At 34.7% G+C, this 68,548-nt stretch overlaps 2 protein-coding genes across 4 annotated transcripts; both read right to left on the reverse strand.

The window, feature by feature from the left end:
• Positions 1-7,930: 7,930 nt before the first annotated feature.
• On the reverse strand, positions 7,931-21,944 carry LMF2_1 (Lipase maturation factor 2). 3 transcript variants are annotated; one of them, XM_051219027.1, is made up of 14 exons: positions 21,722-21,944; positions 21,489-21,688; positions 21,171-21,453; positions 20,967-21,119; positions 19,858-19,963; positions 18,235-18,369; positions 16,731-16,836; positions 15,759-15,855; positions 14,728-14,837; positions 14,466-14,590; positions 13,176-13,289; positions 12,029-12,122; positions 11,130-11,238; positions 7,931-8,809 (listed from the first exon to the last, which is right to left on the reverse strand). In XM_051219027.1, exons 3-14 carry the CDS (start codon positions 21,312-21,314, stop codon positions 8,630-8,632), a joined length of 1,473 nt encoding a protein of 490 aa, XP_051069593.1. In that variant the 5' UTR covers positions 21,315-21,453; positions 21,489-21,688; positions 21,722-21,944; the 3' UTR covers positions 7,931-8,629. The 3 variants fall into 3 exon arrangements, with proteins under 3 accessions (XP_051069593.1, XP_051069594.1, XP_051069595.1); XM_051219029.1 differs by having other exon boundaries at positions 21,171-21,390; positions 21,425-21,688; XM_051219028.1 differs by having other exon boundaries at positions 21,171-21,688.
• Positions 21,945-26,683: 4,739 nt separating this feature from the next.
• On the reverse strand, positions 26,684-38,836 carry MS3_00005525 (uncharacterized protein). Its single transcript, XM_051213605.1, has 7 exons — positions 38,500-38,836; positions 38,293-38,449; positions 37,944-38,186; positions 37,690-37,892; positions 36,718-36,840; positions 35,159-35,399; positions 26,684-29,004 (listed from the first exon to the last, which is right to left on the reverse strand). Exons 1-7 carry the CDS (start codon positions 38,562-38,564, stop codon positions 28,831-28,833), a joined length of 1,206 nt encoding a protein of 401 aa, XP_051069596.1. The 5' UTR covers positions 38,565-38,836; the 3' UTR covers positions 26,684-28,830.
• Positions 38,837-68,548: the final 29,712 nt, after the last annotated feature.

Here is a 68,548-nt window from a genome sequence, read left to right on the forward strand (position 1 = left end):
ACAATATTACATCTTTATCTAGATTTTACATTTTACTTCATCGTTAGATTTTTGAATAAGAATAATATTTTAAACGAAGTTTCGATAAATTATTATTGTCAATAACATTATCGGTTAAATGATCTTTTGATTACGAAGTAATGCAAATGATATGTAGTTTAGGTGGATTAGTTTAGATTACGCTATGTTCTCTGAGCTGAATGATTTATTTGCGAAATTTCCATTATCGTTCTGTACAGTATCATTAGAGCTTACTTTGCATACAAATAAAGTATTTAATCACTACTCAAAGGCTATATCAGCCTGTTCTGATGAACATGTCTACCAATGACTGTCTTTGATAATTTTGCTAACCTCTTTTGTATTATTACTGAGTGTATCGTTTAAGTGACTTCTGGTCACATAATTAGTTGATCATTTTGATAAAGATAGATAAATAGGTTCAACGTCCTTGCTGATTGACTTCAGTTCCAAGCTTCCAGATATTTCGTGGCACATTCAGAATTACTATAATCCTAAATTTTAACATTCTAATATATTGTGTCCTTTTATCTGCTAGTTTGTGTGACAAAATAAGTGATTCTTCTATATATGAATATACCTTTATGGAGTCTTTGCTTACTGTTTACCATATCATTTTTAATAGAATAAGTGCTTTTTAAAAAAAAAACACTTATCTAGCCGATACACAACTCACATGAACCAATCAATGAACGTTTGGTTTCTAAGCTCTAATTCAATTAAATAAAAGGGTTAGTTACCAAAATGTTTGCGCATTAATTGCCTGTATATATGTGTGAGAGTAGTAATAAATCTATATTTTTTTTATAAATTTGACGCATAAATTAGTTAGGTAGTAAAATACCTTCATACAAAAATATATACAACCTATGTATCAACTTGTATTATAAAAAGTTTCTTATTTCAGAATCGTATCATGCATAGAAATATTTTTCATTCCAATTATTTGCATGACAATTAAAAAAATTAATAGATGACGACAATATGCCCCAGTTGTTCAATGTTATTGTATTTATATCATCATACATCTTGTGTCCTGATAAGAATAATGAATAGAAACTTTTGGGATCCAATTATGGACAAATATTATGAGTATATTTTTATCGTATAATTGTTATGCAACTAAACTGTTCATATTCATACTCCTCTTATTATGAGCTTTATGGTGACCTATGAACTACTATTGTACGATTTACCAATCATGGATTATTCCCTATCTGTTAATCGCTACCTCCCTCATTCACAGCCATTTCTGGCTAATTATTGTACAAATGTTATTTCCTATTTTATTGGTACGTTGTGGTCGGGTTGATTGGTATATAAACAGAGTATGCTTGAAGTACAATGATTCATATCTCAGAAGCTGAGACTTGCGTTCTGGACTCAACTGGTTGGGCTAGACAGGGAAGCAGGGCCAATCAGAACTCTAGGTCGTTCTTACGTGTTTTACGCGTCTTTGCTCCGATCGATAATACACTGCTCTCTAATCTTTCAGTCAAAGACACAACAATTGGCACGGGGTAAAAATCGATCCAAGTTCAAGTCACAACAATACAACACTCATTTGACTAGATGATCCATTGAAATTCGTTATAAACTTATCGAAAATAAGAACTGAAACACAACTGGATATTGTGTTTTGTACATTGTATTAGAGTTACCCTGGAATTTTGTGTTTATACTGTTACGAACCAAATTAATGCTCTTTTGCATTACATTGTCTCGAGGTCTAAAACCTATAAAACCCACGTGATTTTTTAACTTTACTCGATCCGGTTGTTTATGTTTGATCATTCCTTTCAATGTATCCCAAGATCATGTAAACAATGTTTTTCATATGACCATTTATTTTAACAAGTTAATAAAAGTACGGTAACAAAAACCTATTGCTCTTCGTACTCCGCTTCTTTGTTGAATAGTTGAATGAGTTAGTGTCATCTCATCGGTCATCCGGTTCTTACTAATTGAATTATATCTATATCATCGTACATATTACCTCTTGGTTAGTATGATCTCAAGGAAACACTGTCAGCCTAACAATCAACTTTTAAATAAACTACTTTTTTCACTAGTTAAAATCTTAAGAAAAAAGCTTAATAACAGTGACATGAAACTTTACTATTTTCATTAAAATCTACTATCACTGTAGTGATCCAAAACTCGGTGGTGAAAAACAATTTCTTCATTTTAGGCAAACTCACACAGTGCCTTTGTGAAAATTATACATTAAATACACCATTTGCATATCTTCCTTGAGTTCTCCTATACATACCCCAACATCCTTCTAATTCTGTTGTTGTTCCAATTTCTCTGTTTTCCTTCCTCTTTTGAAAGTAACGTAAATCAGTCTTTTGATGATAATAATAATTACTATTATTATTTCTGTGAATTCGTCAGAAAAAAGCCAATTTATTTGTTTATTTGAACATATAAATATTGGTACAAAAGGGCACTGAATACATATGCGCAGTACAAGTCACTTGATGTGTGTGTGAGCTGTGATACTACCCGGGTGCCCAGAATAAGGAAGGTGGTTTCCTTAGGGGGCCACATTCAGAGCCTTCGACCTAAAGGTCTGATTCACAAGGCAGTAGAGCAACATCAGAAGATGCAGTCCCATGGTAGCCGGTGACCAATTATTGGTTCATACACCATTTGCTTCCTTAGGATCCTAGAGCGTATATGCACCATTGGTTTGGAATCAGGGTTTTCCAACTCCTCTAGGTGGATCCTCTGTATCCACTAATCCGTTCAAAGTGTTAGACATTCGTTTTTCGTCCTCTCAATTTCGTAAACAACAGTAACGCCACAAGAAGGTAATGAGTAGGACTTCCCTGGTAGTGACTGTATACGCGTGGTCATGTGAGAGCCTTTCAAGAGGAAGAGCTGACTCTCCCCACCCTCGGCCATACCAGGTCATTTGTGGGCTTTTCAAATTAAACAAATATGTTGAATTCTAAAGAATTCACTTGACTGCACTTACTATTGTTCAAATAATTACTCATGTTTTTCTTTTTGGAGTAATTAATTTTAATGAAATTATTAATAAACACAATACAAATAAGTTATTAATTGAAGAAGTAAACATTCTATTATAAAATATCTTTGTTTTTTTTAGTAAAAAAGTAGGTGTTCAACAGCAAAGTTAGTTATGACTTTATCTTAGAAGATGACTCAGTAATAATCGGTGTTGTACTAAAGTATTTTTGGAACAAATCAATAAATAAACCTAAAATTATTAATAAAATAAAGTTTACCTAAGTTTTAAAAGAAAATAATGATAATGGTGATAGAAGTACATTCTTGATTCGGGTGAACTATGTATAGATTTGTAGTGGCTGTGCTTCGTTAACCAAGCACCCTCGTAACCGTTACCATATAAACCTCAACGGTGTTTGAAATCAGAAGGCAAATAGAATCAGCGACTACAGTTTTATCAGCAGATAACTCAGACCACAAAGCAGTGAGGTGAATGAGTGAGTCAGCGAACCGAGAGTGTAGATTGTAAATGTACATGTATAAAATATATAGGGAAATGAATGGATCATCGAATCAATTAAGCGATTAACAGTAAGGCTAGCAGAATGAATATATGAGTAGGCGGTAAGCAATGTTCAAGCATACATATTTCATACAAGCACAACAATAATAAGTTGTTATAGTACGGATGACTTTGTCCGCTGAATAAGTTAACAAAAGGGCTTAACCGAGTTAAATGAGATCAAACTCAATTGCACGTGAATTGATATAGATTTTTAATACTTTGAATATATCTCGGTAAGTGATGCCAGTTCATAAAATGAAAAATGTCTCCTCAAATCAACTCAATCAGTAACACCGTAGGATCAGGCACACATATGCAAGTAGACACATCACGTTAGTACAACAATATGAACACCAAATTCATAGTAGTTACTACAATGGTAGTAATATATAAAAGAAAGATTGTGTATGCGGATATAATACAGAAAGAAAGAATTAGTTCGCAGAAAGAAAAGTATAAACCAATTTTAATCTCACGGTTTAAGGAAAGACAAAGAGTGTATACGCCGACGCCATTGTGATCGACTTTGAGTCATGTCACCCAGAGTCTCCAACCACTAGTTACGATAGTCACATGGACCACAACCAAGTAGCCTACATATACAAAATCAGATGACAGTTCGTCATGAACTCTGACTCGACTGGTAGAGTTCGAGTAAAGAGCACTCACAAGGTTTATGTACTTCTGAGGTACACCTTTCAATGACAGACACTGCCACAGAACTTTTCGGTCTACAGAGTCAAATACTGCTTTTAAGTCAAGAAAAACTATCATTGTCGAACGCCGATAAGCATGCCTGTGTTCTAAGATCTGGCGAATGATGAATATGTAGACGATACAGCCACGACAAGGTCTGAAAGCAGCCTGATTTTCTCGTGTTTGCAGTTCATGAGTCTTGGTTAGGCGCCCGATAATTATTAAGGTTAGTATTTTAGATGTTATGTTAGTCAAATTAATCCCTCTATGGTTATCACAGGATGCTTTTGACCCCTTCTTATATACTGGGACAATCAGTGATTGTGACCAGTCAGATCGGATTACGTCCAACTCTCAGACTTTAGCTAAAATATTAGTCAACCTAATCGCTAAAATTAGACAACCATACTTAAAGACCATTCATGTTAGCTATAGACTTTTGAACTTCAGGCAGAGTCGAAGGACCTATTTCAATGTTCCATTCAGGCTCTTTGGGAATGGTGGGTAGTTGTAGAGTAGCTGAAGACCAGCTACCTACTTAAATATTATTTATGTACTCAATAATCATTAGCTTTCAGATGAGTTCTCTTAGTCCCAGGAAAAAGTCAGATAACTAAGGCATGAAATAGAGCTAGACTAGTGTAAAAAAAAAGGATTTCTTCCTAAGATAATTTTATACGATTATGGTAAAGAAATACATTTTAATAAAGTGTTTTGGACTAAGGATGTGCCTTAGTCTACACAAAAAACATTTAGGGCAATGTAGAAACTTGAAAAACTATATTCACCAATACTAACAAATTAATGAATGTCAGCCATACGGAAGAATAATTACACCGTTGATTTTTGCATTTCAAATCTGACCACTATAAATGAAAACTGATAATGAAGATTTATGTAGTCCATCACCCATCAGAATAACTTTGACTTAACAATTTCGTGGATTGGTTGATGTTAGACACTAACACAATTGGATGCCGGCTCAGTGGTCCAGTACGTAAGCGTTCGCGCGCGAGATTGAGGGCCCTGGGTTCGAATCCCGCGAGTGGGATCGTAGGTGCGCACTGCTGAGGGGTCTCACAATAGGACGAAACGACCGTATAGAGCTTCCGGGTTTCCAACGGTGGTCTAATATCAGTCGGTTCATGATCTCAATCAAAAATCTTGTTTTGTTTAACTTGTGAGTTTCTAAAAAAACTATACAAACACTTACTACTTATTCAATTTTGTATTGGTTACTCAAATCTTCACATTGATGTTTAGGACTGCAATCGATCAGTCTCTTATTGGCGTATGTGCATCCTGAGCAGACTGCCTTAAGTCACAAGCATTATAAGCAGAGATGAGATCAATCGCAGTTGTGAACATCCAATAACCAATACAAAAATGAATTAAACCGATTGCACAAGCTAGTGGCTACCTGAACTAAGTGGGAAACTCGACAGCTTTTTAAGCAAACGATACTGGGTTTGAGTCACAGAGTGAACAACTCTAGGATGCCGACGAGTCATAGATAAAACCAAACGCACGTCCTGAAATCCACTGCTAGTCACTAGCATCTCTACTTGATCTTCATGTTATAAATTAGTAAAATGTTACGTACACTGCAAATTACCATCATAACTGTTACGTAAGACAATGTAAACGTGTAGGAAATAATCACTGATAGAAAAAGTGATTAAACCACTCAAATGAATAAATGAAATATTGCAACCGATTTACATCAATTAATTTCTCATGTTTCTTAAGTCACTTTATGAATGTTTATTGATAATTTTGGCTTTTAGATTATTTGAATAAACACGACAAACTGATTGGTGAATCCGGTGGTGGTATTTTGAATTCACTAACCACACATAGACAATAAATCTATTCAAATAATATGTTGCATAATTTATTCGCTTGCCTAGAATATTGATCAACTACTGATGCTTTTGTGCTTAACTGAGAATACAATAAATAAGAGATTTCACTGATATCACAGTATTAGGCATAGTTATGAACACCCGTTTTTGGCAAGTTCATCTGAGAGAAAACCTACTACCTTTCAGTAATCCCTGTTTCTCATATACACAAAAACAAATTACTTTGAAGTATTCTTCTGGTTGTTTGATAAACTATTGTCGACCAGAAAAAACTATATACTGGTCATTTAAGTAGTAGGACATGATACCTTGTGTAGTTGACTTCTAAGTAGGGCATTAAAAAGATACCGTACATACAATAAGCAGTAGACCAGCTACTGTACTACCTCATTTAAAAACCGTAAAAACCCTTGTTGATATAAATGATCCTTTTTCGAAAGCATTGACAATCATAGGATATATCTACAGAAAAACCCGAAGTGTAAATGACTATTATTAACTAATTAAAAATATAATCAGGAACTCATGAGATAGCAACACTGTATCAAAGAAAATTGTTGGTATAACGATGGGCATTATGTGATCTAGAAATTAACTGAACTAAATTAGAACATAGTGTTTAGACAGTTCAAATAATGACAAACCATAGTGATGAATATTCGCATAGTGTAAAACGTTTCAAATTATTATTCAAAGAGAATTATTTATATGGACTACAGTATTTAATAGCAGCCATAACAATTTCAGATGAAATATGGGGGAGAGACCTTACACTTCTCAGTTTGTGCACTTCAGCTACCCATGAGACCCTTTGCGTTAGTTTTTGAATAATCAACGTTCTGAACCTACATTTTATTTTGTCCATATTTCATCAACGAAATTTGGTGACCGAAAGAAATAATCCAGTATTGTTTGCGCTAGGCAAGATAATTATTACCAGCGAGTTCTTCACTTTATCGAAGTTTGCAAACAAAAAGTATATTTCACAAGAAGAATGTTGAGTCAATAGGTCATGCTCCAGACTTTTAATCATTTGGTCATATTATACAAAACATAAATTATCTACACTGGTTTAGGTAGCCGACCAAACTCTCTAGATAACAAATGTGACCCAAATCCTGGATACAAATACGCACTTCATTACAGAATGTGGCTTTAATTTTAATGACTATTATAGACGTTCAACAATGAACAAATATTTTATCTTTAAACTACAGCTGGAAGTGGGATCCGTTTCATTTAATGAGACACTTCAGTGGAAGTATCAGTGTCCCAGAGTCAACACTCACATTAAGACTCGGTTATGTGCAATAAGAGAACCCCTCAATACTGCTTACATTTACAAGTTTTATTATACTTTTGAACTGTGGTTAGTAGAAGCATCCTGAAACAGATTAAATTCCATCATGAATGTCAACAGCGTAAAATACAAAACCTTAAAAATAATTACAAGATACTTATATAAACTTATTCACAAATATCGACACTATTAATGCTAAGTTGTATTAAACATCACTTGTCATCAAACCACTTCATATTCTTTTTTCATCAGCATAGGACGAGCAGTGCAGCCATATGCAATTTCATCCCTTATTATTTTCCATTTTAGGAAGTAGGGAAAATTTTTCCGCTTGTTTATGTACCCAGTTACTTACAAACATACGAAGAAAGTTTCCCAAACTTCGTATGCTGCCGAAAAACTTTCTGACAATTACCCGTCTTCGGCTTAGGACCTAGCGAATAACTTAACAGTAACGGGTTCACTAAAATAACTAACTCGTTTTTTACACACAAAACCGAGATCTGTACTAGAACGTAATCATTTAATCGTTTTCTTATAAATTTACTCTGGGAGGGGTGTTAATTTTTAACAAGCTGCTTAAAGGAGATAATCAAATAGACTATTTGTAACTCATGTTTCAAGTGAATCTGAGAAACGGTACTTAATATTGTGATAACATTTGGTAAGATAATAATACTAGACAAGAGTTATCAGACGGAAATGAAAATAAACAATATTTTCTTTAAAAGATTTCAAATATACTACGATCCACTTAAGTTTTTTTTTAATTAGTACAGCTACATTGATACATAAATATTAGATAGAAAGAGATTGAAAAATACGACCAGAACTTTGAATTAAGTAATGGAAAATGACTTGAAGGTACATTTACGTTACAGAAGCATTGGATACATGGATGAATAAATATGGACAGAAACGAAGGTACAGGATTAAACATGAATGCACAGTTAATGGTATCATTTAATTTTAGAACAGGTAAACAAAACGTTGAGTCCATTTCAAATGAATATTTCAGTTAATGAATTTATGTATGAGTATTGGTAAAATAAAAATATGGAATATAGGAAGGAGAACCGAAAATGGAATGGAAAGAATACGTACACACATACACAGAAACAAAACCTAAATACAAACAAATACAATTGTTATGATCACATTACAATACATTCCGTTGAATTAGTTCTGATCCGAGAAAATAAATCAAGCTTTATTTTGATTAGTTATTCTAGCCGATTGGTCAGCTCGATTAAATGCATACTTAGTTATTGCCAACACTAAGCATACCATAATCAATGGAGATAAATCACGCGGTTGTCCAATAAAACTCCGTAGACGAGTTAAGAAAGCCGATACAATTGTTGGATCGTGTGGACGAAGACGCTGGCAAAAGACGAAATTTTTAGAAAAATGAGGAAAGTAGAACACTAATGAAATAAGACTATATTGAAATATTCACTAAAATAAAGAGCACAATAATGATAATCACATTTCTTATACTATTCAGACTTGATATATATATATATATATAATTCATTTAAGCACATAAACATTGGTACAAGAAGGTACTAAATATGTATGCACCATATAAATCAAATGATGTGTGAGGGCTGGGATACTGTCTGGGCGCCCAAACCAAAGCAGGTAGTTTTCTGAACCTTCGACCTAGAGGTCTAATCCACAAGGCAGTGGAGCAACGTTAGGAAAAGCAGTTCCATGGTATATATATACAAGTATGACATGAATGTTAACAATTAAAAATAAATGACCCCAATCAGAACTACATTATTCCTAGAATAAATTCAATCTAAAAGTTACTCAGTAATATTTGATGCAATTGCGAATACGATTAATAAAGTGAGGTTTTTAAGCTCTCGGAAAAACAACGCCACTACTACTACTACTACTACTCACATTCATCTTATGGTTCTAATCAACTGCAACCAACTGTTAAATGTGGTTGAGGAAAAAATGAACTTAAGCGACAATTATAAGTACATTAAAATACAACGGAATGATCAATGGATAAGTCCTTTTTGATAACGCATAGAATTTCAGAAAATTCCTAATCTTCCTAATTACAGCTATAACGGCTCAACTAAGAAAGATTGAGGTAGGTGACGATTGACAATCTGTTCAAAGAATCAAGTCTCATATCCCTCAACCGAATAGACGTTAGGAAATACATAACTACTTACGGTAAAACTAAACTACACTAACGACATTGAATGAACCAACCAGATTCAAGATAGAGGCACTTGGATCGTTACACAACATTCAAACAGCGAAGAATGGCACGTACAGGTATTAAGACCTAAGTAAAAATTGTCTATATCTATTTTTTAAATCTTCCTTACAGCCGTAAAGTGAATGAGTCATGGTGGGTGTTAAGTCCTCTACTTGATTACGATATACAACTAACGGTACTCGAACATGTAGAACCCCAACAGTCCCAAATTAGAAGACGGAAGGAACAGAGGAAGTGATTATTGGGTAAGAATCAAAAAATGTACAGGAAAACATGGGCATTTATAGTTATTGGTGTTGGTTATAACATCTTTATAATTCAGCCACGTTGATATTCTAGAAGTCTTTATCAGGTTCTGACTGGATGGGATCTCTTCGACTCCTTTAGAGCCTCGAGAGGCTTCGTCGTACTTTTCGAAGCCGTCCCAACAGTGGGTAAGTTAAGTCACAAAATATATCTGCTCCACAAGTAGAATGTATTCGAGAGTACTTAGTGTGACTCAATGCATACTCAAAAGTATTCATCTAGATAAAAGCCATTCTCCGACTGTAACACACACATACAAATCTAGCCCAACTGTTAATATCAATCGCTAATCTTTTTTGCTTACTATATATATTAGATATAATTCAAAAAATTAGAGCTTATTATTCAAATTAAAACTATTTAACCACTGTAATTTTATCAATTCTTATTATTAATTATTTTGTAATTAAATATTGTCTTCTGATTGGATGGTAAATCTCTCAAGGTCGTAGGTACAGTTTAGTTCTACCTTACTCAATGATCAACCAACTAGATATGTAAATATTAGATGATTAAAGCTTTCATTTATCGACAAAACCTTTAATCAAATTAATATAACTTATTACATGACAAAAATGGTGAATCAATGGTAAAAATGAAGTTTATGGAGGAGCTAATTCTTTAGCTCTGTTCATTGAAACTAATAAACCTATTTATTGTCATCAACTCTTTCTTCTGTGTATGACTTCTTGTCTAAGAGCAAAACATTAGCTTCTCATTATTGAACAATAAAGTCTAAAGAATTTGTGTTAAAACATGTTGAGAGAAAATAATTTAATTTAATCTTCTTATTGCTCATCAAGTTGACAATTATGTTTTACACATTTCGTCTCATACTATTATTTTTCTTCAACTTCTCAACTGTTCTGCAAGTCATTTTACACAATTGGAATTATGTAACCCTCTTAATATTTTTCAATAGAGTACTTTGTTTGTTAGATTATTATATTTATACGATTTTGTATAGCTGAAGAAGAAACATTTTTCTTCAGTAAATTGTCATTAGTTTTGAAAATTGCATGTTACGTGAAAAAAAAAGTAATTAGATCTTAATAGAAACAACATTTTTACAGGTAGATTTACAATTGCTTTGAATAATATTGCTAGAAAAAACATAATTATGAATTAATTGTAAAATTTGAAACGTACGCGCTTTCCTACTAAACCATTTTCTTCAACAGCGTTACGTATTATTTCAGAAGACAATGTGACCGGTGGTAAGTATTCAGATTTGAATGTACGTTTCCACCAATCTTTGCTAAAATCATAAAATGAAAAAATGACAATTAATTTAAAATAAGTGTCGTCACTAAATGAAAGGATTTTTACAAAATTAAAAGTTTCATAGAAGTATACTTGGAGATCGGAAGCGAACATAATGCATACACGAGTCTTATTAAGATAATCTATAGACTTGTGACAAAGTCGAAATCAACGAATCAATTCAGAAAATTGCCAGAAAAAGAGCCGTCTCATCAGTCAATTAGAATGTTGACTTTTCCTTATCCTTGGTTAAAATACTTTATGAATATTTAAAACCTCTAACAAGCCAAAACTGTAATTGATTATGTAATGCATTCAGTCAATAATTCTATATCAGCTTACGGGAAAAAGAGATGGGAGAAGCTTTAGATGTTGATTTCATGGAGCTGACTTATTGGTTGAATAATTCAGCCGTTAACCAATATACCTTAGATCTAAACCCCACCTTACCTGCTTTGACAGCCGGGTAACATTATTAGCTCTGTCTAGAAAGCAGTTTAAAACTAAGTAAACCCGTATTTGGTAAATGAGATGCGTTATTGTTATGAACTTTTTTCTAGATAATTTGTTGGATAAGTAATGTGATTTACTAAGTCACAAAAGATATTTATTGAAGAGTAATAAAATCATGCTGATCATATAACGTGTAAGGATTATCATATCATCAATTATAATCAAGACAAAATTAATACATCGGTCTAAAACAAAAATGTAGAAGTTAATATACCTTGTTTTTTACATTGACAAAAGTAACAGTTGAATAAATTCTCTAAAAAATATCATACCTATCAAAAGAATCAGTGAAATGGTAGGTATACAGATGAGCTCGAATATATTTTGGATTATTCGGCACACTAGATGGATCGAGCAGTTCCAAGACTAATGAGAGGAAAAAACGAAGGGCAAATAAATTCTCATAAAATAAACAAGCATTATAATATTAAAGAATAGTATTAGTTGAGCTTAACTGAAATCAAACAAAACAGTAGCTGCAACCACAGTATGAAAGAATGTTAGAACATGTGAATTCAAGTTTACACCCTAAATATTTATTTACCATCAAATAACAGAGGTTCCATTTAATAAGCTTACAAATTTATATAGACAAACTATTGTTTACGCCCAATTGTCATGTACGAAAAAAATGTAATACTGACTGGAATATGACTACAATACAAGTAGACTCAAAATATCTATACAAAAATATAACACAAGTCTTTAAATTATAGATTGCTCGGTCAATGTCTGAAATGCACATTTACATTCAGATTTGAATACGCTATCACAACGAAAATGGCTATAGAAGTTAATTGACGGAGCAAAACTCTAATTTCGTCAAACATAAACAACCGGAATGCTATCATTTTAATAATACTTGTGTTCATAGGTTTTTACTGATAAACTTTTCCACTAATTTGTGAACAGATTAAGGGACTAGAAAGTGTTATCTATACTACACACTTTGAAAATCCAACGCATATATATGTATATATATACACTTAAATGTAAACATGGGCATCAAATATACATCCCGAATGATTTTTATTCTATATAGTATATATTTATTTAAACTGATGAACTGCTTCTATCCGTGTCGCACTAAAATCACAACTCATCGTGAAAAACTGACAGTGAAGACAACTAACTTAAAGTGTAAGTCTTCTAATATTAGCATAATCACTATCTAAAATATTGATATGATAAAAAATAAAACAATGATTGAGCCAAATACAGTAGGTGTCTAAAACTTCACTTCAAATACTGAAATTCTAATTTTTAGTAACGAAAATCCTCAAGACTCAAGCTGTCACTTATTCACACGAACGATTCAGCATAAAAACAATTGTCTTAAAAATAAATTCAAATAATTCCATTCGAATTATCACAAGTAAAAATAAACATGCACTACTTTACAACAGTGTAAAAACTAACCCTCAGTTTGTTGATTCAGTAATCGATAAACTAAATTCATCAACCACGGATGATTACGATAGTTCGTGAGCGCAGCAAACCACATTTGCCAATCCAAACGAGGCTGGTGTGGGACTAGATTTACAAAAGGATAAAGAAGTAAACTAGCATATGTATGATTACTACAACAGTTCAGTATGTAAACTTTACATAGAAAAGTAAGCTTATTTCCATCGAAGCGTAACAAGTCAGTCAAAGGAAAGATGCCAAAATGTAAAAAGACAGCTGACCAAGTAACATGTCTTATCTTAATTTCAATCATAAAAAAGATAAAATGAACAATATACTAAAACTTGACATATAAACACTTATCACTATTATCTTTGAAACTTAGTAATTTAACAGGTACAAACTGGATTATTTAAAATGTGACTAAGTATTTTGAAGTTTAAAACAATACCAACTTCCTTGAAACGTTCGATAATGAAGTAATATCGGTAGACTCCAATCAATGTAGTCGTTCTTCTAATATTTTAATGTAAAAGGATTACATGGGAGTGATTGTATTCAGAAAAGTTTAGAAGAAATCGAATTTGTGCTTAAAACTGATCAATTAGTATATATATTTTTTAATCCCAAGTCTAATAACCAGCGAATCCAGACAAGGAAACCACTACTGCTCACTACATGACAAATTATGAAAGATATAACATAGTGACTTAAATGTATTATAGATGTTCCTTAAAACCAGTAACCACTTTTTGAAAGTAGTAAGAGTATCAACCAAGCGAATTCGACCAAATGAAATAATCACGGAGATGAACTAATTTATTTGATGTAGAAATCGCCAAACCAAAGTTTCTAAGAAGCAAATTATTTTTGTAAAGAAAATATAAACACAATTGTGTACTTTTAAGGAAACTGGAATCCTCAGTTGTTTCGTTCCTAATGAAGACGAGTAAAATTGTTAGATATAGTATGAAACACATGTGTAACAAAAAAGAGAAAGATATTAACAAGAAAAACTTTATTTAATACTGATCAATTATTTGTTGCACAAGTGCCAGTGCAAATCAATATTCTTTATTTATGACATCATTACTGTATTGATCAAATATTAGCAACATGGATAAAGAAATGTGATATTGACAACTGCTTGTGTAGAATTTTCGACACAGCGAACAACTAATCTTATAAATCAACTTATTAGCAAACAAACTATATCAAAGAAACAGTTCTAAAAAAATAAATATAATATTGCACTAAGACAATTTCATAGTGAATAAACTTTACAGGATAAGAAATACTTACTAACAACTGGAGGAGTTCTATCTATACGACCAGGTTTGAAATTAAATTCGTATTCATACCATGGACCAGCTGGACTTGATGCCGCCTCCAAGATAAGTTCAGGTCGACCACCAACTCCAGTCATTCTTAAGTAAAAACATAATGCATAAATTACAGAAAAATTTGAAAAATATTATAATAAATTACCTGAAGAGACGTAAACAAATAATTTTACTCATGTTTACACAAATGAAATTCACAAAATAAAGTAACAGAAACTAACCGGCGGAAAAGACCATAACTATTAGTAATGTAATAGGGTTGTAAATGTTTATAAACTTGACGAATTTGAGGTGGTAATTGTATGGTCGAATCCAGTGATGCAAATGGCACCTGAATGGAAAAGAAACCAATAATAGTTAAATTGACTTTATAACTAACAAAGTGACAAAGTAATATGAAAATGTTGCTAAGACGGAGTTTTGTCCCAAAATATAATATACTGTTTAATGAAAAGAATAGTTTTACGCCGAAGAAATTATAGTTAACAACAAATATCGTCAATCTGAACAGCGGACAGTAAAATCACGCATTTTTAGTCTAAAGGTATGAGGTCTAGTTATTTGACTCATTAGGTTGTTGAATTCTTTAGACTACCTCAAATTGATTAGGCGATAACTGATTTACCACAAACTGATTAGATAGTTTGGGAGTCTACACACTACTCGCCTGAGGAGAATGTCAACACAGAGAGAACTTTGCAAATGATTCACAAACTATTCAGTAGAATTACTTTGGTGGACAAATGAAAAGACACTTTCAGATCTTCATGTGATAGTCTTTAGAAAGAATAAACCTACAGAATAAACTTAAATATGTGAGTTATAAAGTTAGATATGTATTAGGAAAGAGTAATGAAGTTTAATTAAATGAAATGATTCGGATATGTATCCTTACATTAGAATAGTTCGATGTGAAATGTTTACTGGAACAGAGGCGGGCTAGGTATCCTATCATTTGGTAACCATTATCTCTTTTGAATTCGGATTTTTAGTCAACTGCCCTTAGATATACCACTTCTTTAATTTTCTTTTGATATATTTCTTGAGATAGTGACGGGATGGCCCAATATAAGTTGAATCAGTGTTAGGTGATTGCTTCAGTTACTAAATACAGCAGTTTCTGAACTTTTAATACCTTACAATTTGAAGGAATATCTTAACGGTAAATTGTTAGATTAAAAGTGGAGATCCATTGAAATGTTATAAATCTTGGTTTAAAATATGAGGAAAACAAAAAATAATATATACTTACCAAACTACCCATAAGTATGGCAAAACCAATAAAACCAATGATAATAACACCGAATAATTCATAGAGTTTACGCCAAAACCGATGTGAATTTAGTGCTCTATCAAGTTACCGATGACGATGACGACAAAGAACCACAACAGCATAAACAATTAAAATGTTAGGATAGATGGAAAATAGTAATAAAACAGAATAATGGAAATTAGTATCTAATTTAGCCTAACTTTTCATCAATATGAAATAATTACTTATATTTACGTATAATAAATACACTCATTCTTGTTGTTTGATGAAAATATATTCTATGGCTTTTTATTTAGTGATACAAGAGTAAGATATTAATACTGTAACAGTTAAGTTTCTTATCAATCTGGTTAGTAGTATTTACAGGATGTGTTCACGGAATCAATTTATTGTTCATTACACTAATACAGCTAAAAAATATTACACTCATATTATCATCGTCTTCCACACGATATGGTATACCTGAGCTGTTGTTAGTCGTGTGATTGGATTACAGGATTGAGCTGTGCTGTTTAAGTTGAAAAGAGCATAGATAAAGTGTGGTTCTACTGAAAATCAACGCAAAATGTTGCTCCCGCATGATACAGAGGTGGCTTAGTGGTTAGGCGTTCAACTTTCTCCCACTAAATCCTAGGTTCGAAACCCGCCCCAAGCAATCAAGTAGTATCACTAACTCTCACACTTAGAGAAGGCTTATATCCAAATAGCTGGTGAATGAGTTTATTATTAATAATTGTACAAATTGCTTATTTTAATTACGGTACACTACGAAGTTCGAGTTAACCGATTAGATTTATGTGCATTTAGTAAATCGATCTTATAGGTTAAATTCATCCAAACATATGGTGAACAAAACAAAATGAAAAATATGGAGATGATGTATTTGATATATGATTATCGATATTAAATGGAAACAAGCATATTGGAAAAATAAATCACTAGGAAGCTTACATAATTATACTATGCAGAACTTCTACACAGAAAAATGCGACACCAAAAGAAATACTGTATTTGACATATGTATTTACGAACCAAGCGAACTCCTTTTTGGTGAAACCTAAGTTTGGTAAGAAAACATTAACAAAAATAAATAGTACAGTGAAATACTCATATAAGCAATGTTTAGTTAATTCGTTCATATTACCTTCGTTAAGTGTTGGAAACTAGAAAACATGAATATCAACCAATAAACTTATGCTTCAGATGATTTGTAAAGGAATTTACAACTATAGGTATCCACCATAACGAGAAACAAGAGGGTGAGCTGGGTTTGATTTCTGTAATATGAAATGATTCAAAACTGATCTGTGTGTATTAAAAAGCATAGCGTCCATTCACTCCAACAGGAAATGTAAATCTTGAAGATGACTGATACAAATAATACTTTTAATTTCATATGCAGTAACTAAACGAATTAAGTAGTGATAAACAACTGTGTCAGTTTATGGAATCCAGTTTTGACTTTTATCAATCAAATTCGTACAAATCCCTATATTCTCTTCGTGTAATTTATGAATAAAAACTATTGATACTTGGTAAGAATTAATCGGCAGAAAGCATTTAGCCTATTTTTACGGTGGTGGAGCTAATCAGCACGGTGTATCTTGAACGCCAACGAGTTCGATACTTTTGAGACAATTGAATTAATACCACTTAGCCCACAGACTAGACATCTTATTAGTCATTTATCCAACTGGAATAAAGATTACTGTATAACAATGAAATGCAAATTCCTTTCAACTATTTTAATACGTTATAGGTAAAATACGACTTTTCGATCGTTTCCGGCTAGATAAAACGACAAAACACATTCAACTTACATGCCTTATCTGAAAGACGTTTTGCAAAGTACAACCTTCGTAGGAAACAGAGACGGATAAAATTAAGCTTCGAGATGTAAGGTATGTTCATGACAATATGCATAGAAATTCACAAAAGTCATTAGGCGGTAATACATACACAGCTTTATTAAACGCACTAATAACATTTTTCAAACTATGAATAACTTTCCAGTCCTATATTACATGTAGTTAGTATTAAAGTCAATACTTGAATCAATTAACAGAAGTCATGGGGGCCGAAAAAGTTATTATGAATCCATTTTATCACTCAAGATAAAACTTAAAATTTTATCTATCACAAAGAACCCTTACTCTTAAATTAGTAATTAAGTCTGGATCATACTTATGAAGGGAGTAAATGATTTAGAGCAAATGCATAATTTGTAAGCAAAAGGCTGCTTAGACGCAACTAAAATGGTCCTTTAATTAATTGTGTTATTCAGTACTAGGATCATTAATATATTGTTCACTTATGACTTTGAATGCAAATTGATGATAAGTAAGCAACTATACAGATTCCCAAAACGATGCTTAGTGACAAACTCTGAGAGCAAATGTTTATCAGCAAATACATTGGTTACTAGGCCTAACATCAGCTAAAACTTAGAACATACCGACAGAGGTACTAACTGAATAATTGGAAATGGAAAAATTGAGCAGATAACCACTGATCCCGAACACTGAGATGATAAGAAACCATGAAGCCACAAAAGACAATAATCCAGACACGGTCCACTTTCGTCTGCGTCCTATGCAATATCCACACAAAATGAATAATAAGGTGAAGACGAGTTACTTGGAAAACATATCTAACAAAATATTTTGTTAAGGGCTTGTCACTTTATAGTGGGGACATAAATGATATATGCAAAGGTTTTTAACGTAATGTTATAACCATCGTTTTTTCACGGTTGTGAACATGGCTTTATTGCTAAAGCGGTTAAATGCTGATTAACTGACAAAACGAAAAAATGATGTAGCTTAATGATAGCTGCCCACGAGAATGGATGTATTGCTTTGTAACACTCAGTGAGTCGCTGAGCCAAACGACTATATGACTGGTCAAATACTATTTAACAAAGTAAAACAACATACAAATACTACTTTGTTTTTCTCATAATATATATTATTTACAGTGAGATCACAGACGATACGTTACGAAACGTATGGGAGTCTTACTGTCTCCGGATGCTTAGTATGTCATCATATGTTAGATAAGTAATTTATGGTTATAAGGTACAGTGATTGTGAGTCGAAAATATAAAATGATTACTAGTTTTTGCAATAACATAAAAGTATTCGTTATGTTCAGATGAGATCCAAAGTTGGTTTTTACGACTATGAAAGTTGATTACAGATCTAAAGACCAGTTCAGTTTACATGTAGTTAATTAAAAGTATGTATCAAGCATTTTGCATGGTGAGAAGGAATGATGTCATTGCTGGACGTATAGTGTAAGATGGTGGTAAATCAACTGAGGTTTATAAACCTTTGTCAGTAGGTGGTTAGAACACCTGTAGCACTCAAAAGGAAAAACAAGAAGCCGACAAAGTGAGGAAACTTGTATTGAACTGACAATCTGTATTACAGTGAAATATGTAACAGTAGACGAGAATTCTTCAAGATTACAAAAGCATTCACATGAGATACTTGGTTTCAATTTAACTCGGTGAACTCCCATTTACCATGTTTCTATAGATCCGTGAGACGATAGCAACCGATGGTTAGACATTGGATGACATGGCTCAAAATCGTTTGTAATGGCGCAGGTGCATCCAGTCTTTGTGTTTCCCAAATTTTAATCCTCTGAATTCTTCATGTCCCTTTTTTCTCTTTCCAAATTTGTTTCACTGGATTATACTACCTCTACTACTACGGGATTTGAATTGACAATTGTATCTCTGTGCTAATGTGGCATGGCAACTCGAACTGATGTGCATACGTACAAAGTTCTACGTTGTTAATTGACTGACTGATGGAGTCCTTCCCAAAATGTATACAGTTAGTAATTCTTTGTTACTAATATCACAAATGTGTTTTAATAAGGCTACTTGGAAGACAGTACATCGCTACTAATTTACAACTTTAGCAAATTCACTAAGTTTAGGCGACTGGGTAATAAACAGCACATCAGCAAACAAAGAACCACGAAAATAACATTTTCTGATATGTTAAATAGTAAATATAAGTGGGTAGACATCTACCATTCAAATGATTCATTTTAAAACACAACTCACGAGGATTGAAGTCATCATCTTTCAATAGGGAATAGCATAAAGCAATGGTTAGCAAATTGAAGAAATTGTAGTTTCCCGTCAATATTATCGAAAGTTGCAGAAGTACCTTAAATAAAACACATATTCATCAAATCAAACAATTCGGGAAATATGATGGACAGAACAAATATGGATACTAACTTTTATATATCGAACGGCTGTAGAATTCGTTATAAAGGATTCAAATATAGAAAGGTCTACAGATTGGATAACATTACATAATCCAAGTTGTACGTACATTTCCGTAGTAGAAAATCAATCATAATTCACAAATTGTAACCATCAAAGACACTTGTGAATACTCTGGTAATATAGTCCGAAAATCACTAGACGATGCAAGTCAATTTACAAGAATTACCATGATACAGACTGACAGGTAATATAATTAAATGCATTTCAAATGAAAAGACACGATTTCTAAACTACATTCATGAGGTTATTAACAGCCCTAGGCTTAGTATGAATACTTATCATCTTAAGTTACTACGCTTTACATCAACACAGAAAATGAAGAAACCGATAATGTGGAAGACAGAACGTGAAATAGTACCGACTAGTATGGGAAGCCAAACATGATACTATTTTAAGGGAACAGACAGGATCGCATAACGAGTTATTGGATTATATTAAACCAGTCAAGGAGAGACTAACAAATGAGTGGGACTGTAGATGAAACTTATTTTAGGTCACTTCCTAATCTCAAAAGATAGGTTGAGATAATTTCATGGACCCTAATTTGATGACTTAAACCTCCAAACACGACACAGACTGACAGTTAGTAAGTGCACGAACAACTGTATGCATTGTTATCATTTCTTTGATTAGTAGGCAGAAAGATAAGGTTCAAAAATACACAAAACCAAATATGAACATTGTCGTTGTAACATACAGGTCTTCATAAGCATCGGCCTTTTTCATCGTCCAATAATTTGCAAGTTGGAATAGTAGAAGTATACGCCGGATAATAGAATGACATACCTATTTTTATAGTATATGAGGATAGAGCTCGGAATTCCAAATTTTAAAAACACATTTCGAAGTAAAAAGGACTACATTATTAGAGGACATACCTGTGAATAAAATGATACAAGACGTGTAGTTCGGAAAGGCACGAAAAACAAAAGTGGCAATGGGATTTCGATTATGAATGTAGCTGCGACACACAGGCTATGAATCCATCCTGGGAGGTGATGTGCATACCAAGCTACTGGAGTTGGAATACACTACAAGACGTAAATGAAATAAAAACAAAAATTATCAACCATTTAACATGCCTGGGACTGATAGTGCCAATTTAATGCTTTTAAACCCCACCAAGTAGGACAGTCGCTGGTCAGTTTAACCACACCAGATGAGAACATTAGCCGAAATAGGAGCCAACGTAGCAACCACATACCTATTTTATCACTAGCGACCATACGTGGAAGAGATATGACTGCGCCGAAACTTGATAAGAGAATTGCTATAAAGCCGGACTCCAAAAGTAAGATGTCCCTAAGATAACATGATGAAATCTTTTGAATCTTACCATTGGAACCACAAAAACGTTTGGCCAACCTGTTAAGTAGTTATAAATGAAAAACCACGCAAACCTTTAGGGCGCTAAGATACAGCACCCACAGGGCTAGGAAAACTGGCCCCGTCCGGAAGGCTGTGGAAAAACTCGACAGGAATGACAAGACAATGCCCACAACAGTTACAAGCTCAAGACATTTGTAAGAGTCAAGTTGCAAGAATTCAGCAAGCCGTACGACGTTTAGGTTTTTAATTAAGTCTGATGCATCCTTTGGGGCTATTTTAAGTAGTCACTAAAGAATACTCTTACCACTTAATGATAGAGTTTGGATAGGTGTCACACCATTCTCACTGTATAACCCTGAAAAAAAGTTATGTTAATTGTCATACACTTGCCAGGAAGCTGAATGTATAAAGAAGCAAAAGCAAATAAGTAAATGAAGCTTAAACATAGTAGGAACCGTTCTTTCGGAATGGAAACGCCAACACGCCCCATCGTTACCACTAATGTTGAACGTACCGGGCTGTAGAACAGTTCAAACGATTTTGGACGGAATAGAGCAAGCTTTCGCTTAACGGGTTTCCGTATCTAGTAGCAGTGGATCACCGATACCTCCAGGCAGGAACCTAGGCATATTATAGATCAAAGAGGAAAAAAAATATTGGTGAATCATAGAAAGATACTAATCTTAGTCCTTAGGAGTATGTCAAGTCTTTTTCTTAAACGACTCCTGGGAATTTGCTTGGACTAGCTCATTTGGCAGCGAATTCCAGCATTTAACAACTCTTAAGAAGTAGAAGTTGTGTCTAAAGTCCATTCTGCTTAGTTGTGTCTCCAGTTTCCGTGTAATACCGCTAAGTTTTGTGTTGGAATTGAGCCTAATTAAGTGTTTAAGGGGATGTCCAGAAGTGTTAAGGATACTGTAAGCCATAAGGTCACTTCTGAAATGCCTGTACACTAATGGGTAAAGGTTTAGTGAATGGAGAATCTCTTCATCAGGCTTGACTTTGAGTCCTCGAACTAATTTCGTGGCTCGCTGTTGGGTACGTTCCCAAGTGTCCTTATACTTTTGGAGTGTACACTAAATGGGGACGAATGAAACTGCTGAAGATTATGTGGAAACTTTTTCCGTCAAACAAGCTGAAATGCTCTTCAACGTTACCGTTCCAAGATTTGCTCGGAATGCATTTTTATCGCAGTTGGTGTAAGACTTCAAATCCTAGGGTACCATCAATCCTAAAGCTTTTTCAACTTGTGATACCTCTAGAGGGAAATCGCCTTAGTTGTAGCTGTAGTTTGCAACATGGACTACTTTACACTTTTAAATGTTAAAAGTCCGTTATCATCTGAAGTCTAGTCAGATACTCTTGAAGTGCCAGTAGTTCCTCTTGGTTGCGTAACTCTCTCCAAAGTTTCACATCATCAGCAAAACGTAATAAGTCAGACGATACCTGTTAGGGAGGATCGTTTATATAAATCAAGAAAAAAAGAGGTCCTAGTAGTGAGCCTTGGAGGACCACGCTAGGACATTCAATGGCCTGGGAGAAATTTAAGTTAACCCTAACCTTAAAATGTCGATTTTTATGTATGAAGTGAGCCAATCAATTAAAGGTGATTTGACACCTAATCGTTTGGGCTTATCCATAAAACACATATGGTTCACCTTATCAAAAGCTTTTGAGAAGTCAAGATAAATGACGTCAGCCTTCCTCTCGTGATCAAGGATGGTTGTTCATCTGTTAACCACAGTCAGCACGTTGGTTATACAAGAGTGACCTTTTCTGGAACCGTACGGTTGGAGTGAAAAGAAATATAATAATAATAATATATTTCTGCGTGTGCAGGTACATGCCAGTTTTACAGGCATGATCTATATATTACAACATTCGTTGGCGCACTACATGCTTCCCAACTTACTAAGTTTATAGTTGTTGTAAAGTAGACTCGTAGAGCGCTTTCTGTAAGCCATGACCTTGAAGAGACGCGTACGTCAGATTTGTTCCAAACGTCAGAAGTTCCATAGCTGTGCACTCAGAGCAAGATTCTAAAGAAGAAAAAAGAGAAATAGAAGAGCAGCAAGGCACTTGGATATGAACGCCAAACGTTGCTTAACAGTGTATAGTAGAACAGACAGAGGTATAATAAATTAGATTATATTCATGTCATCTCTTGTTAGATTGAAATGAAGTCGAAGGCTCCACATAAGAGAATGTAGTAATAAAGAACAATGAGTTGTGGCGCTTAACAATTTGGGGGAAGCTCACATGGAGGAAGGGAAGTCAAGGTTGGTACAAGGAAAGCGGTTTACTAGAAGGGAGTGTGTATATAGAGGGTGAGATGTTAAGAATAATAATAACTACATCTTTTATTATCTAATTTTTTATCTTTTTTTGTCCATCCGATGCCAGCCACACAAGCCTAGTGTAAAAGTCCGAGTTAGTATGTTAAAGGTTGTCTTAGTAGAATAGCTAATCCAGCATAAAATTGGAAACATGAGTCTGAGTGGTGAGCGTAGGAAGACAATATATATCACAGATTGATTGACTTATTCTCAATCATAGAGAGCCTGATACATTCAAAATGTTCTGCCCCATAAACACGGGTGGATTGAAGTTATCGCCCTCACCATCAATGCTTGGTGGTCAGTAACTCCACCATCCCTCTTTTTGTGATGTTAGGCTCATTTAAGCTTATTTGATGATATATGTCATACCTCACACAATCCTCTGTGTTCCACAACTTGTTGGAAAACACTATTTCTATAAGTACGATTTTACAGGCTTATCAGGCAGTTACAAGTTATGGACTGTGGATAAGGCATCGATGCAGTGATTTAATTGACTATAGTATAAAGTATAGTTTGCCAATCAGAGTATAAGCATTGAGAAGGGTATAATGTAGAATAGTTGTTTATTAAATCAGGCAGAAAAGTATAGAAGTATATGAGTTGTATATAAGGTAACGAGTGGAGAAATAATATTAATTGTTAGTCAATATAATGTACAGAAGAGTAAAAAGCTGGTAAAGAATAAACAGGAAGAAGCTCACATGGGTAACAGGCTTCACAGATGCGAGACCACTAGCAGTTGGCAGTCGATTGTGCGGTTCGCTTGACCTTTTAGGGTGGTAGTGAGTGTCTCTTAGCAATCGAGTTTACTTGAACAGTATCGATAGGTCCAGTGAGTTATTTGTCTACTTCAAGTGAAGAAATAGGGTGGAAAATGTAACTGATACAGCTGCGAAGTAGGAAAAATAAGGCAAACTGAACTGGAGGTCCATTTTGGCCTAGGTATAATCGTGCAGACCATCGCATACGAGGGACACCATAATTTATGAGGGTATAGAGAGAAGCACCACCGGTCAGTAGCTTGAAGGCTCGCTGTGTCAACCTACTTTGAAAATTGATGTGAACTGAGCCAGCTTCCAAATTTCCGGTAATGTTCCTCGGCTTAGTAAATGTGAGAACTGCAAGATAAGCGGTGTTGCTAGGATTGAAGCTGCTTCCCTCAGTGCAGCAGAACAGACCATATCCAAACCGAGAGAAGTATCTCTCTTGGGTGCTGCGGAATGCTATGAGAAGAGTGAGCAAAGTCATACGCAGGTCTCCTAGAGAGACAGATGCGAGAAAGTCAATAAATGACATAATTTATAAAATAAACTGTAGTGTTGAATTTGAAAATACGTTAGGTTTTGAACTAGAGGGTTTTCTGTTTGCGGGTATTCCTTTGAGTGAAATGCCTAATCAATTTCAACTCGTTTTCTATAAATAGATCAGTCTCTGTCATAAATGCCCCCCTGACTCTTGTAGTTTCCAATAGTTACCCTTCAGACAGTAAAAATGGTGTGTGGTAAGTGTATGAAGTTAGTTGTCCCGGTCAGAAGAGAAAGATTGCATACATCTGTATTGTGGCGTCGAGTCACGATCGACTATGATCACCACTACAGGAAGCTTACTTGCCAGTTATTAGGTCGGATCCCTCCGTAGGCCAAAAACCAGGAGGCAGTTGATGGTTGTAATAAGATATATTTGTTGGCAATCTCGTGGTATTGAAATACTACCGAGATCGTGCCAAAATTTACAGGTGGACTATTAAGCGTACGCGAATATGTGCAAAATCACAGTCAACGGAAGGATATGTGTTTTTAGTACACTTAAACAAACAGGTACAGTAAAACAATTACTGGTACAATTGGTTATAATAATAACTGTTTCCATTATACCAATCGCATTCTTTTCATAAAAGTAAGTCTCTACACATCATGCATACGAAAATCTTTCTACATACTATGGCGATAGCTTGTGTCGATTTTTAGGAGTGCTCCAGTAATCATTCTTTAGATCATTGTCAGAAATTTAAAAACAAGAATGTTAGAGAAAGGAAGGAATTCGATCTTAGACACAAGTTGTGTAATGTATGCCTGAAGGCAAACCACGTAGCAAAAAAACTGTCGATCGCCGAGGTCGTGTGTTGTCGAAGGGTGTGGCTGGAGACACCATACCCTGTTACACGAGTTGCGGGAAGAACCAAGGAATTCTAATATTGATGAACACATTAACACCCAGCTATGTACGGAGAAAAGTGTTGAGCGTGTACAGAAACAAGCAGCATTAGCAATAGTGCCTGTACTGGTAAGAAATGGAGAAAAGGTAGCACAGACTTGCGCCTTCTTAGATAGTGGGTCGGATGCCTCTCTTATTACAGAAGATCTAGCTAAAAGGTTGAATTTAGAAGGAGAGCCTAAGACGATTTCGTTGAAAACGTCGGATAACCATTCCACAACTCAGTGTAAAGAGGTTCAACTAGAGGTTTCCTCCTTAGACTCGTCTTCGTCATTTAGAATCCCAAACGTATGGACAGTCGAGAGATTACCTATGTTGCGCAGGACGGTACCAACGACGTCTCAAATGAAATCCTGGACGCATCTAAAAGACATAAGTTTTCCTAGAGTAGAGGGTGAGAATGTCGAACTGTTGATCGGGTGCAACGCACCGAGTGTACACGAAATGAAAGAGGTAAGAACTGGAAAGCCGAATGAATCATTCGCCGTGAAGACTCTGTTAGGTTGGACGCTGTTCGGTTCCTATGGGGAACCCTGTAAAAGCAATCGTGTACTCAATCACCTCTCAGCTAAAGAGGAAATAGAGGATAAGTTTGAACAATCGTATTCAACTGAATTCAAAGACCTACTTAGTCGTACTTCATCGATGTCTGTGGAAGATCGTATAGCATTATCAGAATCTGCATATGGTGTTGCGGAGTATACTCGTTCCGAAGATGTCTCTCGTCAAGTTCATTGTTCGTTTTTATTAACTAAGTATAAGGTTGTTAAGCCAAAAACTGAAGCATCATCTGCTAATAAATCCAAATCAACTCTAAGAAAGCTCAAGGAAAAGAAGGACATCAAACTGAAAGTGAAGACTACGAAAAAGCCGAAGACCACTGTAACGAAGAAGCCAGTAACTAAGACCCTGAAGAAGCAGGTAGCACATATTCGCCGTGGTATCGAGGATGGTGTTGAGAAAGGCGCCCTTGTACGAGTTGTGAACAAGAGTAAGGGTGCATCTGGTAGTTCTATAGGATCCAATGCTATTCTTAGACAGATCATGTGTAGTTGGAATCAGAATAAGACAGTAAATGCCCTTTTAGAGAGAGGTTGTGAATGGCGCTTTAAACTTTCGAGGTCTAGTCAACGAGACGGTGTGTGGGGACGCATCATAAAGTCGATAAGAAGAATTCTGCGATCACTATTGTTTCAGAAGGTATTGATGGATGAGTCTTCGAGAAACTTAGTGTTATTAAACAATGTTGGCTCACTGAGAAGTCTATGGTCCAAAGCTATTGTCGAACAAGTAAGCTATGGCTCTGACGGACAAGTTCGTACGGCAAAATTGAGAACCGCAAACGAAGAAACTGTTCGGGACGTACGACGCTTATGTCTACTAGAAGGAGCCGGCTGTCTGACGGCGACCACGACCCTGGACAACGGACGTGGTGCGCGTTTCGGGGGGAGTGTAAAATGTGATTGATAGACGAACCCACCAATAATAAGGTAAACGCCCACCACCACATCAACTCCTTTTGACCTTGTACGACTGTATCTCTTTATTAACCGATCACGGTTTAATGTTCATTGTAAAACAATACTGGCTTGTTGACTTATTTTCCCTATTCTCTGGCTACTGTTCGGTATGTTATTTGTCTCTGTTTTTCCCTGTATTAATAGACCGTACTGTTTGTTTGTACACTAACGATGTTAATTTATGTTTTAGAAACAGATAAAGTTTATCTAGCCAAATAGCTTGCTTGTTCTGACTTTGGCTAAACCAAGGCTCTGTACTCGACAGTCTAGAGATTAGCTTAGAGTTGAATCTGTAGGAAATCGCTTCCTACATATGTGGAGAACCACTACAACCATCATATAAAGTACAGGTATTTAAGAACAACTGTCTACACAAGGCACTCGGTATCTGTTGACCGGATATCATCAACAACAACAAACAATGGTAGAGAACAAACCAGTTTCTAGCTGACGATGAAATTAGGAAGTGACGTTGGAAGTGGATAGAACATACATTACAGAAATCACCAGCCTGCATCACAAGGCAAGCGCTAACTTAGAGAGCTGAAGAGAAACGTAAAAGAGGAAATCTGTAGAACACAATACGTTGGAAATTGGAAGCAGACATGAAAAGGATGAGTAGCAACTTGAAAGAACTGGAAAGGATTGTTCAGGATAGAGTTGGATGGAGAATGCTGGTGAGTGGCCTGTACTTATGACTAAGCATATATCCTAACAGACCATAAGATCTAATTACACTGATAATTCCCTGTACATAGAACGTCATATCTAGTCCTTTTATCACATTTTTTTATATCTGGAACATTCGTTATAAATTTCAGGAGACATAATTTAATATTTCTACCAAAGTACCTATTTTAATATACAACATTGAATAGATACCCTCTTGTTGATTTCCGTGAATGAGACATCAGACAATTCCGATTATTTCAGTGTATTATTGTACTATCGCTAATATTTTGTGTAATTTCTCATTTTAACGACTACAACACTAGATATTTCGCCATATGACGGTTCAACAGTTATCTAGGACTGATGAGTTTGATGTAAACTAGTAAACATTTGTAAATGTTCACTTCGGCAGTCTTAACTGCTACCGCTTAATAGTAATTAGAAAGTTTCCAATGTTTTTTTGCTTATTTATACAACTGAGAAAACGAAAAAGCAAACAACAATGCAGTATAAGTAAAATAGAAACGGTAATCGCAAAATCACTTAAAATAAAAAAGATGTTTTTTTATCGTTTCATATATTGTTAACTAGATAATTCAGTTCAGCGATATTACTTCAGAAACCGGAAAGAGAGTTATTGACTATCCCACAAATATTATTTTTGTTCACGAGGATTTAACCTCTTCTGCGACATCGGCAATTCCTATTCGCCGTTGACCAACATCAAATACTGTATAAACTTTTCTTAAAAGTACATCCCCAAATACCCATAACGGGCCACTTGAGAAGTCAGTACCAATGAAGCAAGTCCTGCAAATTCGTGAACCGTTTGAAACTTTCTAGTAATAATAAGATATAACAAGGAAATACTGTTATTTTTACTCAAAACTTTTATATGGATTGATTTTTATGATTGATTTTATAGTAATTTCTATTTACCAGTTATGTAGTCCACATCAAACAGTTAACTAGCTTGAAACATTTACCATTTATAAATAATTTTTGATCAATTTTTTTAAAGTTTCATTGCTACTGAAGTGTTAGCTAATCAACTGAAAATTGTTTTAAACTTCTATAAAGTAAACACCTCAACTCATATAATATAAGCCACAAATATTTTGGTGGATGTCATGCACTCTTTGTATTTGTTAAGTTTATATTTATTATTTATGAATTAATTAATATCTGGTGATTGAATGATTCCATTTCAAATTGAGTTTTCACTCAGAGGATCTTCTAAATTAGAAAAACTCCAAAGACAAGCGATTAAGTGAGTATCGTTTATCTAAAAAGTATAGTTTTCGCAAACCAAAAACAGAAAAAAGCTCGATGAAGCTTCCCAACGAATCACTATTGGTATGCTCTGTTACACAATGCACAGATGAACTACAAGAGTAAGAAATTTACGAGTGCTTACACTGACAGATGGCAACAAGTATGAAGTTGTAGATTCGTGATGTTCGACTTATCTGTGTAAATAGAGTTTATCGCAATGAACTTTCTCAACTTAAGACCTGTATTTGTGAACAGAATAGAACCTGAAAGATTTACAGAAAACATACAAATAAACAGGCATAACTTTCAGCCATTAGTAAATACTAAGTTCATCCATATGATTTTAGATATACAAATGTCAAATAACTTAGTGAGCAACATATGATGTAAAGCATAGACAGGAGTAATTTTTTTATAAGATATGTCAAATATAAATGTTGAAATGGATAAACGTACTTGGAGATCATAGAGATTACAATTTTATTAATAGAGATGATTCAAAGAATAAAGAAAACTTGTAAAATCTAGTGGTAACTTTTCTGACTACAGATGTTGGCAACTTGGATCAGGATCTCTAGGTGAGTATCGGTTTCATTAAGGTTTGCAGAGATCCTTAAACAGTGGGTGCCAACCAATATAAATTGGAAATCCATTACATTTCTACGACTAACTACAGTGTTTAGTAATTATGTTTTACTTAGCTTAGTAGTTATAGTGATAAATTAATAAATAAAAGTCGTTGACTTCTATTTCAGAGGTTGCAGGTACCCGACCGTTGTTGCTACCTTGACGTGGTGGTCGGGCTTGCCTATCGTGATGAAGCAACCGAGCTATACTGGCTGGAACAACCGTTCCTCAAGGTCCTACTATGTCAGATAGGTCAGCTGAAGAGCGGTAAGACTAAAAGCAACAAACCCGAGGTTCGAAGGCGAAGTCGTACTGCTGACTGTACAGAGGTGTGATAGCAGTAAGTTGTTTCCTTCAGACAACCAACATGACAGCGATGCTGCCTTCCCGCAAGGAGAGGTGGGGTTAGAAAAGGTCCGCCTTAAAAATGCACACCTCGCCTTATCCCACTGATATCCGTTTCCGGCGGTAAGGTCTCAGCAAGTGCGGAGCTAACACAAAAATTACCCATAAAAAGTTCGCGTGTGACCGACCTCAAGCAGTTGTCCCTTGGGCACTGCGGTCACGCTCCCAGGTCACTAAGACCACCTCTAATCCAATTTCCTTTTCAGGTACCTCCAGAAGAACGCTTCCTCGGTGTGGGCAACCGGGAAGTGATAACTGCCCTCATATCTCTAACAGCGCTCAAGACCACTGTATTCATAATCAACCTCCCTCTTCAATTCCTATTATTCCTCCTACATCGACTTTCAACTCTAAACTTCCTTTTTCGGCTTCCCCCTCAAGTGTCACCATAGCCAACGATTCTAGTGCTCGAAGCACTGTCCCAGGTCTACTGAAACCTCGCTCCAAGCTATACATTGCAGCCTTCAATGTACGCACCCTATTTCAAATCGGTCAACAGGCTCCTTTGGTTAGAACCCTAGAATCTCGTACCATTGATGTATGCTGTCTCTGAAACAGGCATACAGGATCCCAGTGTAGTCATTCACTCGACCTCACCTCCACAAAACGGAGAGCCAACGAGATACACCCTACGTGTATCTGGTGACCCGACGGCCAGCTCTCGTGGACTGGCAGGAGAAGGGATAGCACTAAGCATGAGGGCGGAACAAGCACTGCTACAGTGGATCCCCGTCAACAGTCGTCTATGTGCTGTTCGGCTAAACGGCTCCGTAAGAACTCGGAAGGATAGGGACACACGTCATTGCCTTTTCGTCGTTTCTGCCTACGCTCCCACTGACTGCAGCTCAGATGATGTGAAAGATGAATTTTACAGAAAGCTGTCCGAACTTCTGCAGAAAGCTAAACGGTCAGACATAGTACTTATAGGGGGTGACTTTAATGCTCAGATAAGTAGTTTAAACCAAACAGAAAGGCATTTAGGTGGGTATTTTAGTATTCCGGCACAACGAACAGATAATGGTGACCGTCTGCTGCAACTGTGCTCAGACAGTCGTTTATTTTTAGCAAACACAAATTTTAAGCATAAGGAGAGACATCGTCTAACATGGCGACCCCCTACACCAAACCAATGATGGACTCAAATAGACTATATTGCCATCAGTCATCGTTGGAGAGGGTCGGTAGAAGATTGTCGCTCATTCTGGAGTACCTGCTTGGACTCCGACCACGCCCTAATACGGGGACGCATCTGCTTGCGCCTCACTGGACGCAAAAAAGCTACACCAAAAAGACCCATTAGAACTGAGTTGAGTAACAAGAAAACCAAAAGTAGGTTCCAGGAACAACTGAGGTCACGATTAGGTAGTTCTGGAGACGAGGCTGACCCAGATGTTGCTTGGAAAGACATACAAGCAGCTGTGGAAACAGCAGTGACACCTATTAGCGAATTAAACCACAGAGTTACAAAGAGCCAGTGGATTTCTTCAAAGTCTATCACACTGATGGATTCTCGCAAACTCGTCCCATCAGGTTCCGAACATGATGAAGGGCGACAACAAATCAGATCTAGGTTAAGAAAAAGTCTAAGAAACGACCGTGAGCAGTGATGGGGAATGAAAGCAAAAGAGATGGAAAAGGCGGCGACTATAGGGAACACAAGACAGCTTTACAGACTAATAAAATAAACTGGAATTAATAAGTCAAGTGTAAGTGAGATTATACCGGAAAAAGACGATACTCATCTGCTCTCAGTCCAGACGTTTAGAACGATGGGCGGAACATTTCAGAGAACAGTTCAACTGGCCTTCAGCTACTCTATAACTACCCTCCATCCCCAGACAGTGTGAATGGAACATTGAAGCAGGTCCCCAAACTCTAGCAGAAGTTCAAAAGGCTATAGTTAATCTGAAACGAGGAAGGGCAGCTGGTCCAGATGAACTGGCTCCAGAAGTCTTTAAGGATGGTGGTCCAATTTTAGCGATTAGGTTGACTAATATTTTAGCTAAGATCTGGGAGTTAGACGTTATCCCATCTAACTGGTCACAATCACTTATCGTCCCAATATATAAGAAAGGGTCAAAATCATCCTGTGACAACCACAGAGGGATTAGTTTAACTAATATAATATCTAAAATACTAGCCCCGATAATTATCAGACGCCTAACTAAGACCCGTGAACTGCAAACACGAGAGAACCAAGCTGGCTTCAGACCTGTTCGTGGCTGCATCGACCACATATTCACCATTCGTCAGATTCTAGAACACAGGCATACTTATCGGTGTCCGACAATGGTGGTCTTTCTCGACTTAAAAACAGCATTTGACTCTGTAGACCGCGAGATTCTGTGGCAGTGTCTGTCATTGAAAGGCGTACCCCAGAAGTACATAAACCTTGTAAAGGCTCTTTACTCGAACACTACTAGTCGAGTCAGAGCTTATGGCGAACTGCCATCTACTTTTGCAACCTCAAGTGGTGTCCGTCAAGGCTGTCCACTTTCCCCATTTTTGTTTAACTTCATCATAGATCTACTGATGGAAATAACTTTCTCGTCGACTGAGTTCTCGGGTATTGATCTCCATCCAGGAGGTCCACTTATCGACTTAGAATACGCAGATGATATAGTCCTGTTTGGTGAAGACGCTGACAAAATGCAGAGTCTTCTGGTAGCACTAAGCAACAATGCCAGAATGTTTGGAATGCGCTTCTCTCCCTCTAAATGCAATTTGTTGCTTCAGGACTGGTCTGCGTTAACACCTGAACTAAGAATAGGGAGTGAAGTAGTCGAACGCGTTGACAACTTCACTTATCTTGGAAGTCTGATCAGCCCTAATGGGTTGGTGTCTGACGAAATCTCAACACGGATTCGAAAAGCTCGCTTGGCTTTTGTTAACTTACGTCACCTGTGGCGAAGGCGAGATATCCGTCTATCAATAAAAGGACGAGTATACTGCGCGGCAGTCCGTTATGTTTTAATTTACGGCAGCGAAACATGGCCATTAAGAGTAGAAGGTACTCGTAAGCTACTAGTATTTGACCACAGATGCCTTAGAAATATTGCTGGTGTCTGCTGGGATCACCGGGTAAGTAATAGTGAGGTTAGACGCAGGGTATTAGGAAATGATGGTAAATCAGTTGATGAGGTTATGAATCTTCATCGACTGAGATGGTCGGGCCACGTGTTACGTATGCCTGAATACCGATTACCACGACGTGCAATGCTATCCGGTATTGGAAATGGTTGGAAGAAAGTTAGGGGCGGCCAAACCAAAACGTGGCATCAGTGCTTGAAGCCACTAGCTTCTAGTCTGAGCCATGTTGCTAGATGCAGACCACTTGGTTGGGGTCCGCGTGACTATCACAATCAATGGTTGGAGACGCTGGGTGACATGGCTCAGGATCGATCACAATGGTGTAGGTGTATACACTCTTTTTCTTCCTTTAAACTATGAGATTAAAACCGCTTCATATCTTTCTTTCTACGTACTAATTCTTTCTTCCTGTACTATATCCTTATTGCAATCTTTCTTTTATATATTACCACCTCTGAATTAACTACTTTAATGAATCCGGTGTCCATCTTGTTGTGTTAATGAGGTATGGCAACTTGGACCGATGGATATATGTGCCTGGTCCTACGTTGTAGCTGACTGACTGAAAGAGAATTGCTCAACATAGTGTTGAATGTTGTTCAGTGATTGGTGACCATACAGTAAAATTTCTCCTGACTCAAAAGCTTCAATGAACCTATAGAATAAGGATTTCTAACTCAGTAAGATAGTTTTGATGTTATTTTTCCTAAGCTAGATTACTTGTTAACCATAAACGATTACAGGAACCAAACTTATTAAATTCGTATCATGATCTATAAATCAACTTAATGAATAAAATAGCGTCACACTAGAACTTTGGCATTAGTGTTCTCAAGTCATTTTTATTGATTGTTTTGCCAACTTAACATCTAATCACATGGCTATATAGTCTGTTCTCTAATGATATATATTTAAGCCTAAGAAAAATCTACCGAGTACTCGAAAATTAAGATCAATACTTTGTCAGACAAATGGAAAATATAAAACATCAATATAATACAAGAGATTGGATGATGTTAGTGAGATTATTATGGAACACATGCCTTAACGTAAATATACTACCATTTAGAAGTAGTAGAATACAGAACTAATTGTTTGATTATTTAAATTATTCACAGTAAAATTCAAAATATTTTTTTTCTGTGTACCTGTAATTAATTTTCTTCTCGTCAAAATGGGATTGTTTAAATGTATGTCCATGTTGAATAAAGTCAAGGTCGTATGCACCACGTCCCACAAATGAGATTACTGACAAAAACTTAGGATTGCTGTTGAATCTTGTGTTCTACTATTAGTTTTCTAAGTGAAAAAAACTACCTTACATGTTATAAATGCAATACCCTACTTGATTACTTGATCAGCTATAAAACCTGATCAATAAGTAAAGTAACTACTACATATTGAAACAATTAATAAAAAATTTGTGATTATTATTGTAAACAATAGACTGAATATTTTGGTAATCCATGCAAGACTTGGGTTATTAGATTGAACTGGTCTTTAAGAGTTACATCTGAAATGTCTGTTATATGAATTACATTTGTTAACCAACTTTAAAACAATTACACACAATTACTACAAGTAATGTTTTCTCACCTCAACAATGTAGTCATCTGCTTTCAATTGAATAGGTTTGCCATTAATCTTTATTTCGATTATTGGTAACTTGTGAATTTTATTACAATCCACAATGTATTCATTATTAGATACTTGTATACTTCCAAGATATTTATTTATATTATTAATTTTTTCAGTTGGACCTGATATTAAAGCTGTACCCGTATCGATTAGTGCGGTACTTCCACTTGGACAAAATATTTTATCGTTGATTGATATACTTTCAACATTTTCAAGATGAAGTGAAAAAAATCTTAGCATTTGGTAAAAGATTTCCATGATTAATAAATTTAAATATGTGTAAAAGATGCTTTTTTAAGTTTCAATCACTGTTTTTTGCATAATGAATTACTCATAAGAAATGTCATTAACCAAAAATGCTTTCCCTTTTTGATTCTTTGCTCTTTTAAAGTTCTAATTTATGATCTATTTTCCAGTACATTACTAAAATAAAAGCGGTGAGACTATAGTTTGTGGACAACTTTTGAGTGACACCAGAGTGACCTCTCGAAAATTCAGCAACCTAGTCGAGTCTAAAAACGGTTAAAATTAAAGTTAGGGTTTTCACCACAAACTGACATCAGCTATAATTCCAAAATACTATTTAGCCATATGGATGAATGAATTTTGCGCCAAAACCCAAGACTCACTATCGTAAATCTGATTGGTTCGTACATAAATTATAGTCACCCAAGAAAAACATTTTCGTTGTTTCAATTTTCACTGATCTATCCAGTCAATCTTTTGAGCAAAAATGTTCCTTGGGACTGACTAGGTCTTATTGTCAAGAGCATAATATAGGGACGAGCTTAAAATAACTATCACAAATTATGTCATTTCTTAACCAATCAGAAAACAGTCTTTGTAAATGAATAGTTTTTCGTACTGAAAATGATCATATTACAAACTACATAAATTTTACATATTTATAAATCGAAAAAAAACACATAAATTCGTTCTTATGGTCATAGATTATCGGTTTTCTCAAATAATTACCAAGACCCAAATAGATTTTTATGAGTCTCAATATTGTCCTTGATTAGGGTTAAGGATTTAAGGTAAAGATTAGGGGTATAGGGTCAGTGTTTCTATCACAAATTGACATCAGTCATAAGTCCTCTGTCACCTTATGTGTAGATGAATTTCGCTCAAGAACAAAAGAGGCACTGTCTAATCCGTTCGTTCATAAACTTTAGTGCCATCAAGTTAGGATTTGTTTCAGGATTAGGGATTTAGGAAAAGTGGTGATTCTCCTATCATATGTAATCTAATCCGAAATTAACATTGTAAATTCGTATTAAAATATACTCAAATGGTTTATATATATGTTTATGTACTTTTCAGTAGCAGTCATAAAACACAGCACTCCGGTAGCCACACCTTAGACTTTGTTGTATTCAGTAGAAAGGGTACTTGGGGTGATGCTTAATGAAATCACTGGGATTTTTTATCTTAGGTTCGGAATTTCTCCGAATGAGCTTGCTTATTTGAAAAGATATATTCATAAGGTAGAATTATTTTTTAAAGCAATCACTTACCCATCTATTTTAATCATCCAATATTCTTCACTTACAACGTCTGAATAAGTTAAATCACCAGTATAATATCTATCATCAATCCCACCAAACATTATTTCTCCACTAGTTGTCTTATCTTCATTACTGATTGGTGAAATTAAAATCAACAAACACGAAATCAATCATTCAAAGTACATCGAAAAATAAGTTCTTTGAAGAAAAATTGAAGTATACACATAATCAATCTATACATATTAGTGCATTCATATATGAGCCCCCAAATGCCCTGGTATGGCTGAGAGTGGGGTGGGCCCTCCCTGCCTCTCGAAATGCTCTCACACGGTCATGCGTATACAGCCTCTGCCAGGGAAGTCCTACTCACTGCCTTCTCGTGTCAGGGGTGTTGTTTACGAAAATGAGAGGACGAAAAGCGAATGTACGGCGCTTTAACCGGATTCCAAACCAATGGCGCACATGGGCTGGCTCCAGTATCCTGCGGGAACAAATGGCGTATGAACCAATTCCTTGGTCACCGGCTTCCATGGGACTGCATCTCCTTACGATGCTCCACTGCCTTGTGGGTTAGACCTTTAGGTCGAAGGCTCGGCGTGTGGCTCCCTAAGAAAACCACCTGCTTCGTTTTGGGCACCCGGGAAGTATCACAGCCCACACACACAGATATGGTGTGACGCATATATACTTGGTGCCCTCTTGTACCAATATTTATGTGTTCAAATAAATAAATTCATATATGAAGTATACCATTTGATTAAATGGAACATGTACAAGTATGAAACACATTACTAAAGAAAATATGGTTATCTATTACGAAAAATTAGTATATATACAAATAAGTCCTCTCTATTATTTAGTTGAATAAAAATGTGTATTCTAAATTTTACTTCAGGATGCTAACTGAACTAATATTAAAACAAATAATCACTTAAAATTTCAAACCAAATAAACAATTCTTTTGGATTATCATTAACTTACAGATTTAAATAAACTGCAAATACAGGTTTATCTACTAATCGCTGTTCAATCATATTCAGAAATATAGGTGTTGGATTAGAATTTTGTGATCTTTGTTGAAATCCCATACCCATAATTCCATCAAAATGAAAATTTATAAATACTTGACCAGGTTGATGAGTAACTTCACCAAATGTTTGATCTACAATATTCAGTGAACCGATCTAGATGATTATTATTTTTTAAAATAAAATAAATAATATATACATACTTACATGAACACAATCTGAGCTTAAAATTCCTGATGCTATTCCAGTGCCGTATTGGACATAAAATAATTCACCATTCGGTTTATAAGTTGAAGATTTCGAACTATCATACTTATGATGTACTTGACATGCTAAATCACTGGAATCACACATTTTAGATGGTATCCATAAATATGGTGATCCTGTGTCGAATATTACATAAAATGTTTGAGGTGGAGTCCCGATAGAAATTTCTCCATAATATTCAATCTAAAAATTTGATTGTAATAAATCGTATATCAGAAAGATAAAAGCCAAAAAAAGACAGAGATCCAAAAGAAATTTATTCTAAGTCGATTGTTAATTATGAACTTACATTTTGGTAATTTTCTAAATATTCAGTATATATTCCATTCTTTGATGATATCAGTCTTTGGAACCATTTATTTTTGAATTGTTTAATTGATAAATTCCATTGATGATTCAATACAGGATAAGATAAGTTTAAATGAAGAGATGAATGTAATTGAATCCTGTACAATACAATAGAAAAACTTCATATATAAATTATGATAGCACTGACCTTGTAATCGATTCACTGTAAACAACGAAAGGTAGCAATAAAATGAAAACTTTAAACAAAATCATTCGTTACTTATTTAATGATTGTTGGAGTTCTTTACTTTTATTTTCGTTCGTTCGTTCGTTCGTTAATGAATACCCTATGAAATTATCACAAAATAAATTCATAGGTTATTCGCATGATGTAATTTATCAGCATAATAAAAAACTCATAGAGCAATGCAACATTGGAATTAATGATATAGTTTAGTATTTATAAATCATTTCGATCTTTGGCCCCTGTTTTGTTTTTTTTTCTTTTTAGTTCATTTCTTAATTATTGCCTTTTATGTACTTTTAATAAACACGAAGATTTTAATTAATCTACAAATTATGTATTTTCTACTGTAAATAAATTAGTGATATAAAGCTTAGTTGAACAATCACATAATAATATTTTATTCAAAAGTTATAGTACTTAAGGTTAGTTACGTATATAGTGATCAGTAAGTAAGTAAGCTAAATTATTTACTATATATATTGATTTGTTTGGCTTTAAACCAGATTTATGTTATTCATAAGATTCGGTGATACTCTTTGTTCACTCAAATCGAAATATGTAGAGTAAGGTTCGAACCCATCACTTAGTGGTTGCAATTATTGATGACACTTAATTAATTAATTACTTACGCCTGTTACTCCTCGCGAAGGAACATAGGCCACTCACCAGCATTCTCCATCCAACCCTGTCCTGGGCAATCCTTTCCAGCTCCTCCCAGTTCCTATTCATCCTTTTCATATCTGCTTCTATTTCCCGACGTAATGTGTTCTTTGACCTTCCTCTTTTCCACTTCCCTTCAGGATTCCAAGTTGCATCGTGATGTAGTTTGATGATTTGCGTATTGTATGTCCTGTCCATTTTCATCGTCTTTTCTTAATTTCTTCTTCAGCTGTAAGCTGGTTTGTTCTCTGCCATAGTAGGCTGTTGCTGATAATATACGGCCAATGGATGTTGAGTATCTCGTGTAGACAACTATTTGTAAATACTTGTACCTTCTTGATGGTGGTTGTTGTAGTTCTCCAAGTTTCAGCTCTATACAGTAGAACTGCCTTGACGTTCATATTGAAGACTCTGACTTTGATATTGGTTGAAAGTTGTTTTGAGTTCCATATGTTCTTCAGTTGTAGGAATGCGGCCGTTGCTTTGCCATATTGATGACACAGCATTACAAAATGAATAAAATATATTTATAAAGCTTGTGACTTAAGGCAATATCGAGGCAATCCGTACAGGATGCACATATGCCAACAAGAGACTGATCAATCGAAGTCCTAAACAACAATGGGAAGATACAAGCAAACAATACCAAGTGAATTGACGAATATTACATTATCAACAAACATTTAGAAGGCTCTTGAACGCATGAAAGTGGTTGCAAAATGTAAACATTCAGAAAATTTAGTCATAAGTGATTTGATTGATATTGGATCTAATAGTGTTATTCAACCCTAAATCTCCCTTTTAAACGTGCATATCATCAGTTGATGGTTGCACTTCATTGATTAACACTTAACAATCCCCAAATATCTCTTCATTACAAATGATAGGCTATTTCAGAACAGTGGAAAAAAAAGAAAATCGGTTGATAAAATGTTAGTTACACCGGATGAATGAAAATCATTATGCAATTAGTTAGTCCACCAACAGATAAAACTTAATTAAACACTTCAAAACAAACCTAAATATGAAAATCGATCACAACAAAATTTATTTGGAAGGGAGAAAATATAATTATCCCTTACTGACTGTGTAACAGTCCGTTAGCTCCTAATAGTTCTCTTCTGTTGACTGTACATCCAACTCGAAAATTTACTGTCGTGATACATCTCGATGTATCAGAGTTGTATTTTTCATTGATTAACCACTGAGTAGTGGCCGATTATAATCGAATTCGATTTATCAAGATTCAGTGTGGCTACTAATCCGAGTGAATGAAGATTGCTTACACTATTTTGCGACGTTCGGTGTTTGCAGGTGGTCAGCAGGAAACCACAAACAAAGGTTTTATGCTTTTTGGCACCCAGTGGCAAGGAGTATTTCCACTTTAGAGAGAACTGATACGAACTGGTGGATTAAAGACAGATTCACCCAGTTTACATCATGAGGCGTTAATACTGAGTCATTCGGGGAGAGGGGAAATGATATTCTGTAAGATGGGAAAATTCCAAACAGCACGAAACCCGAATACATGGTTTACTCTCACCTAACGACTTGGACTTTATTTTCATTTCTCTTGCCTAGAATAATTTCAGACTTATCTGCACATGATGACCTATCCATTTTATTTCTTAAAGTTATTAATACTACATGAAGATACATTGATTGGCGACAGTGATTTCAAAACCGTTATTAAAAATAATAAAATATACTTTTACTAATTAGTTGATCAAACCTAGAAAATAGATTCGGATTGATTTGTTTTACAAGATTCCTTTCTACAAATTTTCCCCCTTAACCTACTAATTCGAAACCATTCACTTTATTCATAAACGATAGCTAATATAGCTCGCCTAATAATAAACGGGTTTAGGCACTCGTCTTTGAAACCCATTATTTATGTAAGGGTTAATATATTGCTCGAATGACTAAAGTGAAATGGGAGGAGTGCAATTAGAATATGAAAATTACCAGTTTATTCCTGAGTACCTTAAATGCTGAGTCTATCAAGGAAAAACTGATTAATTAATTTATTTCGTTAAGAAACCGGCTTTCAGAAGTGATGGAAATCCGTAGGTCAAATAGTTAGCAGTGTAACCTGTTTATGAAATACACTGTTAAACATCTGACCACTTAAAAACATTGACGTGATTTTATCGTAGTTAAGTGTTAAACAGATAGTTGCTTATCCAGTTTCCTCTAAACCTCAGTTTATGCCATTTCATAAGCCCATTATTTAAAGCAATTAGTCCCTTTTATAAATTTCGATAGAACAATGAGAAGATGGGGTTGATCTGATCGACTCCATATTTTAAGAACACTGCTTCTCATAGCACTCAGTGATCAGATGTTTGTTGATTTTAAAACAATTTGTTTCTAGTAAACGAGATAAAAAGTACGTTGAAAGAGATACACATAAACTACTTCATAATACCTTTTTGGATGGGGTAATTCTAATACTATATGAAATTTTAAGAAGTAAACAACCAATGAAAATTATATCCCAGTATCTATAACGAATGAGAGGACCTAAATTCCAGTAATGATGCTAAGCTTTGTATCCAAAGTAGATATTATAAACTGTTTGGAGAATCAGCGAATAAATATGTTCCGTATATGTTTTGAGTTAGTTAGAATATAGTTAACTCTTAGAAACGAACAATTCAAGACAAATAAAAAATACGGCTTGAAACATTCCCTGTATATACAGACAAATTTTTTATATCAATGATATCAAGTTAATGTTATAACAGTATTACATACGTGTAAAACTGTTTATTCAATAATATGCTAAATCAAATGATTTTAACTATTTTCAAGTAGTAGTTTTATAGTTCAATTCATGGTTCAATCGAAGCTAGACCACCATGAAAAACCTGGAAGTACCGAACAGCTGTTTCTTCCTAGTATGGGACTCCTCAGCAGTGCGCATCCACGATCTCACTCGCGGGATTCAAACCCTGGACCTATCGGTCTTGCGCACGAACGCTTAACCTGTAGACCACTAAGCCGACATCCAATGGTGTTAATGTCTAATTGTAGAATAAATTTGAGATAATATCATAAAATCTTAAAATACAGAATATTTTAAGAAAATTCACTGACATTGAAGGGATTCAACCAGTTAGTTACTTAATTACGTCAAATCGTTGCGTGAAAGTTTTCATTCATTCAAAATTTAAATTTATTTAGAAGCAAACTATTTAAAGTAATGTCGATTTATGGTAAGAAAAATAGACAAATATTCTTCTGTTGGTCGGTGATACAATTGAAAAAAGTAACTTTCATTAAAATATAAACAGCAAGATAGATTTTAATTAATATAAAACTGCGACTGATCAGTCTCTTTTGATATATGTGAATCCTGAGCATATTGCATTAACATTACTAGTAAGCAACAAGCATCTGAAGCAGAGATATGAACTCAGTAGCTAAGTGGATTACTCTATAGAATTTTAAGTGAAAGGGACTAGGTCTGACTGTTGGGGTAAATATCAAATCCGGGATGGAGGTACATGCAGTTGACGAATCCTAAATAGAACGAAACTCGCGTCCTAGATCCCAGCGATAGTCACCATCCATCTTTGATTCCAAAGCAAGGCAGATGACCTGGGAGATTGTACAAAAACTGCTCTCCAATACAAATAAGTATTAATACATTTTATAAGTTACTTATGAAATGTAGTTGCCACGCCTAAAGACACTCATTAAACAATAATAACCAAATAACAGCAACACTCAGTGTTCCGTACGAACAGTAATTCAGATGTTAAGTCTAAGTTAACGAAATAATATACTAAAATTATTCATGGAATAAGCGAGTTCTTACAAGTAAAAATGTTCTCAATGTATTTAAAAATTTTGCGTCAATTCGCATACATTATTTGATAAAGCTTTTCACCGTCTTATAGCTAACTGGGTTTAGACAGACGAAAAGAATAGTTACGTGGTTCGTAGTGTTTGTTGCAGTTGCGTTAATTCATCTTGTCGATGATATTTGCCCTGTCCTATATTGTCAACATATCATTTGGCTTGAATAATGTTGATTGCAGAGATTTTGTGATGTATACCCATTCCTAACAGCAGATTCGGGATCTTCATTTAGGTTCATCATGCAAGTCAGTCAGTCGGTCGGCAACAACGTAGAACTTCGTGTGTACGTACACCAGTTCATGTGGCCATTCCACATTAGCACAGAGATACAATTGTCGATTCAAATCCCGTAGTGGTAGAGGTAGTAAAAATATAAACAGTAATCGGAAAGATTAGGGTTTGAAGATGTTATTCAGGGAGTATAATATAGTGAAATAAATTCGGGAAGGGACAAAAAGGGACATGAAGAATTCAGAAGATTAGAATTGTGGAGAACACAAAGAGTGGATGCACCTGCGCCATTACAAACGATTTTGAGCCATGTCGTTCAAAGTCTCTAACCCTCAGTTACTATCGTTTCGTGGATCCCAACCAGGTAGTCTACATCTACCAATATGGCCCGGTCCACTTGTCTGAGCATAGTTGAGACGGACGGTTGTCATTATTTGTTCTTTGAGCCACATCAAAGGATCCACCCAGGTGTCTTTCCTTTTCTCTTAGTTTACCTACTTGAGCATTAAAGTCACCAGCCACTATTACTACATCAGAGCGGAGGAGGTCAGGAAGCTTTCTGAAAAACTCATCTTTTACCTCATCTGGGCTGCAGTCACTGGGAGATTAGGCAGAGACGATGAACAGGTAAATACGAGTGTCCCCATCTTTCCGCGTCCTTACTGTTCCGTTTATTCGGACAGCGCACAAGCGACTGTCTACTGGGACCCAGTCTAAGAGAGCTAGTTTTGTCCTAGGACTCAATGCTATACATACACCAGCAAGGCCAAGAGAATCAGCATCAGTGCTTCCAGATACACGGAGTGTGAATCGAGATGGTTCTTTACTTTGATATGGTGAGGTCAAATGAATGGCACTACTCGGATTCTGTATACGCGTTTCAGAGATGCAGTATACATCGATGGCGCGAGATTTTAAAGTCCTATCTAACGAAGCCTTTTGTCCTATTCGGCAGTGTTCGGACATCAAAAGCTCCTACATGTTGTTTAGAGCGTGGTTCCAGGAGACCGGGAATAACGTTTCACTACTCAAATCGTTTGCGAGGTGAAGGAAAATGAGAGGGGTTGGTCGTGGAGATGAGTTATTAGGTTTAGAGAGAATTTGATTGTGAACAACTTGGTCTCGTGTGTTGTTACGGGTATGAGGACTGATGTCACTTCCCGGCTGCCCACATCGTGGAAGAGTACTTATTGATCAGCCTGAAAACGAAGCAATGGAGATTAACTGTGTGGTTCCGTCTTCCTGACAATTTCTGTGATTTTCCTAAAATTATTTCCTGAGTTCACAATCCGTTCCACACGATCATCATGGCTATCATCAGTAGCGTCTTGTGAACTGACACAATCTGACAAATGAGAAGTATCTGGAGGTGGTGACAATAAATTCTTTTGGGGACTAGTTGCTAGTAGGTTAAGTGAACCGTAAATTAATCGACTAACAATTACCATCGTCCAAAGATTAGTTCACCTCCTTGCTGGCATTCATGTTAGCTTTTCTGCTTGGTGAGGATTGAGGACAGTGTTCCTACAGGAATGCGTAACAAAACTATCTCTAATTATAGAGCAGGCAAAGACATCTAGCGAACAAATCACCTTATCGCATACGATGACTATCTTTAAAATCCCAAATAATTTAAAGCTATTAGAAACAGGTGTTGCTCGTAAGCCAGCAAAATTATGGGAACCCAATGAAATATGAATAAAAGGAAACATTCTCGGCTTTTAATATTATAGATTTAATGACAAAAATGAGAACAGAGACTTACTAATATTAAATATCTGTCAAAATGATTCATATGAATACTTGCAGATTCCTAAAATAGCATCATCCGAATTTCCTTAGAATAGAGGGTGCCCCAACGGCATTAACCATTCTATGCGTATATATAGTGTGTAGATTTGATCGGAATGCGTAAGTAGAATGTCAATAGTGTAAGGATAGTTTGGTTAACTTACTCATTTACGTTCCTATAAATTGTATAAACACTCTGTATAACTAGATTAATCCATAATTTTTAACATAATAACAATATTATAAAATTGATGCTCACGACTTTCTACATCTGAGCTCTTAGTAAATGTTACCGTTGTGTTCAGTACATGCGGTGACATTCTACTAAGCGCCAAATGTAAAAAATCATCAAAACGAAAAACAGAACAATGCCCATTAGCTAACTGATCCAACAATTTATATTTGTTTTAAATCTTATAGATTGTTGGTGTCCTGTTATGATTGGACATTATAAAAACCTTGAAACCAATAGTGCTATCACGCTGAACATTGTTTACGATGACGTAATTGGAGTGATCGTAAACAGACAAATAGTCAATTCTATCAAAATGAGTCATGTTTATCAATTAAATGTTAGATTCACCAATGATTTCCTATTGTATGAAATGATTATAAACTAATCACAATAGGTTGAACCCAAAAGGGTCGGAATGTCTTATACAATTAATCAATGATAATAACACCGTTTAGTCGATAATTCATATTATTTATCTGAAGGAAAAAAACTTTATTTCCCTACTCGTTTGTTTATCTGATTTTTCAGCAACCTATGGGGGAATTCAATACATTATCCTTTACTCTTCTTTACCTGTTTATTTTTCAACTATTTACCGATTAAGGTTGAAAATATAAGAAATTAGATTTACTGCAATAACTCGACTAAGGTCCGTTTTTTAAATTTATATATGTATGTTAACATGCAATCTTAAGCGGATATAAAGAAGTTGCACAATACTATTCAATTATTATTATTTCTTTATCTTACTTCAAGTTAGAATATTAGATCTCAAGGGAAAGTAGATGATCGTATAATTTAGTGTTAAAAGTAATCATAATTCAATCTCTATCATTTATTAATACAATACTTCAACTACTTTGGTTTGAAAGATCAGGTAATATATGTAGCAGACAAATAGTAAGTCTGACTAAAAGTAAAATGAATGAGCCTAGACTTGACTGAATGATTAACTATGTGATTATTCAATCATATTCCTCTATAATTATAATTTACATAAGACGTAAATGTATTACTAGATAGAGTGGTTTGTGTTTATACGTTATTGATATGTAGGGTTGCAGTAATCACTATTGTCATATGATCTTCTTGGACAGATTCATGAGTCACAAGTTAAAAGGTTAAACCAAGAAAGACAACCAACATCAATGCAAGATCTAGATATAAATCAGGTGTTGGTGATATTGTTCAAAATGACAATGAAAGCTCCGCGATTAGTTCATCTGGCTTTTTTTAAGAACATTAATTAGTGGATATACTTAAATCTCAGTATTATGTTCTCTTATAGACTCGAACTAAAATGAAATCAACTTGGGAATTCAGACAATTTCAAGTATTTGATAACCTAATAGAAACTGGTCCGTGCAGTAATGAATATCAACAATTGGTAAATATTAACATCTGAGATGAATAATAAATTTCTCAAATATTTTTCAAGCCATTTACCGTTGTGATTCAATAGCTTGAATGCTAACTAGCTAATATGCAAAGTGACGAATATTCGGCTCAGTCCAAAGTATAAAAATAGACAGTGTGTTGCAGATACACCCCGATGACGAGTCCTCAATACAGATAAGTTCCTTCGAATCGATTAATAAAATTACTCGAAAATAAAATATTTGGAAATATATGAACATAATGTTGATTGATTAAATAAAATTATTAACTTCCAGAGGATGAACTATTAATCTTGTTGCTATAATCGGTATTTTAAGTGTGATGACATCAGCTGTTAAATTTTATAGTCACTAAACCTCAAAGGGATCAGTGTAATAAGTGAATTCACCTAAACCTAGGATTTTTACTAGTTGTCACTTGCCATCAACATGTAAATTCAGTCATTGAGGAAGCCAATGTCTCCTGGTGGAATTTAAACCAAATCATCTAGCTTTACATTATAAGATGTTACTATTGACTTAATGAGTTCACAAATGACCTCTTGTAGGCATGAGATATTTTGCGATCAACCGAATTTGATCAGAACTAAAACACAAAGGAAAAATGAAATTAACCACCAGCCAGTAATTAGTGAGTTGTGAGTCCACCCCCTAATTTGCTGTCTTTATTGGCTTAGAGATAAATTACTCGATATAATTCTTTAAATACAGTCAATTTTTTTCTTTGAGTTTTTGGATTTCCCGTCACGAACTTTTTCTGATTCGATTAGACAGTGACTAATCATATTCTACTATCAGAAAAGTGTTTCAATATCCTAGTGTCACTGCAGAAAATTTGGAAAAATTAGGGAAAAGAAAGTCTAATTAGAATTCTCTCAAAACTGAAAAAAAACTAGTCGTTATAACAAGATATCACGAATAAAAAATAACTTGGCAAACTAATTGGACATCGTTGAAAAGTAGATTTTCACCGAATTGTCGAAACATTGATCTTGAATTATCGATTAGCCTGAGAGTTATGTATAATCATAATTTGAGTTCTTGTTCATTGACAAATACTACTATTTTGAATAATAAAAATGGGAAGATACAAGCCAAACAATACCAAGTGAATTTAAATTCACCCCATTGCACAAGCAAGTGGCTGTCAGGACTCAGTAGGTGAGTGGATAAAGCGATGGCATTTGAAGCGAATGGTAGTGGGTTTCAGTCCCAGAGTGAACATCAACTATGAGATGCAGGTACATCCAGCTGACGAGTCCCAAATAGGACGAAGTGACGCGCGTCCTGCATTCCACTGCTAGCCACTATCCATCATTGCTTAATAAAAATGTTGCTTATATATTGAAATAAAATTTACGATTATTCAGTATAAAGTATTAAAACACTTCCATTTCTATTTAATATCAGAATTTAAAAAATAATGCACAATTACTAATCTAATTATACTTAATTTAGACTAACTTCTATTAAGATTGAAGTGAAGAACTATCTAACAAGATCCGTCAAAAAGTTCAGATAAATGTCTATTTATACCCTGGAAATATTTAATTCCAAGAACTGAGATATGTTCAGTAATATGAATTATTATCTTACTGATATGTACTTGTATGCATCTTCATTTAAAAACAGAATAATTGAAATAAATTAACATTTTAAAATAAGTTATTGGAATCCCATTAACATTTCTCTGTTGTTGTTGTTTTCTAGGGTTAATAGAGGAAGATAGACCAAATGAAACACTTGGATTTGAATAAAGAACTGAAAAATACAATCTCAGTTGATGCAATACATGAAGAAATAAATAAGTAAGTATGTACTAAACAAAGAAAAAGGCTATAAAGATAATATGATCTTTCTATTTCAGTATTAAGTAGAAATATGATCATAAAGATCTTTTGAAACATCACAAATCATTCCTGTTCTTTCCTTTTTTTTTAAAAAAAATACATTAGATTTTTAGATTAATATTGTGCTATGCTTGAAGTGATTACCAGTTCACCTAATCGGAGAACGGAATAAAGACTCTGTGATACAATGAAAGATAAGCTGACTATTACTGCACGTCTTAGCCCTGCTAACTAGAGAGAGAAGTTCAAGTTCGGAAAAGGGAAATAAATTTCACAAGCAACCAGAAGCACGAAAAACCACGACAAGTCTAATCGGAAATAGACTTATTTATATATTAATTCATACACCCTACTTTGCTTAATAATTAGTATAAAATCACATATATAAAAATGCTTAGTTATAACAGATCATATGCTGAGCATAGTTCATGTTAACTTAATACAAGAATATCGTATGTTATTGCTATGTTTGAAGCGATTACGAGTTCACCTAATCGGAAAACGGAACGAAGATTCTATAACACACTGACAGATACGTTAGCTATTCCGAAACATCCCGTCATATCATGATGATAGTATATTATTCCCATAACTGATTTTTTTTCTTTCTTTGTTTTATAATAAACTCATTATGATGATCATACGATAATAAACTTCTTGGTGTACATTTCTCGGTATTGATAATAGTTCAGTGAATAAAGTCTAATTCATAGTCGAAATGAAGATAAAAATTTATAGAAACTATTGAATTGATATAGTACACTAGTGTATTTAATGTCCACAAGTTGGTTTACACACTTTGTAGACTGCTAAATACTAAAATTACGAAAACATTAATGTTTGTAATTAGAGTAATTAACTACAAAAATTGAGGGAAAATTTATTGTAGCACTCTTTTAAATTTCACGTGATCATCATTCTTTTTTACCTCTGTCAAGTAATATTTTCAATTACGATGGTCATCTATTACGTAAAATCTGAAATTCTCGAAACAGTTTATTTATATGTGCATATTTAATTACTTAATAACTTACGCCTGTTACCCCACAACGAGGAGCATAGGACGCTCCAACTCTGCCTGCGTAATCATTCCCAGTTCTTTCAAATTTCTATTCATCCTTTTCATGTCTCCTTCTAATTCTCAGTGAAGTGTATTCTATGACCTTCCTCTTTTCCATTTCCTTTCAGCATTCCAACTCAACACTTGCCTCATGAGGCAGTTCAGTGTTTTCCTCAATATGTGTCCTATCCACCACCAAACTCCTTTCCTAATTTCCTCTTCAGTTGGAGGTTGGTTTGTTCTCTCCCACAGTAGGCTGATGCTGATGATATCTGGTCATCGGATATTGAGTATCTTGTGTAGATATTTGTTTAAAAATACCTGTACCTTTCTCGTGGTGGTTGCAGTAGTTCTCCACGTTTCAGCTCGGTACATCTGGATTATCTTCACGTTCTTATTGAAGATTCTGACCATGATGTTGGCTGATAGTTGATTTGAGCTCTATATGTTCTTCAATTGTAGGAGTGCTGTCCTTATTTTCTCAATTCGTACCTTCAAATCTGCATCAGATCCTCCGCGTTCATCTCTAATGCTGTCGAGGTTCTGAAAAATTTTCCTCTCAATTGTTTTATGGTGTCACCACAAAATTTGGGCAACACTTTCAATAATGATCCGTAACTTTTTAATTTACCATTAATTTTGTATTAGTCCCCTCCTGAACAGCTCTACTCTGTTTGGTGATTACGGATTATTTTCAGCAAATGGGTAAATATATCGTCAACCCGTTGATAATATCATGCCCAAAACTCTGTTGGCTAAATAATTTGATGGATTTTAAGAACTTAACAAATCACATGTGATAGGATCATTGTGGTATATTTCTTCATTTGGATACAAATTTTTCACAGACACCATTGTTTATTACTATATCTTACTCAACAAGCTATATTGTTTTATCAAGTCGACTATTAGAATGATTTTTAGCAGTCCATCTACCAAAATATATCGTTTTATAAATAGTTATTGAAACTGTTCAATTAAGAACACTAGTAATGACAAGCACTATGCTTCGTATTTTCTCAGATGGTTACTTGATTAATCAGTCTAGCAATATCACTGTTCACTTAAGAGATGCTGAACATAGTAGATTACTCATTAAATTTTTTGTTAAAATGTAATAACTTCCATATTCATTCTATTAACGATGTGTTAATAACAATATTTCAGGATAATCGATTGCTTGTTTCTCTAGAAACCTCGTGTGTTTACTACATTCAAAGACAAGATAGCTGTCTGTTGTATATTGTGTTCTGACTCCAAGAAATAGCCTTATTGGTGAAGAAATATTAAAATTAAGCACTTGATTCTTCACCTTTTGTAAAATATTTCAATATGGCAAAAGTTCCTCATCTAGTCTTTTACGCAGACGTATTTCCTGTTTACTTTATGGTGTACCTAATGTTTTTTGTCAGTTATACAGAATTATGTGTTTGGTAGACAAGAGTATTCATTTTCAACACATCTGTAGTTTGTTTGCTGGATAATACATGAACGTCGTCTCCACGGTTCTGTTTGAAACTGTCACTAAACAATGTACTTGAAGTTAAACCATTCTTCCGAAAGAATAGGAAGATTCACATACAAGCCTACTTTCATGGTATCGTGTATTTAATTATTTTTCTAGGATCTCTATTTCGTAAACTTTTAAGTTAAATCGATAACAAAGGGAAAATTTTCGTCTCAAAATTCTATTTTTTCTTTAGTCAATGACACAATGGGTTACTTAAACGTATGTTTTTGTTGATAAGATTACATTCTATTATATCTAACTTGTTTTACTGAGGTCAAAGGTCATCATCAACCGACAACATTCTCGATAGCGAGCAACAATAACAACAACAATAAATAATAATATTAATAAGATGAAAATATTTGATCAGTATTTCTAAAGGTCAAGACATCTTAAGTGTAATCATTTTTATGATATTGAGTTTAGGTCACCTACTGACTTATTTTATAATGTATTTATGATGATCAAATAGAATTAGTTGCACGTACGTTCGTGTGTGTGTATAGCTAAATGTGTCACATCAACATCTTGATGTCTAATCTAAGTACATGGCTTGTTTACATGATTTCTTAGGTTTTATTGCTTAGTATTAAACAAAAATCGATAAGAAAATAAACAACTTAAGTATTATAGTTTCTCATAGTTGAAATAACGAATCGATCTAAACTAGAACACCATTGAAAATCCGGGAGCACTGGACGGCAGTTGTGTGATGGTATTAAACTCTTCAGCAGTGCGCACCCAGAATTCCTCACGCAAGGCTCGAATCCAGGACTATCGGTCTCGCAAGCGAATGTTCAACCTCCAAATCACTGAGCCGAAATCCAACAGCGTTAATGTCTAACTTCACTTACTCCATGATCTTGCGCAACCCTTCGTTCATTGTCTGGTGTGGACAACTGTCTCATACCCGACATGGACTGGGTTCCACTAGTCATGGCTTCTCACTAGAACTCCAGGAGTCACAAGTTGAAGCTAATCACTGGTGAGCACATGATTGTTATCAGTTTGGGGATTTGTAGAGATTGCAGCATTTTATCACCGTCGATCTAAGCTAAACCTAAGATAGATCTTAGCTACGATAGATCCTTTGAAACAAGTAACATTCGGTATTTCGATTGACAGAAAATCATCATTCAGGTGTGATTACTCAAGGTGTTTCTAAGACATTAAAATTATTGAGCTTTTTTGTGAAAAAAAAAACTAAGTTGTCTAGAACGTCTTCATGTAGACCTCAAGTAGTCTTTTTTTTCATTGACGGTCTTAATAATTAAGATAGCACTAACTGAAGTCATAAGTCTTCTACATGAAATGATAAGAAATCATTAGAATAATTAGCTGTTCTCCGTGCATCTATAGGAACTGATGAAACCAGTTTTGTTAAGGATTCATTAAAGCTATCGGTTCCGGTAGGATTGTCAGTAGATAGTATGCTTTTAACATAACAGCTGGAAATCAAATAAAACAAATACGGATTTTCATTAATGTCTCTTAATATTCTTGGTGAACTTTATTCTTCAGGATCTCAATATAACTATTTACAATTACATTATGATAGTAACATTAAAGCAGTAACTGTAGCAAGCAGACAATAAGGGGATAACTACAAATACATTGGTTCTCAGTGCATTTTGCATAAACGTTAAAAAGGCATGACTTCAGATTGAACCAATGTTGGAAACCGATGCTGTGTAACTCATAAGGCTTATAAGAATTATGTAGCTTTTAAATCAATGATCTAAAGTGCAGCACATATATGCTCTAAAATATGGATCAGTCAAATTTCATGGAGAATCTGAGATTTGTAACTTCTATCTATAAAGCAATTAAACATAACTCCACCAGTATCTAATCTAGGGTTAATGCCGTTCCCAAAACCGGGCAAAGGAAGATTATTGGGCATGGGGTCAGCAAATCCATCCTGTAAAAAACGCTGTTAAAAACACACTAACCAGAATAAACAAATTAAAATATTTATACTCTGTCCTGAAAGTTGAAAAATATTGATTTGGAAGAATTATGACGACTCATGGTGAAAGCCGGGATTCTTCGGAAGTCACGAGGCCGATACCCCTTCTAACAACCATGACGACAATGTGGGAGACTGGAAAGACAAGTCGAACAGCTACAGAAATAAGGAGGTACAACTTGACAGTACTCGGAATCAGCAAAAACCATTGGATGCAAGCTAGATACGAGAGAGATTCTGTTGTACTTCGGTCGCGAAGAGGAAAATGCTTCACACACTCAGGGAGTTGCTCTGATGCTGTCAAAAGAAACACATAATGCACTTATTGGAATCTCATGGATCCAGGATCATCAAAGCATCCTTCAAAACAAATAGTGAGGGAATCAAAATGAATGTTATCCAATGTTAGCAATGACGATGATAAAGATCAATTATATGAGAGGCTGCAATCAATCATAGTGAAGTGACCTGTAAAAGACCTGATCATCCTGATGAGACACAATGCAAAGAGGCAAACAAAAAATTGAAGAAGAGAATTATAGTCTACAAGCAGAAATACGTGCAAGATCTAGCAACGACAAAGAAAAAATCTGCAAGAGAAGGAACTATGAAACAATCACATGATATAATGAAGAAACTGGCGGGGGAATATAGTAAACCAGGGAGACTGGTCAAGGACAAAGAAGGAAAGATAATCACCGAGATCCAACGACAGAGGGACAGGTGGGTAGAATACTTCGAGGAATTCTTGAATAGGCCAGCTCCATTTAATCTACCGGACATCGAAGCAGCATCTACAGACCTTCCTACAGATGTCACTAAACCAACTATCTAAGAAATCAGAATGGAAATCAGATACATCAAGGATGGGGAAGCAGCAGGACCGGGCAATATGTCAGCCGAAGCTCTGAAATGAGACAGCATAAACTGTAAACATGCTCCACGAATTATTCAGGAAGATGTGGGAGGAAGAACAGGCACCACAGACAGACTGGAAAGAATGACACTTCACCTAGATATCAAACAAAGAGAAGACATCTGAGCAAATATGAGAACTACAGAGGCATCACATTATTATCGGTACCAGGAAACGCCCAACTTCGAGATAATCAGGCTGGATTCCGTAAAGATAGCTCGTGCACAGACCAAATCGCGACACTACAGATCATCGTTGAACAATTAATTGAATGGAGCCCATCACTGTACATCAACTTCCTTGATTATGAGAAAGCATTCGACAGTGTAGACAGTATTGTACCTAAGAAGGTCGTCAACATCATACGGAATTCATAAGACGGACTACAGTACAACGTAATGTATGGAGCACAGCTAACAGATGCATTTCAAATGAGGACCAGTGCCAGATAACGCTGCTTATTCTATCCCTTTCTCTTTCTCTCTTTTGATGACCGACTGGATTATGAAGACGTCAACATCTGGGGGATTCACAGGATACAGTGAACAGTTAGGATCCAGATGGAAGATCTGGACTTAGCAGATGACTTAGCTCTTCTATCCTATACCCACGAAAAAATGCAGATGGAAACAACTAATATAGCAGTAGCCTCTGCGTCATTAGGCCTCAACATACAAAAGTGCAAAAGCACGATCCTCAAATACAGCACGGCGTACACCAACCTAGTCACACTTGGTGGAGAAACTCTGGAAGAGGTGGAATCTTCACGTACCTGGACAGCATCATAGATGAACGCGGAGGATCTGATGCAGATGGTCAGAATCTTCAATAAGAACGTGAAGATAATCCAGATGTACCGAGCTGAAACGTGGAGAACTACTGCAACCACCACGAGAAAGGTACAGGTATTTTTAAACAAATATCTACACAAGATACTCAATATCCGATGACCAGATATCATCAGCATCAGCCTACTGTGGGAGAGAACAAACCAACCTCCAACTGAAGAGGAAATTAGGAAAGGAGTTTGGTGGTGGATAGGACACATATTGAGGAAAACACTGAACTGCCTCATGAGGCAAGTGTTGAGTTGGAATGCTGAAAGGAAATGGAAAAGTGGAAGGTCATAGAATACACTTCACTGAGAATTAGAAGGAGACATGAAAAGGATGAATAGAAATTTTGAAGAACTGGAAATGATTGTCCTTGACAGATTTGGATGGAGAATACTAGTTGGTGGCCTATTCGTCTTCCCGAGGGGTAACAGGCGTAAGCAAGTAAGCAAGACCTAGTGTAGATTCAGTCTGAATTACGGGGGATGATGTTTTGCATAGTGAGAATGAAAGCCTTGTGTTTAAACCAAACAGTTTTGAAGGTGTAGCATTATCAATAGCTATTCAATGAAATAATCCAAGTAAAGTTTACTTATTATCAAAAGGCGTTTTGTGAATATTATAGTAATTTTGATAGTTGAGATCATGAATCAATTGAAGCTAAACAATTATGGAAAACCTGGAAGTAATGGACGGCCGTTTCGTCCTAATGTGGGACTCCTCATCACTGCACATCCACGATCCCGCCTTGCGACATTTGAGCCGGGTTCAACCGGGTCTGTTGTGAGATAGTAACTCACTGAAGACAATGGTGGATGTGTCGCTCAGTTTCGTGGATTAGTTGAAGTTAGACCAGCAAACCAGCAAACTATTCCTGTATATAAACTTTACCTACTAATAAGTAGTTGAATGGCTTAAATTAAAAATAGTGTAACAATAACAAATGTATAGAAAAGATGCATGTAAGAAAGGTAGTTCTTAAGGATCAAATGAAATCCCAAGTGAGACTTATCAAATAAAATTATAACTATCGACTGTTAGGAAAATCAAAAATGTGATCAATCTATAACTATTTGAGCAGTATTATCAACACGTAAATCGCACTTATTTCATAAACCAAAATCACGATGTAACTCTTATTCTCTGTTAACAAATTTTACGAGTAAAACAGCTTCTTTGGTAGGTTTTATTTTGGATTCGCATTTACAAAGTTCAGATATACGTATGACACGTGACCCCAACAGTATTATCTGTCAATAATTAGTGTATAAGGTTCTGTTTAATTAGATGTTAATGTCACTGGCATGCATATTTTCTTATACAAAAGTTTCGAAAACAGTTTATGATGAATGTAATACATTCAAACAACTTAACATCAACCGACCAAACTTCAGTTAATAATTATGTTAGTCATTTTTTAATCTAAGCAGACTGTAAACATATCCGTGGTGAAAACTCCCTTTGGGTTACCGAACCAACGGCAATCGCTCTCAGAGACAAGGTTCAAACAAACATATTGATATGATGGAAAGAAAAGTCAATTTTCGATTGATTTACTCATTATGAGTTTTGTTCAACATTACTTATGTTTTGGTTCAGTGTAATGATCACTCAATGTATTATTTGTTTTCTTTTCTTGTATGATATTTTATTCTGTATAATATACAATATTCTTGTATTCCATTGACATGAACTATGCTTAGTAAGTGATTTGTTATAACTCTAAGCATTTTTCATACATGTGATTACATTCTAATTATTAATCAAAATGGGTGTACAATCAAAATATAAATGAGTGTATTTTCTACTAGAGTTGTCATCGTCATCGTCGTGTTTTAGGTTTAATAAATCACCACTTATACCAGTCTTTGTGTTCTTACTTTCGCATCGTGGGAATTACAGAGGTCCCTCGTTCCAAGTATAAGTGACAAGAGTTTCCGACATAACAATCAGCGACGACCAGATATGAAAAGTAGCATTAAAAGAACCAAGACAATAAGCATTCAAACGACAAGTTATAACACACATGTAAGTAAATGTATACAATATGCACACAAATAAGCACAAGTATACAAAATATGCCTACATGCACGTAAGTAAGCGATTAAAGTTAAACACATATGTGTGGAAAGTGAATCAAAAATCCCTGATTTTTCCTTCTGACAAATGGAAATGTAATGAACAAGAACACAGGTACGTACAACCAATTTACAGAATATCTTGGTAAATATGAAAACCATACACTGAATAATTCATTTGCAAATTTTCATCACTTTTCCTTCACATTCTGTACGATTCTTCCAAGTCAAAGCTCCCTTTTATTTCCATTTCTGTTTTCTTGAACTCGATCTTCTTAGTCTTCTGCTGTTAGGTTCTCCACTTTCGGTTAGTACCACATACTACTTATGTTGGTCGGAATAAGTAGCATACACCGCAGGTATATTTTCAGGTCATCTTATTTTATGGTGTGTACTGGTACTGTATGTCGTTTACCTAGTTCGAAAATGTCAGTTGATGTAACACTTAAAATGAAGAAAAGTAACTGTCGTTTCAATAATACTTTAATTATTTAGTCATTAAATTAACGTTATAGTGAAACGGAGATATGTATTAGACTCAGTGAGTCGATTTTTTTGCAATAATTAATGATAACAGCAATATGGTTGTACAGTATCATGAACTGACTAAAATAAAATAGATTTTTATCAATGTATTCCACATAAATGGCTAGTACTTTCTTCCACACCGGCAACTCAGTGGTTCAATTTTTTACGAGAAGACTATAAATATATTGGTGAGAAATACTTTATTTTTATAAATAATCACTTTAATTTTCAATGATTCTCTAGTTAATGAATATCATTCATAGATTTGATTAAATAGTCAGTTGAGAAAGTGATGTGTGGAAGAGAATGATAATGATTGGTTATCTGCTTAGTTGGGCATGTAGGTAGTCTGAAAGGTGTTAGATGAATTATATATTCCCCTGTCCTTATTATTTGTGACTCACTTATTATTGATTGTTCATTGTTGTTGGATCGTGTCGGGTTTTGGTGTGGAAATATATTTACGTTATGGTCAGGCTAATCACGTGTTCTTGATCATCCGAGTTGTGTTGACATCCTGTAGAACAGACACTGGGAAGGGAATCTAGTGTAGATATTCGTTTAAGGTAAATTAACGTCCCATACGTGTAAACGTGGAAAACCAACCGTTATAACAGAAATTGGGAAAAATAATCTTCATTTCACAAAAATAAGGATTTTATTTAGATCTAACTAGATACAAACATCATTCTTTATTAACATATTACTAATAGTGCTGTTATTTAGAACAGTTTGAATTTCAGTTTTATCTTCTGTTTTTTTGGTGAACGCGCCTTTTTTAAAAAAAATATTCTTTTCTTTATCCCTTAAACATTATAAATAAATATTGATCAATGTTAATGACTTTTCACTGATTTTAGTTTATTATCCTTGAATTGTTACTTTTTCTTACGAAATACATGGATTCACTTAGATACATTCATCTACACACACACACACACACACATACATACATAGATACATACACACATATACAAACACATAAACAAGTATTGACTTAATGAAATGTAAACAAATTCGAAGACTTAATTTGATAAAATTATTGGTTATACTCCATTTGGTTTCCATTATTTTTATGAAATTAACTACACATGACATGTAATTAGAAAATTAATATATATTTTATACAATTCTCAAGTATTCATATTATGCTATAAATAATTGAAGAAAAAACTTCATTAAGACTGTTTATTGTTGAAATGTTTCTTTTTATTTATCTTCTCTTTATTTTTGTTTATTATATTCTCTTAACACATATTTGTTTTATCATCTCCTTATTCTGATAATAAAGATTTTTATTATTATCAGAATGGGTTTTGTGGAGATTTTTAGAAATTTCACTGGTTGAAATCATGAGTCAGTTGAAGCTTGTATTTAATATGATAAAGTATTGAATAAAAATTCATAATAGGAGTTTTTGTGGATATTCTAGTAATTTTTTTAATAGTTGAGATCATGAGTCAATTGAAGTTAGATCACCATGAAAAATTTGGAGACACTGGAGGGCTATAGTCCTACTGTAAGACGAAATGGTCATATTAATCAACATATGTTCACCAGTGATTGGGTTCAATAGGTATTTCCTGGAGTTCTAGTGAGAAGCAGTGACCAGTGGAGTTCAACCTAGTCTGTTATGAGATAGTGACTCACTGAAAACGATGGTGGACGGTGGTGCAATTTCGTGGATTGGTTGTATGCTTAGTGGTTTACAGGTTGGGCGTTCGCGTGCGAGACTGATATGTCCTGAGTTCAAACCTCGCGGGGGGCGAGGGGTCCCATACTAGGATGAAACGGCTGTCCAGTACTTCGAGGTTTTTTACGGTGTTCTAGCTTCAACTGATAAAAATTATTCATGGTAATTGATGTAATCATTACGATTTCATACCACTGAAGTGAATACTTGTATATATTAATTAAGTGTTATGACAAGATAAAAAAAGCAAACATAAAAACATATTGATTTTGAGTGTGATTTCTTATTCACTTAGCTTCCATGCTAATTTATTAAGATTTCTGTTTATTTATTTTTAAATTAAATTAGTGTAATTCACCCCTAAGTTAACATGAATCTGTATTAATTAACAGAATCGGATACTGAACGAAAGTTAAGTGAATAAAAAAATACATATTTGTAATTGAATGATAATTTATGGTTATCTTGGTTTTACCATAAGGTTGCATCAATGAGATTTGATTGAATAAAGGATTGTAGAAAAAATTGACTTCTTATTATCACATTTACTATTAGGAATATGTTCCACTGGATAAAAATACATTAGATTAAAGCCAACAAAATTGGAATTGAATTTTGTCATGGACTGATGTTAACTAGGGAACAATTAAAAACCAAAAAAACACGAAATAAACCTTTACATATTTGGGCAACATGATTGATAAACACGGTAGATCTGATACAGATGTGACATGAACATGTCAAAATGTCTATAACATAACATGATTAAAATATACAAAAGACCAATATCAGATAGTAAATTAATTATTTGTAGTATCCTAATGGATAGAAAAATTAAATTTTCTGACGTTTCGTGACTCAGTGTAAGTTACTTCTTCAGAGAATAAATAACCAAATGCTCAATTTATTCGAAATTATCAAATCAAACATTGGTAATGATATCGAAAATATCTAGATGGGTTTTGATTACAAGAATTATTCGTGGACCTAGTTTAACACAATTAAATAAATGACTAGTTTCACATATGTATATTTTGAATAGTACAAACTTGGAGTATTTTATAAAGATTAACTCCAACAATGAACAATATTCATTAAAACAAATACAATTACTTAGACAATCAAACAAACATTTATTATGAAAAGAGCAAGAACAAATATTCTAGCAGAATAACATGGATTCATTTTTATTTCGTTGGTTGTCGTCAGCTGCTTATAACCTGTGATATTTAAAATCATAATTACATAATGGGTTCAAATTACGTACATGAAAGAGTTTGATTGGAAGTTATATTGAAGACATATTCGTATAGTATAGCAAGGGTGTAAATAAATTTAATAGACTGAATATTGTAAATATATACCTTATGTGATGAAAGAACATTGTGACAACAGTTCAAACGGTTAGAAACAAGTAAACATTGATAGGAATAAAATGATTAGAGTTCAGTTGATAAAATAAGATTAATAATTTAGAAGATAGTTGGAATAAAACTCAATGATGTGATAAGTGCAAGGAAGAGATTAAAGAAAAAGAAAAAAAACATATTAAGATACAGCGAATGAATATTAGTCACCAAGGCAAGGAAAGATTAATAACAATATCCTTTTGAACACATAAATCAGTTTTTTGGCGTCTGATAGCAACTGCTTCAGCAAACTTCAGAAGACTGGAGTTTGGCTGCTTACTAATCACCTTGAACGATTGCAGTGTATCGATTTGATGTCCTGTATCAAGATGTTTGGTGACTGCACGATTTACAGTCTTTCTTTCTCATGTTCTGAGGCTTTTTGGAACATGTTCAAAAAATCTGAGATATGCCCTCCTTTCTGTTCGACCAATGTAGCTGCTTTGACAGGTACACGTAAATTTATAAGTACAATTGGAGGTAACATGAAAAGGATGCTTATCAACATTTGATTGAGTTATTGAACATGTTGTTTTATACAAAACATTTATTAAACTCTCTAGATTTCTAAAACCTTTTGTTTATCTAAGACTAAACAATTGAACAAGTTATAATGTATTAAACAAAACATTATCACTTCACATTTACAATTATTGTTTTGAGACCACAGAATAACTTAAGTACAAATAAGAAATCACATAGAGTTCGTTTTAATGAATTTATTGATTTCACTAACAATGATGGTTAATATTGTTAATAATGTAGACCATATTTGGTTTTTAAAAGAAGAAAGAAAAACTTTCCATTTATTTAACCAATGAAATTTCAATAATTCTTGTGAATATTGATCTTTAGTATGAAAATTATCGAAAGTTTTGTATATTAGGTGTAGTGCACTTTATTAAAAAAAAAAAGAAAAAAAAATCAAACAAACTATGACAACCAGATGAAAAACAGTAGAAATAGTTTCTAAGGCATGTCTTTTTGTTTAATTGTGTATTTTGTATATGTCTGTAATATAAATGGAGACTATTTTGTCTGATTACTGAATATAATATTGTCTTAAAATATAAGATCATCAAATTGATGGACGATATGATTCACAAATTTATTTTAATAAAAGAGGATAACTTGTTAGTAGTCATATAATTGATTGTTAAGAATTGATATAAAATTCTCGAGTGACAATTACTTTAGAAAACTAATTTTATGATTTCCAGCTTCCAATTGATCAATGGGTATTAGTGAAACTTACTTTCTGAATAAACAATATACTTAGAGGGGAAGTGTTTATTTGAAACATAAGTAAATAAAGCATAAGTGTTTTGTATATTACTTATAAGCAGATATATCTAAGATTTCACTTGATATTATTTGGCTTGTATCTTCCCATTGAGGTTTAAGACTGTAATTGATCAGTCTGTTATCGGCATATGTGTATACTGTGCGTATGCCTCGATATTGCCTTAATTCACAAGCTTTTTTTAAGCAATGATGGATAGTGACTAGCAGACTGATCAATTGCAGTCTTAAACCTTAATGGGAAGATACAAGCCAAACAATACCAAGTGAATTTAAATTCACCCCATTGCACAAGCAAGTGGCTGTCAGGAAGCAGTAGTTAAGTGGACAACGCGATGGCGTTTGAAGCGAATGGTAGTGGGTTCGATTCCCAGAGTGAACATCAACTGTGAGATGCAGGTATATCCAGCTGACGAGTCCCAAATAGGACGAAGTGACGCGCGTCCTGGATTCCATTGCTAGCCACTATCCATCACTGCTTACAAAATATCTAAGATTTGACTAACAGATTTGATCATTATCTGCCATATTAACATGCATAGTTGTATTGATTTTTAACAGTTTACAACAAATGTCAAACGTAGGTGACAATCGAAAATCTATCTACTTATAGAAGTTGTCTAATTATTAGTAGTGAAAGTAAAGCATCTCACTCTTCGATGAGAAGAATTCTGATTGGACTGTATATAAATTTCTCACGAAGAATGAAATTACATAACTATAGTATTTCAGGTATGTTTATTATATATTGATTTCAAACAAACGGGTACCTTTCTAAATTTATATTTATATTCTATTATAAATCATACTGTTGATGTATGTTTTAACAGGAGGTCATATTTCATTTAATAGAATTGTGATTCACATTAGTCAGTAGTATTCACTGAGAAAAACCACAATATTATTAAGCTAAACGAATAGAATCGTTAGAACAGCTATATAGTTCTTTCATATTTATTACATTTTGACTGATCATTATGAACACGATATAAAGTATGCACATTGCTCTTAGATAATAATAATAATAATAACTTTTAAGCTGTAAGTAAGAAGCGCTGGAAGTGGATAGGACACACATTGATGAAAGCACACAACTGCGTCACAAGACAAGCCCTCACATGGAATCCTCAAGGCCAAAGGAAAAGAGGAAGAACAAAAAACACATTACGCCAGAAAATGGAAATAGACATGAGAAAAATGAACAAGAATTGGATGGAACTAGAAAAGAAGGCTCAGGACAGAATGGGTTGGAGAATGCTGGTCTGTGGCCTATGCTCCATCAGGAGTAACAGGCGTAAGTAAGTAAGTAAGTAAGTAAGTAAGTAAGTAAGTAAGTAAGTAAGTAAGTAAGTAAGTAAATAAGTAACTGAATACAGTCAGTGGAATAAATGAATTCATATTATTCTGTTTTATCCGTTAATTTTGATTGTCTCTAATGTAATGTCCATAACTTGATGTTTATCACTATTACTGTTGTTGTCAATATCACCTATATTTTGAAATGTTTTATCATTCATGGAACAACCACAATTGATTTTTTTCTTCAATATAGCCCTCGTAACAGAAAGTTTACATTGTCAAAAAAAAGAGAAAAAAATTAGTCATCGTTTTTGTTTAGAAAAATGATGACATTTAAACTATGTGGTAACCTATAAAATGTATGTTATTCAAAACATTCCTTTTTTAGTTTGCATCATCGATTGACCTTATTCAAGAAATCACTATGAACAAGGAAACATTGAATGGATGTTTCATGTCAGTACAGGACTTTTCAGCCCTCTGTATCCAGCAGTTATGCAAACTATAAAATTTATCAGTCTCTCTAAATTCATCATACTGGTTATTTTGTCAACACGATGATATAAACGTTGAGTATTCCCTAAGCGGTATGAAGATCCTAGGTGAATCCTGTGTTTGGGTCATGAATATGCACATAAATGAACTCAATATTAGGATGAATAATCTTTCTTGATGTCATAAAGTACCCTCACTTGAATTTACCATAAAAATCTGTAAAGTGGTTTTAAAAAACCACTGACTATTCAGTTACTGAGAATGTGTATTTGTTGGTAATGCAATTTAAAATGTAATCAAGTTCGCAACTTCTAAGGATATAATAACACGGATGATAGGCTAAAGAAATTCTCTAACGTTATTCTTCTTAAAGCACTGGAAACATAGCACATTGTCTACACATTTATGTGCAGACAAATACTTAGATAAACATATACAGGCACACATAACTATATACAGAGAAAACATATTACTACTATGGAGAGCTAACTTCAATATCATCTAATGACATTGATACCTAACATCCAATAATTCATACTCCCATAATTCGTATGTATCCAACTGATGGTGGATAAGGTAGGAAAATAATAATGGTCTCAGGGGAACAATAAATTTATTTGAGAATGGAAGTAAACAATGAGGAGATTTCATGTATAGCTAAGTGGGGCGTTTTTACAAATAGTACAGTGTAGATCTTATTTTTAGGTAGACATTATTCATTGAAATTAAATAGGATAGTGGCAAGTGTTGAACATTTTCTGAATTATTTATTTGAAGATGTTGGCTGCTACATTATGGTTGACTGACAAAATATAGTCGATATTTCATCTGTACATGTTATTACAATTGGTTAACACTTGAAAATAGATGAATTAGTTTTAATTATGTTTTTGATTGAGATCGTGAATCGATTGATGTTAGACCACCAATGGAAACCTAAAAGCACTGGACGGCCGTTTCGTCCTTTTGCGGGACTCCTCAGAAATGCGCATCCACAATCCGGCACCAAAGGGACTTGAACCCAAGACCTTTGGTCTCCCGCGTGAACGCTGAATCTCTAGATCGCTGAGCCGGCATCTGTCGGTGTTAATGTTTTACTTCAACCAATTCACAAAATCGCGCAACCATCTTCCATTGTCTGAGATAGACACCTGTCTCTACCTGACATGGATTAGCTCCACTGGTCACGGCTTCTCACTAGAACTCCGAGAATTCCCTTACGAAGCTAGTCGCTATTGAGCACATGGTAATTATCAGTATGGGGTTGAGGAGATTCATAGTCTCAATCAAAAACTTAACAATCTCTACAACCTCATACTGATAATTTTAATTATTTCTAGCTAAGTTTTTAAATAAGTATTTTTATTCTACCTATTGGTCAAATTGATAATGACCTAAATTACTGACACAATTTTAAAAATAAAATACACACACCAGTTTATAACACTCAAGAATTAGTCACCTTTGTCCTCGACGGCACTTAGGATTTCACCCAAGTAGTTAGCAAATGGACGAAACTTGTTAAACATGTTAGGTTATTATCAATAAACCATAAATGATTAATAATTTTTGGTATGAATGATGATGATTCAGCAAACTGTTTAAATAAAAATTCAATGAAGTGTAGGCCAACAGACTGAAATGAATGCTGTTGAGTAAAAATCTCACGTCGTTCATCTATTTAGCTAAATTAAGATGAGAGTATAAATTCTAGTTTAAGTGAATCATAATTAATAGAGGGACTTTCAGAGATTATCGAAATTCATAGTTTATATCGTTGACTTATCTAAATCAGAGAGCTAGTGCGAACAAGGAAGGGCTGAACGACTGTTTCGTCCTAGTGTGTGGCTCTTCGGCAGTGCACGTCCCACCACACTACAAAGGATAGGATCCGGAAATTTCAGATCTTTCTGAGAGTGTTTAACCTCTAGATTACTGAGGAAGCATCTAGGGGTTTATACGTCTAGCTTCAGTTACTTCGCAATGTTGAACAGTATATATTAATTATGTAATCTTTAGTAACTAGTTTCGAGATGTAGTTCAAGGAAAATGTCATGACCAGTAGATTTTACTCATGCAGAGTGTGAAGTAGTTATTCACCCCTCAACTTTACTGAAAGATGGTTCAGTAATATCGTGAACTGATTGAAACTAGATATGTAAACTATCAGATGCTGCCTCAGTGATCTAGAAGTCAATTACTCTCACTAATGAAGGTTAAGCACTCACAGAAAGATCTGAAACTCTTGGCTTCAATCTCCTGCGTGTTTTTATACCTAAGCCGCTGAAGAGTCATGTACTAGGATGAAGAAGACTGTTCAGTGCTTCCTGGCTTCCAAATATTGTCTAACATAGATCGGTCTGCAATGTAAACTATCAAATATAATTTTATTCTAATGACTTGAGAGCGAGCGGGATATCCGACTTTTAGTTTAGATAGATTATTTTAACTATCGTTTTAAGGACTGTAGGGCTAAAAAAGTGGACAGCTAGGATGCAGCTGGACGATCTAGACTTCGCAGATGATCTGGCCCTTCTATCCCAAACGCAACAACAAATGCAGGAGAAGACGAACAGTTTAGCAGCAGTAGGTCTCAATATACACAAAGGGAAAAGCAAGATTCTCCGATACAACACAGCATGCACCAATCCAATCACATTTGACGGAGACGATTTGGAAGATGTAAAAACCTTTACATATTTGGGCAGCATCATTGATGAACATGGTGGGTCTGATACACATGTGAAAGCGCGGATCGGCAAAGTAAGAGCAGCACATTTACAATTGAAGAACATCTGGGACTCAAAACAACTGTCAACCAACACCAAGGTCAAGATTTTCAATACAAATATCAAGACAGTTCTACTGTATGGAGCGGAAACTTGGACAACTACGAAAGCTATTATCCAGAAGATACAAGTGTTTATTAACAGTTGTCTACGCAAAATACTTTGGATCCGTTGGCCGGACACTATTAGCAACAACCTATTGTGGGAGAGAACAAACCAGATCCCAGTGGAGGAAGAAATCAGGAAGAAGCGCTGGAAGTGGATAGGACACACATTGATGAAAGCACACAACTGCGTCACAAGACAAGCCCTCATATGGAATCCTCAAGGCCAAAGGAGAAGCGGAAGAACAAAGAACACATTACGCCGGGAAAGGTAAATAGACATGAGAAAAATGAACAAGAATTGGATGGAACTAGAAAAGAAGGCTCAGGACAGAATGGGTTGGAGAATGCTGGTCTGTGGCCTATGCTCCATCAGGAGTAACAGGTGTAAATAAAGAAAGTAAGTAAAACTTTTGTGGCTGTTTATCTAGCGTTGATCAAAACACTATTTTATGGGGTAGAAAGTATATGTACCACCGACAAACTGGAATAGTTGACAAACGTTGAAAAATGCCTGAGACAACTGCTACCTACATAAATTTATCGAGAAATGTAAAGAAAACCAAAGAAAACAATACGGAGGTAACTACAGTCAATAATAAACCAATATCCATAAATCTCAATTTCAAATGTGATTACGTCGCATGCACAATCAGCAGGAGGCTTAACACTGGATTAACCAGAACTGACCCGGCAATCAAACTATTAATTCTGTATAAAGTAACATGTTCAATAACCTAATCAAAGGTCGAAAAGCACACCTTTCCTGTTACCGCCAACTGTGTTTATAAATTTACGTGCGCCTGGCAAAGCAGCTACATTGGCCGAACAGAAAGGAGGGTATATCTTAGATTGTTCGAGCATGTTTAAGAAAGCCTTGGAACAAGAGAAAGAACAACTTCGAATAGTGCAATTACTAAGTGTCTCTTGGGTACAAGACATCAGGTTGATACTGTGCGACTTTTCAAGGTGATTAATTATTAAACAGCTAAGCTCCAGCCTTCAGGAGTTTGCTGAAGCCATTGCTATCAGGTGTCAAAAACCTGATTTATGTGTTCGAAAGGAAATGGTTACTAATCTTTCCTTGCCATAGTGACGAATATTCCTTCATTGCATCTTGGAAATTTTTTAAAATTCTTTGTTTCACTGGATTACATCATTAGATCCTTTTATTACGACTTTCTTCTAGGTTAGTAATCTTATTTTATTCACTTAGCTTTACTCATTTTATGCATATCAGTGTTTACTCTTGTTACAGTTAACGTTATAGACTGTACTTTTACACAAGATACATGTTTACAGTATTTTATTCAGTGTATTATGTTTAGGTACACCGTTGCCTACACTATACTGACATGTCTTCAAAATAACTTCCAACTAAACTCTTCCATATAGGTCATATGAACCCATTTTGTAATTATGATTTTTAAATATCACAGGTTGTAAGGAGCTGACAAGAACCAAACGAAATAAAGTGAATCTATGTTATTCTGCTCAAACTTTTGTTCTTGCTCTCTTCAACAAATAAAAGTACTGGTTTTGCTCTTATATGAGGCAGTGAGCAAGCATTACTACCAAGTTCCGAATTCAAACGAAACAAGTGTATTGTATCCTTTGGATGGTGACTGAAATTGAAATCCAGGACGCGCGTTTCGTCCTATTTGGGACTCGTCCACCGAATGTACCTGCATTCCAGAGTTGATGTTCACTTCAGAACTCGAACCCACTACCGTTCACTGATCAATTACAGTCCTAAACATTAATGTAAAGATTCAAGCAAAAAATAACGAGTGAATTTAAAACTTCACCCCATCGCACAAGCAGGTGGCTATCAGAACTCTATAGCTAAGTGGATAATGCGACAGCATTTCAAGCGAATAGTGATGGGTTCGAGTCCTGGGGTGAATATCAATTCTGAGATGCAGGCACATCCAGCTGACGAGGCCCAAATAGTACGAAACGTGCGTCTTGGACTCCACTACTAGCCACCA

This window comes from Schistosoma haematobium, chromosome 3 (genome assembly GCF_000699445.3).
Source record: "Schistosoma haematobium chromosome 3, whole genome shotgun sequence".
NCBI lineage: Eukaryota > Metazoa > Platyhelminthes > Trematoda > Strigeidida > Schistosomatidae > Schistosoma > Schistosoma haematobium.

Excerpts from the sequence above, each read along its gene's own strand:
- LMF2_1 (XM_051219027.1), bottom strand. The coding sequence starts at position 21,314 with ATGGTCGCTAGTGATAAAATAGGTATGTGGTTGCTACGTTGGCTCCTA. Across the intron at positions 15,856-16,730 it reads GTTCTGCATAGTATAATTAT|AGCACTAAATTCACATCGGT; the intron begins GTAAGCTTCCTA and ends GTAACTTGATAG. Across the intron at positions 11,239-12,028 it reads TTCACTGATTCTTTTGATAG|CAAAGATTGGTGGAAACGTA; the intron begins GTATGATATTTT and ends TTATGATTTTAG.
- MS3_00005525 (XM_051213605.1), bottom strand. The coding sequence starts at position 38,564 with ATGATTTTGTTTAAAGTTTTCATTTTATTGCTACCTTTCGTTGTTTAC. Across the intron at positions 36,841-37,689 it reads TTTGCAGTTTATTTAAATCT|TAATGAAGATAAGACAACTA; the intron begins GTAAGTTAATGA and ends TTCACCAATCAG. Across the intron at positions 35,400-36,717 it reads TGGATGATTAAAATAGATGG|TATATCAATCAACGATAAAA; the intron begins GTAAGTGATTGC and ends AAATGTTGAAAG.